The sequence below is a fragment of the Malus domestica genome, chromosome 15 (assembly GCF_042453785.1).
Source record: "Malus domestica chromosome 15, GDT2T_hap1".
NCBI classification, from domain to species: Eukaryota; Viridiplantae; Streptophyta; class Magnoliopsida; order Rosales; family Rosaceae; genus Malus; species Malus domestica.
The window spans coordinates 34,879,000-34,951,088 of NC_091675.1; the positions used below are offsets into that span (position 1 = coordinate 34,879,000).

Below are 72,089 nucleotides of genomic sequence, written 5' to 3' on the forward strand. Positions count from 1 at the left end.
CCCTTGCACGGCAAGGAAGAGGAAAAGGTAAGGGGGGTGCGGCACTTGTCCAAAAGGTTTCTAGGGCCTTTGTTTTGTGTCCTAGAATGCATATGAAGTCTTCAAAGTGGCTGAAACATAAGGACTTTTAGAATTAGGAAAGGTCAAACCAAAATAGGAAACCTTGGCTTAACTTTCCTACTTCAAGTACTTCAAGTAGGAATCCTTGTTCTTCTAGGAATCCTCATGTGATTAGGAATCCATCTTCAATTAGGAATCCCTCGTTGATTAGGAATCCTTCTTCAATTAGGAATCCTTCGTCAATTAGGAATCCTTCGTCGATTAGGAATCCTTCGTCGATTAGGAATCCTAATTTCTTCAAGTCTTCAATTCATCCATTCCTTTTGCTCCAAACGACTCCAAATTACATCATTTTGCACACTTCGGCTTTGGAATCTGAAAACACACAAAAGTGACTTTAAACACTAAAATAACTAAGGAAACACAAAGTAAATGCACGAGAACAAGCCAAATAAGTCGCATAAATATGCTCCTATCACTTACCTAGCCCTGCTCTCGAGTACTCATCTTCAACATCTTATGCTTCCTCTTCGTCTACCACATCTGCCTGGGGAACAGATAAGGGAAGTGAAAATGATACCTCGAAGCATGTAGAGACAATGTGCTAATTCATCCTCAGCTAGGGACAAGGAGAAAGAAAGCAAGAGGTGGGCACTTGGAAAGATTGAAGAAAGAAACAGACCATCACCTCTACCTCGTGCCTGCCTGAGGTGCAAAAGAAATAAGCAGAGAAGAATGCAGACTGCACAATCAAATCAACTAAGCAGAGAAGAATGCAGACTGCACAATCAAATCAACCCAGCAGAAGAAGTCTGATTTGAAACCAAGGAACTCTCGCTCAGAATTCTGAACCAGTTCGAGATCAAAGTTGTGGAAAGACAACAAGATCACCTATCTCCAAAACTAGATTTGCGTTCTTAAACTCTACTCTGTCTGGTTTTTACTTTGCTATACTTGTCATGTTTATTCGTTGTTTGTTTGGTTGCTTGTTTTTGTGTGAGTTTATGCTTGAAACATTGAGGACAATGTTTGATCTAAGTGTGAGGGGGGTAACCATTGTTTTGCATGAAATTCGTAGGAGTTTATAACGCATTACTTCTAGTGTTGTTCTTTGCTGTTTTAAGTGTTTTTAAGCTGTTTTGGAGTGTTTTAGTGTGTTTTGACATAAAAATCCAAAAATCTCATAAAAATTTGAAAAATTGTTTTGAAAAACCCAAAAAGAGTTGTTTTTATGTGTTTGTTTGTGTCTTAGGGTACCTTCCAACACAATGATGAGGATTTGGTTTTTAATTACTTGACTGTTAAAGAGAGTTATAAACATGGATGAAAATTTGATTTACTCTTTGGTGTATGCTTGGTTGTGGTTTAAATTTATGAATTCACATGCAATCATAAAAGAAAAATCAGTTTTGTAACATGCTTGAAGGAAGGAACTCAAATTAATGTTACAACCTTGTGAGACTTGAGCCTAAAACGTTTATTTGGAGAGTTAATAATCTGTGCATTCTTGTTTTCTAAAGTTGTTGCATGATCTCATTATTCTTTGCTTGGTTACTACTTAGAAGGCGTTTCATCATTTAGTTCCAAATGCTAGAACTCATGCCCATTTCATTCAAAGCATGCTATTGATTTGCATAACACATATTCAAGATGAAGTTGTGTAGTGACCACCACCAAAGCCAAACTGCTGTGTATCCTACTTCATTATATGTTTAAGTTTAACCCCGTTGAGCCTTGTGTAGCCTATGTTCTTTGTTAACCCACACTGTCCTCACCTAGCCTAGATTAGAACCATCCATACCCTTGTTCTTGAAGCATAGTAAAGCATGACTCAAAATGAATTCCTTTTTATTAATGTATTGCAGAAAACAAGTGTGGGGGAAGTGATTCTTGTTGTGTGTGTGTGCCAAAGTCCTTAATAAGGCACGGGTAGGAAAGAAAAAGAAAAAGAAAAATTCGTGGAAAATAGAATGAAAAGAAGAAAAGTTGTGAAAAAGAGCTTTAAAATGTCGTTTGTTGAAGAAAGGGTCCAAAAACATTGAATTCGGCCCTAAGTGTTGCATGAATCTTCCCTTTATATGTAAAAGTTGATTCTGCATTCTAAAGTGAATTCCAAGTGTCTATTTCATTGCTTTGTTGGCTATCACTTTAAGAACGTTTGTTATTCCTATCATTTCTTTGTTAGCCATTACCCCCAAGCCCTGTTACAACCCTTGACTTCAATCTTGAGTGTTGTGTGATTCAATTTGTGGAGTTCGAAATTGGTATGAGCATATGGTGTCACTGGTTCTCGCATCTAAGTAGTAGCATACTATTCATGAGATCATATCTAAACATGCTTATTAACTCCAGAAATTGCTTTCTTTGTTATAACATATGTGAGTACTAGTCTTCCATGTTTACATCAATCTTCTCACATATAACTAGTGTAGGGTGTGTAGTCAGAAAATGTGTGTGAAAATAGAGAGTATCTAGTAAGGAATTGAGGGAATTCTCTAAAGCATGTCACTACATTCAAAATGTTGTTTTAATTAATTAAATGTGAGCTAGTGAATGGTGACGATGATTAAGTATGCTCAAGGGTAAGGATTGCTTAAATTTATGTAAGTGGTAATCTTTGGCATGTCATGTTTCATTGAAAATCCCTGAGGCAAATGTTGGAAGGTTAGGTTGTGTTTTGTTTGTCTTCTTTGTTTTGTTTCGTTTTGTTTCTTTTGTTTTGCTCGAGGACTAGCAAAAGCTAAGTGTGGGAGAATTTGATAGGAGCATATTTATGCGACTTAGTTAGCTTGTTCTTGTGCATTTGTGTTGTTATTTCTTAGTTAATTATGTATTTTAAGCTATTTTCGTGTGTTTGTAGGTTCAAATAACAAAGTTGGCAACAAAGTGCTATTTGGAGCACTTTGGAGCATTTTTGGGCCAAGATTGGATAGTGCAAGCATGGAGACATGAGGATGGACATTTTTGAAGATTAGAAGGCTAGAAATCAACATGTGTGTGTGCAAGTGTGTTGACCTACAACTACAAACACTCATCCACTACACCCATTACATCCACTCATTACTAAACACTCATCCACTACACCCATTACATCCACTCATTACCACAACCCACTAATTACCAAACATCCATCCACTTCACCCATTACATCCACTCATTACCAAACACTCATCCACTACACCCGTTACATCCACTCATTACCAAACACTCATCCACTACACCCATTACATCCACGCATTACCACAACACTCACCCACTATACCCATTACATCCACTCATTACCACAACATACTGATAGGAGCATATTTATGCGCCTTAGTTAGCTAGTTCTTATGCATTTTCGTTACGTTTTCTTAGTTAAAGTAGTCTTTTAAGCTAGTTTCATGTGTTTTCAGGTTTTAAGGGCATATTATATAAAAAGATGCAATTTGGAGCTTTTTGGAGCAAAAGTGTGCTTGGATTGAATAGCACATGCTTGGAACGAAAGGTTTGGATGAAATTGAAGATTTGAAGATTTGAGGATTCCTAGTCCAAGAAGGAGTCCTAATTGAAGAAGGATTCCTAATCAACGAGGGATTCCTAGTTGAAGATGGATTTCTAGAAGAATGAAATTCCTACTCAAACAAGGTTTCCTAATTGAAGTAGGAAAGTTAAGCCTAGAAGTTTCTATTTTGGGTTGATCTTTCCTAAACCTAAATGGCCTTAAGTTTCAGCCAAATTAGAAGGTTCCTAAGCGTTGGAAGACACAAAGAAAGGTTGGAGAGCATTTTCTTATCCTTGTCATGGGTTAGGCCTTATTTTCTCTTGGTTTTGGGCTCTCTAGAAGCCCTATCCTTATTCCTTAATCCATGCCGCACCTATACCTGATCTAGAACCTTTTGCCTTGCCTTGCAAGGCATCCTAGAAGCCTTATCCTCCTTATCCCTTATCTGCCGCACCTTTTAACCTGTTTCCTTGTGGATTCTGATTTCCTAAGTCTTTTTCCTTGTGGATTTGGGTTATCCAAGTCCATATCTGATTACCCTAGGGTTTTAGGTGCCTATAAATACTCATATCTCAGCCCTAGCCGAACCACCACCTCTCATACACAACAATTCACTCCAAAAATTCATCCCCTACCTTTGCCGCAGCCTTCCACCACCATTCTCCCAAATTTCTGCCAAAAATCACCCCTTGCCGCACCACCCATCCATCCTAAACACCACCATACATCCCCCATCCATTCTACACCATTTAATAACCCAAAAACCTGTCCCAAGTCTCTGTGCCGCAGCAAGGAGGAAGGAGGAATCGTGGATGTACCCGCTGTCCAAGTTGGATCATCTAGGTGTTTTCTTTCTTTGGATCTTAATGTCTAAATTTATGTATCTTTGCTTTGCGAGTATGAGGAACTAAACCCCCCTTGGCTAGGGGGGATTCGAAACCATGTTTATGCTTGCTATATGATTTGATTACTTCTAATTGCGTTTCATAAGTTGTGAATTCAATTTGCTTATCTACATGAATTAAAACTAATTTGTGTGTGTTGGTTGAGAGTGCACGCTTAATTTTCATGCATAAGTTTGATGCTAGGGTATAAGGGAATTTCACCTAATCGTTACGAACTTATATTCAAACGTAGTAAAGGTTGTTGATCACAATCGTGTTAAGTAAATTCTTGGCATAAGTTTCATGCAATTCATAGTAACAAGTGCCTCGCCAATGCTTATGATTTTCATAGAACTTAATGATCTTTGCTTGTATCTTTGTTATGCAATTCATGCAGGGAACTTGTGAGGAATGCTTTGGGTTGTCGTATGCAATTCATCCAATTCGATAACTTTAGGAAAATCTGAGGGTTAATTAGTGCAATTCACGGTTAATCTGGGGCGTTGGGAATTCATGGTTTATTGAGAAGCAATTGGAAATCGTTTTGTATGCAAGTGTGACATGTGTGGAGAAGAACCCCTTAGCTAGCTTTCCATCCATTAACTTTAGCCAAATTCGTTTTAAAATCTGTTCAAGTTACAAAGTTTCTGTTTTGTTTTTAAATTCGTCTAAAATCAATCCCCCTTTATTTTGTTAAGTCATCTTAGTTAGAAATCAATTTAGTTTGTGTTTTTAAATGTCTTGAGTCAAGTTATAACCTATTTTCGTCCAATTTGTGTTTTGTGTTCAAAACTGCCCAGAAAGTGTTTTTAAGGCAGTTTTGAGTGTTTCTGGGCTGTTTTGAGTCTTTTGGTTTGTTTTAGTGTTTTAGAGTTTAGTTTTGCATTCTTTGAGTCTAGTTTAGTGTTTTGAACTTTATTTTTACGTTTTGAGTCAGTTTTCAAGTGATTTAGCAATCCCTCCTAATTAGGCCTGGCAAACGGGTCGTGTCAGTCGTGTTCGTGTCGTTTTCGTGTAACACCTGTTATCTTAACGGGTCGTGTCGTGTCACACCCGTTATCTTAACGGGTCCTTAACAGGTCGTGTCACTTTACCCAACGGGTAAAGTGACCCGACCCGTTATGACCCATTAAGAAAAATATATTTTTTTTCTTAAATTTGCACATACCACACATTGCCACATAAATATTACTTCAAAACATTAAAACACATTTGTCGTTTAAGTACTACATCTACACTCGAAAATAAGAGCCTAATAAAAAAATAATACATACACTACTAATCTATTACAAATTTTAAATGTGCAAGGATATGCAAAATGAAACAGTTTTTGTTTTCAAAGTTGTGAAATCTTTCTCAAAAGTTTAAACCTCAATTTACAAAATCCTCGATTTACATCAATCATCATGAAATTGCATTGGAACTTTGGCTTGATTTATTGCCGTCAAGAGTTATGTTGATGATGTTTTCAGTAAGGTTTTCCACGTCATAACTATCTTCTGCATAAACTAAGCATAGAAAAACCAAACATTAAAAATCATTCAAATTATGAGAAGTTTACCAAAATAATTATGAAAAAAAATAAAACAATAGTACTATACCATACTTTTATTAAGTATAAACATAAGATTTTGTGGTTTCCACTAGTGTAAATATTTTAAATTGAAGATCGAATTCAATCATTGTATTCATATAAGGTCAAGGAGTATAGTTGTAAAAAATCATCAAAATCGGAGTTAAATTAACCGTTAAATCGTGATTTTTCGTTTATAACCGTCGAAAATTTTTGTCCCGTTACGTGCTCTCTGAATGTTTGTTTTTTGCAATTTTTGGCGTATGCGATCTCGAAATATATACAAACATGTTTGACAGTTGGATCATTGAAACTAGTTTCGTAGAATGAGTATCCCATAAAAAAAATAGATTCACTAATACTTAAGAGTTTATTCATACTTTTATTAAGTATAACATAAGATTTTGTGGTTTCCACTAGTGTAAATATTTTAAATTGAAGATCGAATTCAATCATTGTATTCATATAGGATCAAGGAGTGTAGATGTAAAAAATCATCAAAATCGGAGTTAAAATGACCGTTAAATCGTGATTTTTCGTTTATAACCGTCGAAAAGTTTTGTCCCGTTAATTGATCTCTGAATGTTTGTTTTTTGCAATTTTTTGCGTATGCAATCTCGAAGTATATATAAACATGTTTGACGGTTGGATCATTGAAACTAGTTTCGTAGAATGAGTATCCCATCAAAACAATAGATTCACTAATACTTAATAGTTTATTCATACTTTTATTAAGTATAATATAAGATTTTGTGGTATCCACTAGTGTAAATATTTTAAATTGAAGATCGAATTCAATCATTGTATTCATATAGGGCCAAGGAGTGTGGTTGTAAAAAAACATCAAATTCGGAGTTAAAATGACCGTTAAATCGTGATTTTTCGTTTATAACCGTCGAAAAGTTTTGTCCCATTACTTGATCTCTGAATGTTTGTTTTTTGTAATTTTTGACGTATGCGATCTTGAAGTATATACAAACATGTTTGACAGTTGGATCTTTGAAACTAGTTTCGTAGAATGAGTATCCCATCAAAACAATAGATTCACTAATACGTAATAGTTTATTCATACTTTTATTAAGTATAATATAAGATTTTGTGGTTTCCACTAGTGTAAATATTTTAAATTGAAGATCGAATTCAATCATTGTATTCATATAAGGTCAAGGAGTGTAGCTGCAAAAAATCATCAAAATCAGAGTTAAAATGACCGTTAAATCGTGATTTTTCTTTTTATAACCGTCGAAAAGTTTTGTCCCGTTAATTGATCTCTGAATGTTTGTTTTTTGTAATTTTTGACGTATGCGATCTCGAAGTATATACAAACATGTTTGACGGTTGGATCTTTGAAACTAGTTTCGTAGAATGAGTATCCCATCAAAACAATAGATTCACTAATACTTAATAGTTTATTCATACTTTTATTAAGTATAACATAAGATTTTGTGGTATCCACTAGTGTAAATATTTTAAATTGAAGATCGAATTCAATCATTGTATTCATATAAGGTCAAGGAGTGTAGTTGTAAAAAATCATCAAAACGGAGTTAAATTAACCGTTAAATCGTGATTTTTCGTTTATAACCGTCGAAAAGTTTTGTCCCGTTACTTGCTCTCTGAATGTTTTTTTTTTGCAATTTTTGGCGTATGCGATCTCGAAATATATACAAACATGTTTGACGGTGGGATCATTGAAACTAGTTTCGTAGAATGAGTATCCCATTAAAACAATAGATTCACTAATACTTAAGAGTTTATTCATATTTTTATTAAGTATAACATAAGATTTTGTGGTATCCACTAGTGTAAATATTTTAAATTGAAGATCGAATTCAATCATTGTATTCATATAAGGTCAAGGACTGTAGTTGTAAAAAATCATCAAAATCGGACTTAAATTAACCGTTAAATCGTGATTTTTCGTTTATAACCGTCGAAAACTTTTGTCCCGTTACTTGCTCTCTGAATGTTTGTTTTTTGCAATTTTTGGCGTATGCGATCTCGAAATATATAAAAACATGTTTGACGGTTGGATCATTGAAACTAGTTTCGTAGAATGAGTATCCCATCAAAACAATAAATTCACTAATACTTAAGAGTTTATTCATACTTTTATTAAGTATAACATAAGATTTTGTGGTATCCACTAGTGTAAATATTTTAAATTGAAGATCGAATTCAATCATTGTATTCATATAGGGTCAAGGAGTGTAGTTGTAAAAAATCATCAAAATCGGAGTTAAAATGACCGTTAAATCGTGATTTTTCGTTTATAACCGTCGAAAAGTTTTGTCCCGTTAATTGATCTCTGAATGTTTGTTTTTTGTAATTTTTGACGTATGCGATCTCGAAGTATATACAAACATGTTTGACGGTTGGATCTTTGAAACTAGTTTCGTAGAATGAGTATCCCATCAAAACAATAGATTCACTAATACTTAATAGTTTATTCATACTTTTATTAAGTATAACATAAGATTTTGTGGTATCCACTAGTGTAAATATTTTAAATTGAAGATCGAATTCAATCATTGTATTCATATAAGGTCAAGGAGTGTAGTTGTAAAAAATCATCAAAACGGAGTTAAATTAACCGTTAAATCGTGATTTTTCGTTTATAACCGTCGAAAAGTTTTGTCCCGTTACTTGCTCTCTGAATGTTTTTTTTTTGCAATTTTTGGCGTATGCGATCTCGAAATATATACAAACATGTTTGACGGTGGGATCATTGAAACTAGTTTCGTAGAATGAGTATCCCATTAAAACAATAGATTCACTAATACTTAAGAGTTTATTCATATTTTTATTAAGTATAACATAAGATTTTGTGGTATCCACTAGTGTAAATATTTTAAATTGAAGATCGAATTCAATCATTGTATTCATATAAGGTCAAGGACTGTAGTTGTAAAAAATCATCAAAATCGGACTTAAATTAACCGTTAAATCGTGATTTTTCGTTTATAACCGTCGAAAACTTTTGTTCCGTTACTTGCTCTCTGAATGTTTGTTTTTTGCAATTTTTGGCGTATGCGATCTCGAAATATATAAAAACATGTTTGACGGTTGGATCATTGAAACTAGTTTCGTAGAATGAGTATCCCATCAAAACAATAAATTCACTAATACTTAAGAGTTTATTCATACTTTTATTAAGTATAACATAAGATTTTGTGGTATCCACTAGTGTAAATATTTTAAATTGAAGATCGAATTCAATCATTGTATTCATATAGGGTCAAGGAGTGTAGTTGTAAAAAATCATCAAAATCGGAGTTAAAATGACCGTTAAATCGTGATTTTTCGTTTATAACCGTCGAAATGTTTTGTCCCGTTACTTGATCTCTGAATGTTTGTTTTTTGTAATTTTTGGCGTATGCGATCTCGAAGTATATATAAACATGTTTGACGGTTGGATCATTGAAACTAGTTTCGTAGAATGAGTATCCCATCAAAACAATAGATTCACTAATACTTAATAGTTTATTCATACTTTTATTAAGTATAATATAAGATTTTGTGGTATCCACTAGTGTAAATATTTTAAATTGAAGATCGAATTCATTACTTGTATTCATATAGGGTCAAGGAGTGTAGTTGTAAACAATCATCAAAATCGGAGTTAAATAACCGTTAAATCATGATTTTTCGTTTATAACCGTCGAAAAGTTTTGTCCCGTTACTTGCTTTCTGAATGTTTGTTTTTTGTAATTTTTGGCGTATGCGATCTCGAAATATATAAAAACATGTTTGACGGTTGGATCATTGAAACTAGTTTCGTAGAATGAGTATCCCATCAAAACAATAGATTCACTAATACTTAAGAGTTTATTTATACTTTTATTAAGTATAACATAAGATTTTGTGGTATCCACTAGTGTAAATATTTTAAATTGAAGATCGAATTCAATCATTGTATTCATATAGGGTCAAGGAGTGTATTTGTAAAAAATCATCAAAATCGGAGTTAAAATGACCGTTAAATCGTGATTTTTCGTTTATAACCGTTGAAATGTTTTGTTCCGTTACTTGATCTCTGAATATTTATTTTTTGCAATTTCTGGCGTATGCGATCTCGAAGTATATATGAACATGTTTGACGGTTGGATCATTGAAACTAGTTTCGTAGAATGAGTATCCCATCAAAACAATAGATTTACTAATACTTAATAGTTTATTCATACTTTTATTAAGTATAATATAAGATTTTTTGGTATCCACTAGTGTAAATATTTTAAATTGAAGATCGAATTCAATCATTGTATTCATATAAGGTCAAGGAGTGTAGCTGCAAAAAATCATCAAAATCAGAGTTAAAATGACCGTTAATTCGTGATTTTTCTTTTTATAACCGTCGAAAAGTTTTGTCCCGTTAATTGATCTCTGAATGTTTGTTTTTTGTAATTTTTGACGTATGCGATCTCGAAGTATATACAAACATGTTTGACGGTTGGATCTTTGAAACTAGTTTCGTAGAATGAGTATCCCATCAAAACAATAGATTCACTAATACTAGTTTATTCATACTTTTATTAAGTATAACATAAGATTTTGTGGTATCCACTAGTGTAAATATTTTAAATTGAAGATCGAATTCATTACTTGTATTCATATAGGGTCTGGGAGTGTAGTTGTAAAAAATCATCAAAATCGGAGTTAAAATAACCGTTAAATCGTGATTTTTCGTTTATAACCGTCGAAAACTTTTGTCCCATTACTTGATCTCTGAATGTTTGTTTTTTTCAATTTTTGGCGTATGCGATCTCGAAGTATATACAAACATGTTTGACGGTTGGATCATTGAAACTAGTTTTGTAGAATGAGTATCCCATCAAAACAATAGATTCACTAATACTTAAGAGTTTATTCATACTTTTATGAAGTATAACATAAGATTTTGTGGTATCCACTAGTGTAAATATTTTAAATTGAAGATCGTATTCAATCATTGTATTCATATAGGGTCAAGGAGTGTGGTTGTAAAAAATCATCAAAATCGGAGTTAAAATGACCGTTAAATCATGATTTTTCGTTTATAACCGTCGAAAAGTTTTGTCTCGTTACTTGCTCTCTGAATGTTTTTTTTTTGCAATTTTTGGCGTATGCGATCTCGAAGTATATACAAACATGTTTGACGGTTGGATCGTTGAAATTAGTTTCGTATAATTCGTATCCCATGAAGTTCAATGGTGTGTGTGTGTATATATATATATTTATTTATTAAGTAGATTTAAATCTATTTATTTTGTGTGTATAATTATTATAGTTTTTAGGGGTATAAAATTTAATATATATATATATATATAATTATTATAGTTAATATTTTGGGTATAATTATTATAGTATATATAATTATTATAATTATTATAGTTAATTTAATATATATATATAATTATTATAGTTTTTATAATTATTATAGTATTTTTTTAGGGTTATAAATTATTAAATTAATATTCTGCTTATCGTGTATCGTGTTACCCACGTGTATACCCGAACAAACCCGTTATCTTAACAGGTGCTTATCGGGTTACCCGATAACGACCCGTTTCGTTATCGTGTCGACCCGAACACCTGTTAATTTCGTGTCGTGTCGTGTCGGGTTATCGGGTCGTGTCAGGAATTGCCAGGCCTACTCCTAATCCCCGACCTAGAACGATCCCTACTTACATACTTTGCTACAATTGATAAAAAGAGGGTTTAATTTGTGTGCTTGTATATTTCGCATCACATACACCACTACCACCTTAATTAGATGGTGGTCCTCTCCCTAGCCTATAAATACATCCACCCTTCACCATAACAAGGGGGGAGAAAAAGATCCATAAAAAAACACTACATTCACATCTCACAACTCCATACACTTACACTTTCATTCCTTGGCCGAGAGAACACAATCCACCCATCCACCCTTCACCATAACTCACCTATATCCATCCACCACAATAATTTACCACTCATCCATAAAACCACACCTTGTGCCGCAACAAAGCAAAAGACTCAAAACAGCAAACAAACACTCAAAACTGCCTTAAAAACACTTTCTGGGTAGTTTTGAACACTAAGGAAGAAATTGGACGAAAATTGGTTTTAACTTGACTCAAGACACTTAAAAACACAAACTAAATTGATTTCTAACTAATATGACTTAACAAAGTAAAGGGTGATTGATTTTGACGAAAATTGAAAACAAAACAAAATTTTGTAAATTGAACAGATTCTAAAACGAATTTGGTTAAAGTGAATGGATGGAAAGCTAGCTAAGGGGTTCTTCTCCACACATGTCACACTTGCATACAAAATGATTTCCAATTGCTTCTCAATAAATCATGAATTCTCAACGCCCCAAGTTAATTAGGTCCGCTTAAATTAACCCTCAGATTTTCCTTAAGTTATTGAATTGGATGAATTGCATACGACAACCCAAAGCATTCCCCACAAGTTCCCTACATGAAAGCGCATAATAGAGATTCAAGCAAGGATCATTAAGTTCTATGAAAATCATAAGCATTGACGAGGCACTCGTAACTATGAAAGCGCATGATACTTATGCCAAGAATTTACTTAACGCGATTGTGATCAACAACCTTTACTACTTGTGAATATAAGTTCATAACAATTAATTGAAATTCCCTTATATCCTAGCATCAAATTCATGCATGCAAACTAAGCGGGCCCTCTTAACCAACATACACAAACCAGTTTTAATTCATATAGATAAGTAAATTGAATTCACAACTTATGAAACGCAATTAGAAGTAATCAAATCATATAGCAAGCATAAACATGGTTTTGAATCCCCCCTAGCCAAGGGGGGGTTTAGTTCCTCATACTCGCAAAGCAACGATACATAAATTTAGAAATTAAAATCCAAAGAAAGAAAACACCTAGAACGCTCCAACTTGGCAGCAAGCGCATCAACGATTTCTCCTTCCTCCTTGTTGCGGCAGAGAAGTTTAGAACAGGTTTTGGGTGGTATTTATGGTGTAGAATGGATGGGGAATGGTATGGAAAGGTTTAGGGTTGATGGGTGGTGCGGCAAGGGTTGATTTTTGGCAGAAATTTGGGAGAATGGTGATGGAAGGCTGCGGTAAAGGGCAAGGCAGATTTCTGGCGTGAATTGTGAATTATGAGAGGTGGTATCTCAGCCAAGGGGTGAATGAGAGTATATATAGGCACTAAAAACCCTAGGGTAATCAGATTAGGGCTTCTAGAAAGCCAAATCCATCAGGAAATAGGTTTAAACAATCAGAATTTGCAAGGGACAAGGCCTCAAGGTGCGACATATTAGGTGGGAAAAGGATTGGCCTTCTAGAATGCCTTGCAAGGCAAGGAAAAGGGTTTCTAGAAAGGCTTAGGTGCGGCACCTATGGAGAGTGTTTCAGAACCTTCTTTTGTGTCAAAAAATGCTTAGGAAACCTTCAAAATATCTGGAACTTAAGGCCATTTAGGTTTAGGAAAGATCAACCCAAAATAGGAAACTTTAGGCTTAACTTTCCTACTTCAAGTAGGAAACCTTGTTTGAGTAGGAATCTTCATTCTTCTAGGAATCCATCTTCAACTAGGAATCCCTCGTTGATTAGGAATCCTTCGTCAATTAGGAATCCCTCGTTGATTAGGAATCCTTCTTTAATTAGGAATCCCTCGTTGATTAGGAATCCTTCTTCAATTAGGACTCCTCCTCGGACTAGGAATCCTTCTTGGACTAGGAATCCTCAAATCTTCAAATCTTCAATTTTGTCCAAACCTTATGTTCCAAGCATGTACTTTCCAATCCATGCTCACTTTTGCTCCAAAAGTTCCAAATTGCATCATTTTAGGTAATATGCCCTTTAAACCTGAAAACACATGAAAGTAGCTTAAACGTCTATTTTACTAAGAAAACATAACGAAAATGCATAAGAACTAGCTAACTAAGGCGCATAAATATGCTCCTATCAACTTTCATTCCTTTGCCAAGAGAACGCAATCCACCCATCCACCCTTCACCATAACTCACCTATATCCATCCACCACCATAATTTACCACTCATCCATAAAACCACACCTTGTGCCGCAACAAAGAGAAGAAGGAGGACCCTTGGACGTACTTGCCATTCAAGTTGGATTGTTGGAGCATTTTTAGGTGTTTTCATTCTTTGTTTTCAATATCTAAATTTGTTTATCTTTGCTTTGTGAGTATGAGGAGCTAAACCCCCCTTAGCTAGGGGGAATTCAGAGCCATGAACATACTTGCAATATGAATTGATTACCTTCAGTTGTGATTTCATAAGTTGTGAATTCAATTTGTTTAACTGCTTGATTGATAACTTATTTGTGTATGTTTATTAAGAGTGCACACTTAGTTTGCATGCATGAATATGATGCTAGAGTATAAGGGAGTTTCACCTAATAGTTACAAACTTATATTCACAAGTAGTGAAGGTCGCTTATAAACGATCGCGTTAAATGAATTCTTGGCAGGAGTTTCATGCTCATCATAGTAACGAATGCCTCGTCAATACTTATAGTTTTCATAATGCTTAATGATCTTTGATTGTATCTTTATTGTGCTGTTCCTGTAAAGGACTTTTGAAGAATGCTTGAATTGTTGTATGCGTTTTCCCATCCAATTCAATAACTTAAGGAGAACTTGAAGGTTAATTTAAGTGGACTTCATTAACCTGGGGTGTTGAGTTTCATGATTTATCGAAAGAACAACTGAAAATTGGTTTATGTGCAAGTGTGTCATGTGTGGAGAAGAACCCTCCAGCTAGCCCATCATCCATAGTTTACCCAAATTCGTCCAAAATCTGTTTTAGTTTACAATCTGTTTGTTTTGTTTTCAAATTCGTCAAAATCAATTCCCCCTTTACTTTAAAGTGTTTTATTAGTAAAAATCTGTTTTGATTTGTGTTTTTTGTCTTGAGTCAAGTTAGAACCTAATTTTGTCCAAAACCATCCCTAGAGTCAGTTTAGAGTCTAATTCATTGTTTTAAGCAGTTTTGAGTCTTTTAAACTAGTTTTGAGTCGTTTTAGTTTGTATTGCATCTTTTGAGTCTAGTTTGGTGTTTTAAACTTAATTTTACGTTTTTAAGTCAGTTTCAAGTGTTTTAGCAATCCCTCCTAATCCCCGGCCTAGAACAATCCCTACTTACATTCTTTACTACAATTGACAACAAGAGGGTTTAATTTGTGTGTTAAGATAATTTTCGCATCACTTCACCTACAAAAGCTTCACACTATCTTGATAAAGATAGTGTGAAGCAAAATCAATTCATGGTGCCCAACAAAGCTTGACCCACAAAAGCTTGACCCACAAAAGCTTGACCCATAAAAGCTTTACCCACAAAAGCTTCACCCACAAAAGCTTCACCTACAAAACTTCAACACAAAAGTTTCACCTACAAAAGCTTCACACTATCTTGATCAAGATAGTGTGAAGCAAAATCAATTCATGGTGCCCAACAAAGCTTCAACCTCAAAGCTTCATCTACAAAGCTTCAACACTAAAGCTTCACCTACAAAGCTTCAACACCAAAGCTTTACCTACAAAGCTTTAAAATATATATATATATATATTTTCGGAAAATCGAAAATTCAAAAATTCGAAAATTCAAAAATTTGAAAATTCAAAAAAAAAAAAAAAAACATTGCCTAGGCCTCCTCTTCTTTGGGCCTAACAACTTTCATAACAAATATATATGAAGAAGGAGTTTTGGACTACCACTTAGAAAGGAAATGCCTCATTCGTCAACTCCCTCGACCGGAGACTTGGGGGACTCCTACCATATGCTACTGCACCTTGATACTCGGAAGTCTCACGACCACTCAGTGACTTGGATTTTTCAAGTCTCCAAACGAGAAGTTTTCCTCACTCGGGAAAGTAAGGAAGCACTACCTCAACCTACATGCTTCACTCACAAAGCTTCAACATACAAGCTTCAACAAAAGGAAAAATTCAAAGAACTTAGTGAAGAAGGCCTTATTGTATTTAACACAATACGTTGAAATGAAGTAAAGCTTGTTTATTGATATCTCCTATAAGTTACAAATATGTACATATACATGAATCAAAATAAACAAACAAGAGGAAGCCTTCACAAAGGTTGCTCAGGAGAAGTCTTAGCAGTCGGCAGAGCCCCAGATCGAGGAGGCACCAGAGGGTGATTATTTAGAGCCTCAGTACTAGGCAAAACCCCAGAAGAAGGAGGCACCGAAGGTTGATCATTTGGAGCTTCATTACGCGGTACAGCCCTAGAAGACGAAGGCAATAAATGCCTTTGGAACAAACTCACAAACCTCTGATGATCAAGTAAAATCTGACCATCAGATTCCTGCAGCTGGTCGAGCTTCCTCTTCATGTTTGTAGCATAGTTATGTGCGAGCCTGTGCAACTGTTCATGCTTGAGCCCTCTGATCTCCTGTTTGAGACTTATCACTTCAGCCGCCAATGATTCAACTTGGCGGGTTATAGCAAATAGGCGTTGGGCCATATTAGACACGGAACCTGCACATTGAACACTAAGAGCCAGAGAATCCTTAACAGCCAACTCATCAGACCATTTGGAAAGTAGTCTGTTATCTTTGGGAGTGAGAAGGTTCCTGGCCACCACCGTAGGGGTCATATCATTCTTCATCACAAAGTCCCCAACGGTAAAAGGACCAGTAGGGGATAAGAAGGATGGGCGCCATATGTTGTCTTGAGAAGGTATGGCTGCCTCTTCATCAAAGTTCAAGTCAAAACGACGATCGGATGGGCCAGACATTCTCAGAAATGATGAAGGAGAAATGAGGTGCAATAAATCTCTAAAGTAAGGGAAAAATTCCTACAAGCAATAACTCTCTAAATGTACTCCTTGCACAGAATTGGTGCCCTTATAAAAGAAAGGGCAACAGGGCTGTTGATTCAAAAATCGAAGTGGCACCACTCTCCGGATTCCGAAGAGACACCACTCTCCGGATTTCGAAGAGGCACCACTTTCCACATGCAACATCAGCTCCTCGGGTACCACAGATAACTTTGCCAAAGATCTCTGACAAAGTTTAGACACATAAATTTTGAAGGTCCAGCTACACTACTATTACCCACAAGGGTAAAGGAACAGCACCACTGCTTAATAACTAAAAAGTCCCAATGTGTGTTAACCTCCGTGCTCCGTGGCAAGGCAGACTGGCAAAAATACCCAACATTTACTCACATTCGAGAAAACACTCCCAACATGATTGCTTTCTCAAAAATCGAAGAGGCACCGTTCTCTGAATCTCGAGAGTCAGATCCCCGATAGGATTGCTTGTTCAAAAACCGAAGAGGCACCGCTCTCTGAACTTCGAGAGCCAGATTTCCTTGGATAAAGCTTGTCTGCAATCTTCACATGCAACATCAGCTTTCCAAATACCACAGACCATTTTTTCAAAGCGCTCTGACAAAGTTAAAACATTTGAAGCTTGCAGCTCCTACTACATTACTATGACCAAGAAGGGTAAAGAAATAACATTATTACTTGCTCAAAAATCGAAGAGGCACCACCCTCCGAATCTCGAGAGCCAGACTCCCAACAGGATTACTTTCTCAAAAATCGAAGAGGCACCGCTCTCCGAATCTCAAGAACCAGACTCCCAACAGGATTTCTTTCTCAAAAATCGAAGAGGCACTGTTTTCCGAATCTCAAGCAGATCCCCGACAGGATTGCTTGTTCGAAAACCGAAGAGGCATCACTCTCCGAACTTCGAGAGCTAGATTTCCTTGGATAAAGCTTGTCTGCAATCTTCACACGCAACATCAGCTTTCCAGATACCACATACCACTTTTTCAAAGGGCTCTGACAAAGTTAAAACACGTGAAGCTTGCAGCTCCCACTACATTGCTACGACGAAGAAGGGTAAAAGAATAACATTACTACTTGTTGTTAGGGAGACTTCTATATATGTCGACCTCCATCCTCCACAGACAGGCAGACTTGCAAAAATGCTCAACCCTTCCTCATATCTGAAAGGGCACTCCCAACGAAGCCTCTCGAAATACTCAGCTTTCTTCCCCCCCAATAATACCTATGCAAACCAGCCATACCAGAGCAAGAGTATCTCATATCATCAGGGTTAAAAGTACGAGTATCCCATGTCATGCTTTTTCTCTGTCTTTTCCTTTGGCCTTGTTCTTACCTGCAAGATAAGGAGAAAGAGAGCAATCAGTCAGCACTTGGAATCAAGCTTCCAGTCAGGAACTGACTGCCTGGAACCCCTTGCCCGATTACTTACATGGCATTGCTCTCGAGTACTCATCTTCAACATCTTATGCTTCTAGAGACGATACCACATATGCCTGAGGAACAGATAGGGCAAGTGAGAAGGATACAGGGAAGCATGTGGAGACAAGCGTAACAGAACACGTGCCGATACATCCACTACTTTGTCTAAAGAAAAAGTATCCCATATCATCAGGGTCGAACATACTTTAGATTTGATGGACTTGTTTTGACCCTCAAATTCTTGAGTCGACCTTATACTCTGGAGGAAACCAGAAAACCCTCTAGCCCAGTTCAAGAATAAGCCTGTGGAAAGTTACTTCTTAAAAAACAGAAGTATCTTATATCATCTCTTCTCCATTTGCTTCTCCTTATCCTTGTTGCTGTTTACGACACGAGGAGAAGGAGAACAATCAACCGAAAGCCGAAGTCGAACCTCCGATCCAGGTTGCTTGCTTGGAAGTCTGATTGCTTACCTTGTCTGTAACCTCTTTCGGCAAATCTCCTAGCTCGGCCACTTAGGGGACTCCTACTATAAGGTTTTGTATCGCACTTGACCAAGCCCGAAACTACAAGTAAGCTTCAAGTGAAATTGATACATTACCTTGTGCATCTTCATCGGTTAAAGATACCACCCCTGGATGGAGAAAAAGTACTTCCAGAGAAGATGTCACATCTACGTATGAAACAGATAAGGAAAGTGAAAATGATACCACACTTCGGTACTTAGAAGTTTCGTGATTACTCAATGGCTTGGATCTTGCAAGTCCCCAACCGAGGAGCTTCCCTCAGTCGAGAACTTAGGGGAGCACTGTTTGTACCATACTTGACCAATCCCGAAACTACTGAACACCGGTCAACGTTATACCGTCAAGGACCCAGAAGAGTTTCCCTCCAACCAGGAGGCCAATCACAGCGCGACACGTGTCGACATCAGAAGCCAATCATAGTGCGACACGTGTCAACATTAGAAGCCAATCACAACACGACACGTGTCAATGTCATAATGAAACTAGAAACTCTCTTCTATAAATAGAGATCATTCTCTCACAATATTTCTTAATGTCATTTGTACTAAATCATTCACTTGTACTCACTAAAAGAGAGCTTGAACCTATGTACTTGTGTAAACCCTTCACAATTAATGAGAACTCCTCTACTCCGTGGACGTAGCCAATTTGGATGAACCATGCACATCTTGTGTTTGCTTCCCTGTCCCTATCCATTTACATACTTATTCACACTAGTGGCCGGAGCAATCTGGCGAAGGTCACAAACTTAACATTTTCTGTTGTACCAAAGTCCTCACTGATTTTGTGCATCAACACATATCAATAAGATCATTTAGTCATTTAATTGTATAAAAACAAATAAACGGATTCTGTAAATGCATTACAAACCGTATATCTATTTGTTACGAAAACAACCTTAGCTTTAATTGATTTCTTGGAGAATTTGATATTTATAGAGCTATTAATAATATGAACAATTCCGATGATAAACAAAAGTTTTGTAAATCAACCACAGAGTATTTTGAGGATGAGGTCCTCGTCAACCATGAGTAGCTAAGCATTATTCTATTTAGAAACCCAATTCTCAAAGCTCACCCTCATTGTCGAAGAGACAATTAGAGGCCTGATTTGCTAAGCTTATTGACGATCGATGGTAGTTATAAGGTATTACTGACTAATGGCGGATCTAAAAAATTTTCATCATGGGGCTAATAAAAGACAGGTGTCTACTCGGGCCTCTTTGAGGAGAAAACCTCTTACTTAACTGAAATATGAATCGCTGCTATGACATTACAAAAATAAGTTACATAAAACGAAAATTGCTCCTCTTCGACTTCTGGAAATTAAACATATGAACTCAAAAAAATAGATTACGCCGTTCAACCTTCCACCCCAGTGAGGCCATGGTGGATAATCTTGCATGCAACCAAGGTTCACAGGCGATTCAAATGCTTGTCAACCACTCCCTATCACTTTGACTAAAACTTAAGAAATGAGGTAAATTACATAAAACTACATCAACTATAGGTTGAACCATAATTTCATACATCATGTTTTAAACATTACAATGTCATACCTTAACTTACGAATTCTGATGCGAAATATATAAGCACACAAATTTAACCCTCTTTTTGACAATTGTAGTATAGATGTAAGTAGGGATCGTTCTAAACCGGGGATTAGGAGGGATTGCTAAATCACTTGAAAACTAATTTAAAAACATAAAAACAAAGTTAAAAATGTAAACAAAAGATTTTAAAACAAGAAAGTAAAAGGGGGATTTGAGTTTGGTGAAGTTGAAAGTAAAAACGAATAAACTAAAAACTTAAATAGATTTTAAACAAATTTGGGTTGAATGGATAATGGAAGGCTAGCTAAGGGGTTCTTCTCCACACATGTCTTGCTTGCATACAAAATGATTTCCAATTGCATTTCAATAACTTATTAATTCTCAACGCCCCAAATTAACCGTGAATTGCACTAATTAACCCTCAGTTTTTCCACAAGTTATTGGGTTGGATGATTGCATACGACAACCCAAAACATTCCCTACAAGTTCCCTACATGAATTGCATAATAGAGATACAAGCAAGAATCATTAAGTTCTATGAAAAACATAAGCATTGACGAGGCACTCGTTACTATGATTTGCATGAAACTTATGCCAAGGATTTACTTAACACAATCGTGACTAGCGACTTTTACTACTCATGAATATAAGTTCATAACGATTAGGTGAAATTCCCTTATACTCTAGCATCATATTTATGCATGCAAACTAAGTATGCATCCCTAATCAACATACATAAACATGTTATCAATCAAATAGATAAGTAAATCGAATTCATAACTTATGAAACGCAATTAAAAGTAATCAAATCATATTGCAAGCATTAACATGGTTTCGAATCCCCCCCTAGCCAAGGGGGGTTTAGTTCCTCATTATTACAAAACAAAGATAAACAAATTTAAACATTGAAAAACAAAGGAAAGAAAGCACCTAAACGTTCCAACGATCCATGTTGGATAGCAAGTGCGTCTAAGGACTTTTCTCCTTCTCTTTGCCGCAACAACAAGGTTAGAATGATGTTGAAGGGTTGGTTATTTGGAGGAATGGATGGGAAGGGGTTTAGATATGTAGGAGAGGCAAGGAAAGGCTTGGAGAATGGTTAATTTCTGGATGATTTGAATGAGGTTGATGCCATGGTATTTATAGGAAGAGGATGGACTTGTTTAACACAAAATGTTGGTGGAATTGAGTAGGTGAGCATGGCAAAGAGTGGGAATTGTTGGTGGGTTAGGTATTGAGTCATCCACTCACATGTCATGGTTAGCTAAGCATTGCATCATCCACTCACATGTCATGGTGAGCTAAGCATTGCATCATCCACTCACATGTCATGGTGAGTTAAGCATTGCATCATTACTCAAATTTCTGGTGGAGGTGGAAGTAAAAGCCACGGCATTGATGTGTTTTGAGTGAAGTTTTGGCCAATCCTTCTAGAAATTTATCCCTTCTTGCAACTTGTATTTGTTTCACCAGATTTTTAGCATGTTCTTAGCCTCTTTTGTCTTCAAATTCGTCCATCCATCTTGCTCATATCATATGTAATCCATTCCAAGCTCAAAACTGCTCCAAAATGCACCAAAATGCACTTTCTTGCTACCTTAGCCCTTTGGACCTACAAACACACGAAAATGGCTTAAAGTACTAAAATAACTAAGAACTAATAACGTAAATGCAAGAAAACTAGTTAACTAAGTCGCATAAATATGCGTCTATCAAATTCGTTGAAATGTCATATTTTCTATCAATTTGGTTGTTAAATTGTGACATGGCAAGAGCGGGACCCACTCAATTGCCAATTGGAATAAAGAAATTAATTAAATATTAATAAATTATTAATTTTTTATTTAACCTAAGCAAAAACTCTCTCATTCGATCTCTCCAGATCACCGGTCGTTCCCCTTGGTCCTCCTTCACTCCCTCCTCCGTCCCCCCTTCTTCCTCGTCCTCCTTAAACACAGCCAAATTTCCTTCACCAAAAACATGAAACAACACCATGTAACTTTCAAGACTTCAAAAATTGCAAAATTCATCAAAATTTTAGAGCACATTACATACAAACCCAGATCTGCCTTCAAAACCAATACATTCCATAACAAATCCACACCAAAAAAAAAAACCAATAAATTCAATTACAAATCCACACCAAAAGCAAAAGCCAGAAGCCAAAAAATTATAAAATTTCACAGAAATCCGTTCGGCGATGTGAGGAGAGAGAATTGCAGGCAATGTGTGCGAGGAGGAAGACTATGAGAGCTGTATCAATGTGATGAGGATCCGCCATTTTCAAGAGCATGATCTCGACTTTTACTCTGTCTCGGCACTCACCACCTGCCCTCCACGCCGTGCACTCATCGGCCTCTACTAGTCTCTCTCTACCATGGTCATCAACCACAGACCTTCCAAGCGCCCAGGGAGGAGGTCGATCTCCCCAATATTTTCGCCTTCCCTCCAAAACGGCACCGTGGAGCCCCAGCCATTCCTCAAGGTTTGTCAAACTGCTGAGCTCCGGCTCCCTGCTTGAGGGAATGTTCGATCGAATAAATACTCGATCGGCGATATAGAGCTTGACGGCCTGGAAGGCGACTTTGAGTTGGTCACAGGGGATGGCCGCGCATTTCGGGTAAGCCGGCGGCAACTTTGGATTTTTTAAGAGGGAGGCGGTGGGAACACGAGGAGATATATATTGGAAGATGAGATAACGAGAGACGTTGGGTTTCGTCGGAGAAGAGAGACGTAATGATACTGCAATGTTTAAAATATGAGGTATGAAATTGTGGTGCAATGATAGTTTAGTGTAATTTAAACTAAGAAATAGCAGCAATACTATACCATGTCCTTTGTTACCCTTTCTACACGCCCACATTCGAACATATAAGTTTCAAGCTTCAACGGTATACATATGATCTGTGGTTTTTCTTGCTTTTCTTAAGTCTTTCAACGTTAGGCCTGTGCACTACAACAATGTCTTGCATTTAGTTAGTGACCGCAGATCTGCACATTACAAATAAACTCTGGAAAAGCCCGAACAACTAAAAATAGGTCGTCCCCTGCGAAAACAAGAATATATGAGCGAAATAATGGTCCAACTGCAGAGATGAGACTGAATCGTACAAGTTGGCCAATAAATAAGTGAGTGCATGAATACAACAAAGGTTAGCATCATATGAATATTGGACCACGGAATCAATTCGTGCGTAATTGAAGGTTGACATTCAACGTAAAACACAGTTAAACTGTACATCTAGTAATGATGACTTGAAAAGGAGAAAAATTGGACTGCTAAGATTAAGCAACAAAAGAGCAGATTCATAGAGAAAAACAGAAGGGAATATAAATATAAAAAAGTAATTTTCTCAAATTCATCACCGTCGTAGATTGACCCAAAAAGACCTGTTTTGACATCTAATATTGCTTCTTGTGCCAACCAAACACAGATCAGAGTATCAGAGACAATTTTATTTCAACTGAATTACTATCCTGATCTCCCAACAAGGGACAGGTCCAAGATTCAAAAATAATGTGGGCTTAATTTTTTAAGCCAATTTTCCACGGCGGAACCAGTTTTCCCTCTATGGGCTATATCCACTACCAAAATTAAAACTATACCCCAATAAAAGCCTAAGAGTAGATATTGACTGAAAAATCTCTAAATTAGAATTTAGAAACAAAATTATAAACCATATTACAAGAATACTAGTAGAAGACAAATTGGAGTATTATGAAGAATAAAACAAGCAATGCTGAAGAAGAAACAAGTTAATCATAGATATGAATTGGATTGGCTGGAACTCAACTAGCTTTGTTTCTAATTCTTAATACTAGGATGGGCTATAACCCACCTCAGACTTCCTGGATCTGTCCCAGACTCAAAAAAAACCCATTTAGTTGATTGTTCCCTTTGTCTTGCTGAAATGCCTTCTGCAACCGATTTTTCCCCTCCTGCACACCCTCCATTTGTCTAGCCATTCGATTTAATAAATCAGAGGACTGAGGGCCAAAACTAGAAGCGACGTGCATAAATCACTTCCCATACACTTAATGATGACAAATTCTGAAGGACATGTGTGACCTTTTACTGCCTTGGCTAAACAGTGTTGAGCCATGTTCAAATTATCATGACAAGACTAAAGTAATATATAAATTTAAAGCAACTTCGTGAAAGAGTAGACACGAAGACTATATGCCTCTTTTTTTTGGAACGAGCACGACTGAAATCGGCACAGTACAGTAGAGGAAGGAAACAGGTTGGGGACATGAGCATTGTGCGGCTCTAGGGGGAATTTTTTCATGAGAACGAAAGAACCCTACTAGGCACAACTCATTTAATATTATTAAAAGATAAAGAAAATCTAATAATCAAATTCAATTGGCCACAGCTCAAGTCAAGGACTATTACAACCAGAGCAAAAAGTAGTGTGAATTTTCAATTAATTTTAAGATTAATTTGCCTATAAAAGTTCAAATTTTGAATTGAAACCAGTGTTCATACCTTAACCCTTTCAAGTAAAGCTTAACCCTGGCTCTTTTGATAAAAGAGCTTTCAAAATATATAGCCTGAACAGTCTCCAAACCTCTGCCTACTTGGGATTGTTTGAATGAACCCACTACCCCACTTCCTCGAACGCCCCAAATAATTGAAATGAATTTGAAGGTATTAACACCGTTATAGCTTATAATGTAAGGATACACACAGCAAGCTAGGTTTCAGGATTGCAACAACTTATATGAGCAGAAAAATTAATACCTTAGTATAAGCATAAACACCAGGTTCTGTAGGTCCAACTGGGCTTCCTCTCCTCATAAACTCTCCCTCCTTAAAAATATAGAGCAGTGGTACTCCGGTTGATAACTCTTAAGCTAATAACCTGTTTGACATGAAATACTGACAATTACTTTTACTAATATAAAATAAGGAAACCTAATGAAAAAGGCTTGAAAACTTTGAGTTTTAATGATAAGGACAAAATAAAGGGTAAAGTGAATAGTACCAGGATTGACTTTTTAGTGTAAAAAGTGAACAGTACCTGGAGCTTTTCGTTCAAGTTCCCTATAAAATATTCATAGGTGGTATGAAATTTTGGAAGTATGGTTTGTTACCTCTTGAGAAGTTAATATCTCGAGATACATAATAATAGACCTCAATGAATTTCCGTGGGCAGCAACCAGAACGTTCTTTCCAGATTGTAGTTGTGGTTCAATCTGCAATGTAATTTTTTGTCCAGGTACTTACTATTAGGTAAAATATGATTTCATTTCATAAGAAATAATATTACACTTTGGGTGTTTATATACAAGTATATTGTAACCACTAGACAAGCAAAAAGTAACAATCTAACAGAAAACTTAACCACTAAGTAATATCTCTAGATAGTGTAGTTACAATATTATCCTTTATATCCCCCCTCAAACGAAACTGAGGAATCCGAAGCGTTTGTCACGGAGATACAGAAAACTGGACTTGGAAAGAGATTTAGTGCAGATGTATGCCACCTGATCTTGAGTGCAGATGAAATGCACAGAAATCTGCTTGGCCAAAACTTTTTCTCGAAGTAGTGATAGTTGATTTCCACATGCTTTGTCCGAGCATGAAAAACTGGATTCTTAGCAAGAGATATAGCAAGAGATATGAAAAACTGGATTCTTAGTAAGGAATATCCTATGTCAACCAACAATTGACAAATCCAGGTAATTTCAAAAGCAGTACTTGCAAGTGATCTGTATTCAGCCTCAGTGGAGGAGCGAGCTACCGTTGGTTGCTTCTTAGCACTCCAACTAATTAAAGAGTTGCCCAGAAAAACACAATAACCTCCAGTTGATCTTTGATCAAGGGCACAACCGGCCCAATCAGCATCAGAAAATGCAGTGAGAGTTGGAGGAGTAGAACACTTGGAGAACCATAAGCCAAGATTGATGGAACCCTTAAGATACCTGAGAATACGCTTAACAGCCTGAAAATGAGAAATGCGAGGGCTGTGCATGAATTAGCAGACAAAATTGACTGCAAAATTAAGATATGGTCGTGTCCAGGTAAGGTACTGGAGAACACCAACTAAAGAACGATACTCAGTTACATTATCAAGTAGAGGAGACTCATGATCAAGTTTAGAAGTGCTAAGGGGTGTACTGCATGGTTTAGCGCCATATTTGCTTTGGATAGCAAATCCAATATATACTTGGTCTGAGAGATAAAGATACCTGAAGAAGATCGTTTGACTTCAATGCCAAGAAAGTAATGTAGAGCTCCAAGATCTTTGATAGGAAATAAAGAACTGAGCTGTTGGATCACTTGTTTACATGCTCCAGCATTAGGACCAGTGACCAAAATGTCATCCACATAGATGAGAATGAAAACCAAATCGGGAGCCTTTTTAACGAACAGAGAATGATCACTATGAGATCCTACAAATCCAAGAGAGTGAAAAGCCCCATGTAGCTTCTCATACCAAGCTCTCGGAGCTTGTTGTAAACCGTACAATGATTTGTGCAAGTGACACACATGAGAAGGCTTAGTAGAATCTTCAAAACCAGGAGATTGGTGCATGAACACTGATTCAGATAGGCTACCATGTAAAAAGGCATTACTAACATCAAGTTGGTTTAAGAACCAATCATACTGAGCTGCAAGAGTAAGGAGAAGCCGAATAGTCACTGGTTTGGCAACATGACTAAATGTTTCTGTATAGTCAAGACCTTCCTGTTGGTTGAAACCCTTTGCAACTAACCAAGCTTTATACCGGTCGAAAGTACCATCAGGTTTTCTCTTAATACAAAACACCAATTTGCATCTGACAGCATTCTGTGAAGAAGATTGAGGAACAAGGGACCAAGTTCCAGTAGAGAGAAGTGCAGTGACTTCTTCCTGCATTGCTTTGCGCCAATGAGGATGCTTTGAAGCTTGAAGATTGGTTGTAGGTAGATAATCTACTGAAAGATGAGAAGGTAAGGGGTGTTTAGTGGCGGTGAGGGCTTTAGGCTTGAAAATTCCCGATTTGGACCTTGTTTGCTTTGAATGAGTGTTAATGGGTTGGTGAGGTTGGTGGTTATAGGTTCGGAGACTGCTACAGCTGGACTTGGAAGAGGCGTGATGGAAGGAGCAGAGTGTAAGGAAGAAGGTGAAGGTGAAGTGGAAAGATGTATTGAGGAAGTGATAGGTGAAGTGATAGGTGAAGTGGTAGGGGAAGGATGAAAAGTAAAGGTTAAAGTTGAAGGAATGGAGGATCGGAGCTAGAAGGTGAATTTGTGGCAGGTGTGAGAGGCAATATATGATGAAAAGGAAAGCTGGATTCATTAAACAAAACATGTCTGGAAATGTACAGTCTTTGGGTGGCAATATCAAGACACTTGCACCCCTTGTGATTCAAGCTATAGCCAAGAATGACACAAGCCTTGCTTTTAGGATCCAACTTGGAGGATGTATAAGGCTTTAACCAAGGGAAACAAGCACAGCCAAATACCTTCAAAAACACATAATTGGGTGGACGATGAAACAATGATTCCCAAGGAGATGATCTAGAAATTGTAGGCAATCAATTGATGAGATAGATTGCAGTGGTAAAGACCTCAACCCAGTAAATGTGAGGAACTTTAGAAGCTACCAAAAGGGTTCGAGCAGTCTCCACTAAATGCCATGTTGAGCCAAGAAAGTTGAGAAAGAGGTACTCAAGAATTCTCCACCAGAGTCGGACCTTAAGGCAATAATCTTTGTGCACAAAGCATTTTCAACCATAGATTTGTATTGAATAAAATTGGACAGTACATCAGACTTGTTTTTCAAGGGATAGAACCAACAATATCTTGTATAGTCATCCACAAAAATGACATAATGCTTGAAACCTTGATAAGATGTGATGGGTGAGGGGCCCCAAACATCAGTATGAATGAGTTCTAAAGGTTTGCTAGTTGTAGAAATAGTTGATACAAAAGGAAGCCGAGAGCATTTGCCTAACGCACAATCTGAGCAGAAAAACTTAGCAGCATTAGGTAAAACTGAAATACAAGATTGAGAGACTAGTTTATTGATAATCTTCACAGAAGGGTGACCCAATCTGTTGTGCCAGAGATCTCTTGAGGCTGTCACAGAGGCAATAAGAGCTTTAGGAGAACCAGTTGTTGACGAGGAGAATGGAAATGGATAGAAACCATGTTGAACAAGTCCTTTAAAACACATCCTTCACAGTGAAGTAGGATGGATAAAGATGCAATGAACAATGATTGTCAATTAGAAACTGATTTGCAGATAAAGATTGTGTTTTAAAGCAAGAACATATAAGACTTTATTCATATGAAACACACTATTGGGAGTATGCAAAATAGTAGAACCAGAGTGAGTGATGGGCAAATCTTTGCCATCACCAATGTACACTTGTTCATGACCTATATAAGCTTCAAGGTTTTGCAGAGTAGCATAAGAATTGGTCATGTGTGAAGTGGCTCCAGAGTCCACAATCCAAGTAGGAGTGGAGGATGATGTGTTTGCCACTATTAGTGAATGAGAAGATTTGCTACCATAGGCCGGATTCATGTGGTGAGGACAATCACAAGCCTCATGATCAAACTGATGACAGATTTGACAAGAATTCTTCTTATTGTAAGAGAAAGTAGTTCGACCTCAACGATTAGAACGCTGATTAGTATTGTTAAAACAATTGAAGTTACTTGACCTTTGATTGTTAAAGAATCAGGAGTTGCCACGATTGAAGCTGCCACAATTGTGATTACGATCCAGTCTATGACCTTGATTAGTGAAGGTAGAAAACTGAGCAACAAAGGCTTGAGAGTTAGGGTTTGATGCAGGAAGTGGAAGTATACCAGCAGAGGTTTGTAGAACCTGAAACTATGATAAATCAGATCCACTTTTCTTGCGATTGGCCAACTGGATCTCTTTGCTGAGGAGCAAACCATGTAGTTCATCAATTGTGGTGGATCCAAGGCGAAATTGAATAGCATCAACAAACGAATCATACTCAGGAGGAAGACCATGAAGAGTGACCGAGATCAAATCGGAGTCTTCAACCGGAGAACCAGCATTAGCAAGTGCATCAGCAATGGCCTCAATTTGCTGAAGATAATGAGTAGCAGTGGATTCACCTTTGGTAAGATTACGAATACGAGATCGAAGCTCATGAATGTGGGATTGAGAAGCCGTGGCAAGTCTGGATTCCAATTTCGCCCAAAGTTCATGAGCTGAATTCACACCGACAGTATAAGGAATGAGAGATTCAAAGAGCGTAGAGTTGATCCAGATGAGAATATTCTGATTATTCTCATACCAAGAAACATAGGCAGGATTAAGGATGCGATTTCCTGAAGAATCAAGAGTGAACTGAGCCGGCGCCGCCATGGATCCATCAATGAGACCAGTGAGATTATACTGGCGAAAAATTGGAGCAAAGAGAGCACTCCAGGTTAAGCAATTGGTGGTGGTGAGCTTGATCGACACCATGGATCCAATGTTTTGGATCGTAATGGAGGAAGAAACGGAAGAATTAGGGTTTGAAGGTACAGTCGGAGAAACCGATTCCGACGAAGGAGATGCAGAGGTCGCCATGGACAGATAGTGATGACGGATGATCGAAGAACACAAACAACGATCAAGAAATTAGAGACGAAGATCACGCTACGAGCAAGAAATCAAAGAAGATCGCAAAAGGAAGCGCGACGGTTGGGATCGAAGAAAGAGGAGTCGTGAGATAGAAGGGCGGGTGATACCATATTATGTAAAATATGATTTCATTTCGTAAGAAATAATATTACACTTTGGGTATTTATATACAAGTATATTGTAACCACTAGACAAGCAAAAAGTAACAATCTAACAGAAAACTTAACCACTAAGTAATATCTCTAGATAGTGTAGTTACAATATTATCCTTTATACTTACACATCAACATGAGTTGAACCCCTAGAACATATACCCAGCTTTATATGGGAATTGTATGTTAAAATCAGATATTGGAACTTATCTGCCTACCTGTTCTTTAAAATAGGCTACAGCTCTTTGAGAACACATTTCCAAACTCTCACCACTGGGGGGAGGAATATCAAAACTCCGACGCCACTCATGCACTTGCTCTTTTCCATATCTTTCAGCTGTCTCCAGCTTATTAAGACCCTGTAATTCACCATACCTGTAGAATACAACAGCTGGTAATGCTATCTTCTCAAATTTTGTCAAATCTAAGAGGAATCAATGATAAGTTAAAAGAATAAGAAAGCACATTCTTTCGTTTAATTGCCAAGCAGTTATAACTGGAATTGATTGCTTTTTAGTATCCCCACTGTAAATTTGACTCCATGTTTTTGCCTGTATACTCTCGTTGTGCACAACAATTGGCACCTGAAAAGCATAGCATACATGTTTTTGTGAATTTGATATTCAAGTAATAGTTTATATGTCTTTCTCTAAGAAAAAGCAGTCAAAGTCATAAGGTAAGCATAACGTTAGAATATCTAGAATTCTAGATATTAAATGGTATGGCCAAAAGTCGGCTTGCTTGCCCTCTCTCCTTTGAATCTGTCTTGTAACACTGTTTAACATTATTGCGTGGCAATTAACATTAAATCACCTGTACAGTCAACCTGCCAGATCATAATCATGGTAACAAGCTTGTGAGTGCGGCAAGACGTTTAAACTGACCTCCATGGTTTAAGTAGCTAATACATGTTTTGTTGTTAAAACCTCAAGGTTAGCATTGTAAAGAGTATAGATTAATGAGCTAAGGAACCAGATCAACAAAAATCATCATTTTCCAGAATATGCATTATACTGGTTTTCTATGATCCACATCATACAGGCAACAGAGGTCTCTAAAAGTCCCTGCGTGGTAGATAAAAGCATGAAACAAGAACATTTGGGTGGATAGTTCCAAGCAACATCAGTCAAAAGTCTAGATCCAAAACGTCAAAAGTCTGGATACCAAATAAAAATGGATATAACTTCATATGAATGTCAACATTTGAAGATCTTGTTGAAAAGGTTCATATGAACTTCTACAACATTTTCTAATCTCAAAATGAACACTTGACTGTGTTCTATACATAAACGTTATAAATCAGTGGATGGCGACAACAAAATACATGTTATCTCTAAAATTAAAATATATGTTATCTCTAAAACTATGTTCAAATCCTGCCATAAATATGATATTCATATACACCAACATATTGGTGCTTAACACCCTCCATGTGTTGATCAATGAACCAATTATGTACTTAACACATTACTCCTTTTCATAGTAAGGATTCAGCATCTCAAAGGCAAAATTTGTGCAAATAAAAATCTCAAAAATTGAGCAAAGATACCTTCTTGCGGTGGTGTTGAGTCATGGCAAGCATAGCTGTCATCTGTGCACGAATAAGCGAAGATGTGTAAATCATATCTACAGGGATGTTGCTGATTCTCTTACCAGCTTCTATTGCTTCATCAACACCTTTCTTGGTTAAAGGCACATCAACAAAACCGGTGAACAAATTCTTCTCATTCCACAAAGATTCACCATGACGAATTAAGATCAAAGAACTTTCACCTGCAAACAAGAGTGTAGCCACAAGAATTAGCAGAGAACTCGCTGAGTCACCCAAAAGAATAAACACATGGTCTTTATAGATTTGGAAAAAGCGTATGATAGGGTCCCAAGAGACATTCTTTGGAGGATCTTAGAGAAGAAAGGAGTACGAGTAGCATATATCCAAGCTATAAAGGATATGTATGAAGGAGCAAAGACTGCCGTAAGAACTCATGAAGGACAAACCGAAAGTTTTCCCATAACTGTAGGATTACATCAAGGCTCATCCTTAAGTCCTTACCTTTTTGCGTTGGTAATGGATGAGTTAACAGGACATATTCAAGATGATATTCCTTGGTGTATGCTTTTCGCAGACGATATAGTGTTGATAGATGAAACTCAGGAAGGGGTAAATGCAAAGCTTAACCTTTGGAGAGAAGTGTTGGAATCTAAAGGTCTTCGCCTAAGCCGATCAAAGACAGAATATATGGAGTGCAAGTTCAGTGCAGATGGAGGCCAAAACGAGTTAGGGGTGAGGATCGGAGATCAAGAAATACCAAAGAGCGACCGTTTTCGTTACCTAGGATCTATCTTGCAAAAGAACGGAGAATTAGATGGAGATCTCAACCATAGAATACAAGCTGGATGGATGAAGTGGAAGAGTGCATCTGGCGTGTTGTGTGACCGCCGTATGCCACTGAAGCTCAAGGGAAAATTTTATAGGACGGCAATAAGGCCGGCGATGCTGTATGGCACAGAATGTTGGGCGGTGAAGCATCAACACGTACACAAAATGGGTGTAGCGGAGATGAGGATGCTTCGTTGGATGTGTGGGCACACGAGAAAGGATAAGATTAGGAATGAGGATATCCGGGGTAAAGTAGGAGTAGCCGAAATTGAAGGAAAGATGAGAGAAAATCGGTTACGGTGGTTTGGACATGTGCAAAGAAGGCCTACTGACGCTCCGATTAGAAGATGCGACTATGGGACAGAGGTTCAGGGCCGAAGGGGTAGAGGAAGACCTAGGAAAACTTTGGAAGAGACTCTAAGAAAAGACTTAGAGTACTTGGATCTAACGAAGGACATGACACAGGACCGAGCACAATGGCGTTCTAAGATTCATATAGCCGATCCCACTCAGTGACTTGGATTTTCCAAGTCTCCAACCGAGAAGTTTTCCTCACTCGAAAAATTAAGGGAACACTACCCCAACCTACATGCTCCACTCAGAAAGCTTCAACATACAAGCTTCAACAAAAGAAAATTCAAAGAACTTAGCGAAGAAGGCTTTGGTGTATTTAACACAATACGTTGAAATAAAGGAAAACTTATTTATTGATATCCCCGATAAGCTACAAATATGTACATATACATGAGTCAAAATAAACAAACAAGATGGAGCATTCACAAAGGTTGCTTAGGAGAAGTCTCAGCAGTCGGTAGAGCCCCAGAAAGAGAAGGCACCGGAGGGGGATCATTCGGAGCCTCAGTACTGGACAGAACCCTAGAAGGAGGAGGCATCAGAGGTTGATCATTTGGAGCTTCATTACGCGGTACAGCCCCAGAAGACGAAGGCAATAAATGCCTTTGGAACAAACCCACAAATCTCTGATGATCAAGTAAAACCTGACCATCAGTTTCCTTCATCTGGTCAAGCTTCCTCTTCATGTTTGTAGCATAGTCATGTGCGAGCCGGTGCAACTGTTTATTCTCATGCTTGAGCCCTCTAATCTCCTGTTTGAGACTCATCACTTCGGCCGCCAATGATTCAACTTGGCGGGTTCGAGCAAATAGGCGTTGGGCCATATTAGACACAGAACCTGCACACTGAACACTGAGAGCCAGTGAATCCTTAACAGCTAACTCATCAGACCGTTTGGAAAGTAGTCTGTTATCTTTGGGAGTGAGAAGGTTCCTGGCCACCACCGCAGCGGTCATATCATTCTTCATCACGGAATCCCCAACGGTAAGAGGACCAGTAGGGGAGACGAAGGATGGGCGCCATATGTTGTCTGGAGAAGGCGGGGCTGCCTCTTCAACAAGGTTCAAGTCAAAACGACGGTCGGAGGGGCCAGACATTTTCAAAGGTATTGAAGAGAGAAGAGGTCGGACAAATCAAGATCTTAGAAGTGCAAGAATGGAGCTTCTACTGGTGGAGATTCAAGTGTGCTTTGGAACTTAATGCCAGCCCCTATAAAAAGCTGCACTCGACGGAGCTTCAGACATCGAAGAGGCGTCTGCTCAGAAATCAAAGAGGCGTTTGCTTTCTCAAAAGCTGGGCTGCTTAGAGACCACGAGGGTTGATCTCATAAATCGAAGAGGTGTTTGCTTTCTCAAAAGTTGGGCTGCTCAAAGACCACGAAAGCCGATCTCAGAAATCGAAGAGGCGCTCGCTTCCTCAAAAGCTGGGCTCCTCAGAGACCACGAGGGCCGATCTCAGAAATCGAAGAGGCACCTACTTTTCCAGCCTTGTCAGCACCTGTCACACGCACACTCAGCTTTGCGGAAATTATGGGTATTCTGTCGAAGACTTCTGGAGAAGTAGAAAACACATGAATCTTACTGTCCAATCACCCACTTCCCACACGCAGCAATAGCTCATGGGTACCACAGATAACTTTGCCAAAGTTCTCTGCCAAAGTTGAGCACGTGAAGCTTGCAGCTCCCACTACATCGCTCTGACCAAGAAGGGTAAAAGAATAGCAAAGAAACAGCACTAACAAAGTTTAGACCCATAAATTTTGAAGGTCTAGCTACCATATTATTACCCACAAGGGTAAAGGAACAGTACCACTGTTGGATAATTGGAAAGTCCCTGTGTGTCAACCTCTGTGCCTCGTGGCAAGGTAGACTAGCAAACATGCCCAACCTTTACTCACATTCGAGAAAACACTCCCAATAAGATTGCTTGCTCCAAAATCGAAGAGGCACCGTCCTCCGAATCTCGAGAGCCAGACTCCCAACATGACTACTTTCTCAAAAATCGAAGAGAGGGTAAAGGAACAGTACCATTGCTGGATAATTGGAAAGTCCCTGTGTGTCAACCTCTGTGCTTCGTGGCAAGGTAGACTAGCAAACATGCCCAACCTTTACTCACATTCGAGAAAACACTCTCAACAAGATTGCTTGCTCCAAAATCGAAGAGGCACCGCCCTCCGAATCTCGAGAGCCAGACTCCCAACATGATTACTTTCTCAAAAATCGAAGAGACACTGCTCCCTGAATCTCGAGAGCCAGACCCCCAGCATGATTGCTTTCTCAAAAATCGAAGAGGCATCGTTCTCCGAATCAATCGAAGAGGCGCTCGCTTTCTCAAAAGCTGGGCTGCTCAGAGACCACGAGGGCCGATCTCAGAAATCAAAGAGGCACCTTCTTTTCTAGCCTTGTCAGCACCTGTCACACGCACACTCAGCTTTGCGGAAATTATGGGCATTCTGTCGAAGACTTCTGGTGAAGTAGAAAGCACATGAATCTTACTGTTCAATCACCCACTTCCCACACGCAACAATAGCTCATGGGTACCACAGATAACTTTGTCAAAGTCTCTGCCAAAGTTGAGCACGTGAAGCTTGCAGCTCCCACTACATCGCTCTGACCAAGAAAGGTAAAAGAATAGCAAAGAAACAGCACTAACAAAGTTTAGACACATAAATTTTGAAGGTCTAGCTACCATATTATTACCCACAAGGGTAAAGGAACAGTACCACTGCTGGATAATTGGAAAGTCCCTGTGTGTCAACCTCCGTGCTTCGTGGCAAGGTAGACTAGCAAACATGCCCAACCTTTACTCACATCCGAGAAATCACTCCCAACAAGATTGCTTACTCCAAAATCGAAGAGGCACCGCCTTCCGAATCTCGAGAGCCAGACTCCCAACATGATTACTTTCTCAAAAATCGAAGAGACACTGCTCCCCGAATCTCGAGAGCCAGACCCCCACCATGATTGCTTTCTCAAAAATCGAAGAAGCATCGTTCTCCGAATCTCGAGAGCCAGATACCACATACCACTTTTTCAAAGTGCTCTGACAGAGTTAAAACATGTGAAGCTGGCAGCTCCCACTACCGTGCTATGACCAAGCAGGGTAAAGGAATAGCATTACTACTTGTTGTTAGGGAGACTCCTATATATGTCGACCTCCATCCCCAACGGACAGGCAGACCTGCAAAAATGCTCAACCCTTCCTCATATCTGAGAGGGCACTCCCAACGAAGCCTTTCGAAATATTCAGCTTTCTTTCCCCCCGATAATACCTCTGCAAACAAGCTATACTAGAGCAAGAATATCTCATATCATCAGGGTTAAAAGCAAGAGTATCCCATATCATGCTTTTTCCCTGTCTTTTCCTTTGGCCTTGTTTTTACCTGCAAGACAAGGAGAAAGAGAGCAATCAGTCAGCACTTGAAATCAAGCTCCCAGCCAGGAACTGACAGCCTGGAACCCCTTACCTGATTACTTACCGGGCATTGCTTTCGAGTACTCATCTTCAACATCTTATGTTGCCAGGGAAGATACCGCATCTGCTTGAGGAACAGATAGGGCAAGTGCGAAGGATACAAGGAAGCATGTGGAGACAAGCGTAACAGCACACGTGCCGATCCATCCATTACTCTGTCAAAAGCAAAAGTATCCCATATCAGCAGGGTCGAACGTACTCTAGATTTGATGGACTTGTTTTGACCCTCAAATTCTTCAGTCGGCCTTATACTCTGGAGGAAACCAGAAAACCCTCCAGCTCAGTTCAAGAATAAGCCTGTGGAAAGTTACTTCTTGAAAAGCAAAAGTATCCCATATCATCTCTTCTCATTTTTCTTCTCTTTATCCTTCATGCTGCTGCAAGATGGGGAGAAGGTGAACAATCAGCCGGAGCTCTGATTGCTTACCTTGTCTGTCACCTCTTTCAGCAAATCCCCTAGCTCGGCGACTTGGGGGACTCCTACTACATGGTTTGTATCGCGCTTGACCAAGCCTGAAACTACAAGTAAGCTTCAAGTGAAATTGATACATTACCTTGTGCATCTCCACCAGTTAAAGATACCACCCCTGGATGGAGGAAGAGTACTTCCAGAGAAGCTGCCACATCTACCTATGAGACAGATAAGGCAAGTCAAGATGATACCACACTCCGATACTTAGAAGTTTCGTGATTACGAGATCATTCTCCCACAATATTTCCTAATGTCATTTGTACTCTAATGTCATTTGTACTAAATCATTCACTTGTACTCACTAAAGGAGAGCTTGAACCTATGTACTTGTGTAAACCCTTCACAATTAATGAGAACTCTTCTATTCCGTGGACGTAGCCAATCTGGGTGAACCACGTACATCTTGTGTTTGCTTTCCTATCTCTATCCATTTATATACTTATCCACACTAATGACCGGAGCAATTTAGCGAAGATCACAAAAAGCGACCGTTTTCGCTACCTAGGATCTATCTTACAAAAGAACGGAGAATTAGATGGAGATCTCAACCATAGAATACGAGCTGGATGGATGAAGTGTAAGAGTGCATCCAACATGTTGTGTGACCGTCGTAGGCCACTGAAGCTCAAGGGAAAATTTTATAAGACGGCAATAAGGCCAGCGATGTTGTATGGCACAGAATGTTGGGCGGTGAAACATCAACACGTACACAAAATGGGTGTAGCAGAGATGAGGATGCTTCGTGGGATGTGTGGGCACACGAGAAAGGATAAGATTGAGAATGAGGATATCCGAGGTAAAGTAGGAGTAGCCGAAATTGAAGGAAAGATGAGAGAAAATCGGTTCCGGTGATTTGGACATGTGCAAAGAAGGCCGACTGACGCTCCGGTTCGAAGATGTGACTACGGGACAGAGGTTCAGGGCCGAAGGGGTAGAGGAAGACCTAGGAAAACTTTGGAAGAGACTCTAAGAAAAGGCTTAGAGTACTTGGATCTAACGGAGGACATGACACAAAACCGAGCGCAATGGCGTTCTAGGATTCATATAGCCGACCCCACTTAGTGGGAAAAGGCTTTGTTGTTGTTGTTGTTGTTGTTGATGTCTTTTGAGCATTGTTGGTAATACCGTGGGAGGTGGATAAAATTGGATCAGTTGTTGAAGCTTGAGAAGATGATGAACGAATTACATGCAGTCTACATTGTCTAGAGCTACAATGTTCTTTTCTAAGCAAACCAACATCGACCGCAAACTTCTTAAAAATAAATCTGAAAGATGACTGCCTGCAATTTCTAGCAGAGTCAGTCTCACCAACAGAACCATGGAGCTGAATGACTCCAACAGGATGGCGGAAAGCCGTGGCAACTATTCTGATAATATCCAGAAAAACCCCATCATCAAGAGCCAAACCATTTCATCCTCTTTGACAATGCAGAGTTTACAAAAAGTAAGAGAATGGAATCTAATTCCATCATCAAGAAAATAATCATACATCGTCATTCAACAAGAAAATAATCATACATCGTCATTCAATTGGGTTTTTTTTTTATATAAATTTACATAAAGTTGAATTCACTGAAAACACATAAAAGAAGTTCGGATTCATGGGAAACACAGAATCGGAAAGAGGTGGCGGATCTCTTGTTCAGTTTTCCCCACGGCAAAAACTCCACTTTTTACCAACCCCTAGCGTAATGACGTCGTAGCTCCTTTTAATCTAATTCACAAAGAGAAGTGCTTTTTACACGCAATAACCTGACTTTTCTCTGCAAATCATTGTGTACTATAACCGCTAATTTGACTAAATAAGAGATAACTATAGCAAGTTATAAGTGAAACGCAGTAATTTTTTGCACTTATAAATGAGTGGCTATAGGTTTGAAACTAATAAATAACGAGTTAATCGCAAACAATTTATTACCACTACAAACCACATTGCCAGTCAAAAAGGTTTTGTCGGGTCAAAGTGGTTTACTTCGCTATGAAATTTAGTCGATGAAAGTTCACTGGGAAAGATTAGTTGAGCAAAACCCGTTGCTTGAAGCCTTTTTCAACGAAAACACAAATTTTTCAGACGAAACAAGGTTTGCCCGACGAATAGAGCTATCGGTGTGGGACCATGATTTCCAAGAACCCGAGTAAGGCTGATCTGAATAAAGTTACTTCAGAAATCAGGTCATGTATTCAACAACTCTAAGCGAAGCTAGATTAGACAGAGCAGTGGTGATACCATCATCCTGTTCCGAGGTAAATGGCGAAGACGAAGCGACTTCGCTCGATGTCCATGCTTGTTCCGCAAGACACGTGCTCTGATCTGGATATAGACTCAATCAAATCGTCTTGGAGTTCCTACAATTTAGGAATTGAGGTGCGCCGTAAGTAATCATAAATCCTAAGAGGGTGCAATATCTATTTCCAGATATCATCTAAGATTCTCCCAGCTTAGAACAAGATTCTATCCTAAAAGGCTCTTGTTGGAACCAAATTCGCACACCATTGTGAGTGGTGATTGTGCACAAACTCGAGCAACCCGCAAAACAGTAAACAACCATGAGCAAGCCCAAGACTGCGGGAAGGGGGTGTCGACTAAAGGCTTTCCAAGAATCAAGTTAGTGAATAATTTTAGACTCAAACAGTGGGCAAGAAAATTGAAGTGTTTAGATTGCATTACCAGAGATGAAGCCTAGATGGATGTATTGATACCTTTAGGAGAGAGACCTTTTTAGGATAAATTCCTAGTTCTAAGCAGGGAGAATCCTAAAGATATCTAAAAGTAGATATTGCACCCTCTTAGGAGTCTGATTACTTGTGGCGTACGTTAATTCCTAGATTGTAAGAACTCCATCTGATTGGGTCTGTATCAAGATCAGATCGGGGGTCTTGTTGAACAAGCGTGGTTATCCAGCGAAGTCACTAGGACTCCGTCTATTGTCCCATAATATGGTGATGGTGGCACCACTACTCTGTCTGATCCAGCTCTGTCTGAAGCTAGTGAGTCCATGACCAGGCTTCTGAGGTAACTGTATTCGAATCAGCCTTAATCCGATCCTGGTAAATCATGGTGCTATAATTGCCCTTATCAATGCATCTAAGAGGCAACTCGTTGCCTTTGAGAATGGATTGTTATCCAAGGATCATGCATTTCTAAGTAAGCTGAAATACGTACCATTTTAGTCTTCAATCTTTATTTGTGTCTAATCCGATTTTTGGGCCTTGAAATGGTGACGTTTTGGATTTAGACATGCGATCTTCAATATTGTGCCATAAAGTGTGTAATGATGAGACTTTACCATGGTGGCGTTACACGAAAAAGAAGAAATTTTCTTCGATATTCTTCATAAATTCCAACCGAAAGATTGTTTAATCCCAAAGCGAGTTGGTCTGGATTCGACTATTAAATGATTCTCCCCAATGAAACCTATATATCCTCGAATCTTTTCCTTCCACTTTATCAAAACCTTCAAATCACCTACTGTCACAAAAAAGGCTCCAACTCTCTTTTCGTACCGATTTCAAAATTCTCCTTGTTTTCTTAAAGTCTTATGTATGGCGTCTTCAAGCAAGAGCACCAAATCACCTAGGATTACGCCTTACAATCTTCCTCCAATGAAGGTTCGCAATTAGGAGGAAAGCCAAACCTTTGTTGAAAACCATCGGGATCTCTTAGGCCAATGTAGAGTCTGGTGGGAGTCAGGCCACGATATTCATGCTACGCTCCCAGCACCGTTTGATCCCCAGCGTCCCTGCACCAAAATTTATCCTTGGTTCTTAGACTTGGGCCTTCGTTTCCCTCTCTCTGATTTCTTGAAAAGTATCTTGCCTTTTGTTATGACATTGTCATCTCCAATATTTCTCCAGCAACCTTCAAACCCATCACCTGCTTTGAATTGCTAAACCAATTTTGGTATGGGGCTGGCCTTGGCACTCAAGAATTTAGAATGCTGCTTATTATCATGATGGGTTTCGACAACCACTACTATTTCTTAGCCAGACCTAGTCCCGTTTGGGATTCATACATTCAGGATGTTCCTTGCTAGGATAGGGATTGGTTTAAGGACATACTGGTTGTCGATAAAGATTGGGAGGGCACGATAAACGAAGTTAGGGTTAGAGCTCTCCATTCTCTCAATCTAGAGTTTAATAATGAGTTGGCAGCATCAGGTTGTACCATCCAGAGCTGATCTACCAGCCAATGCGGATTCCGGTCGCACACCATAATTGGAAATGGATGTTTTCACCCGAACGCATCATATCGCCAACCGAACCATTCATCTTTCTAGGATCTACTAAAAGATCATGTTTTTTAAAATAAAAAAAAATTAAAAATACGAAATCCGGTGAGGAGAATGGAGAGTAATTATAAACAGCAATCGACCATTAAATATACATCTAGGGTTTATGGATTATGTTGTTACCAGATAGCGACCCGATTAGTTAACATGTTGACCTGAAACTCGTTACTTCATGCAGGATTAACAGGTCGTGCAAGAAATTGTCAAATCTAGCTATATTAATCACATCCCTGCTTGACGAAAGCCCTATCATTTTTATGTTTCATTTTTGTAATTCATTGTTGTTGAGGGTAATTGAGTCTATTTTCTTGGTTATATTTGAAGGTCTATATAATAAGTGACATTTGTGAATAACTTTGGCTTTTTTTTATTTTATGAAAACTGGGTTTAAAGATGAAGCTGGATCCATATTGAAAGCCACAAATTAAGTGACCAAAGTAAGGGCTGGTTTGGTATTGCTGTGCTTTGAAAAAAAGCTGCTGTGAGAAAGTTGAAAAGATTGAAACATTAAGATTGAAACATTAGTGTCCACAAACTAAACAAAGTTGAAAAGAAACCAACACCATCATTGAGATCAATGATAGGCATACACGTATAGCAAAGAACATCATCACTTAACTCTAAAGTGAGGCCATACGGACTAACAAGAAGCTAGCTCTTCTTCTATTCCTGCTGATCGTAGTTCTTGTATTGCTCTAGGATTTTTTCACAACCAGCCAATGGCTCGTTCTTGAAGAAGCCCATGTTATTTGCATAACGCTTGTCCTTAACCACACCGTTGTAACGGGTGACTACAACGTTCGCACGGCTGCGTCCGGGGTCTGCCGATTTACAGTCACTTATGGGACTGCTAACAAGGACAGACTCACAAATTTGGTCTTCATGGTCCTCTTCAACCAAAATGTTGTATGTTCCAGTCGAATCAGTCTCTCCCTCGACGCTGTATGCAAGCTGCAAGGTGTTCCTGTCTTTGCACTCAATTCTCACCCTTGCACCTAACAAGCACATCGCAACAAACAATATGTAAATAAATATTTTAGTAAAATAGCGGTTATAATACTGTACACTAAGAAACTATATATATTTTCTGATCCGATTTGATTGACATACAACGTAGTGAGCTAATTATGTGGTCATAAAATATGTATGCCAGGCTACTTATCATTACAGGTAAGTTTTAACATATAAACAAAAATCAAATCCGTTTAGAAGGGCTACCAGGAATGTAATTCGTGGCAGTCGTCTCAAAACCGCATCGGCAAGTGTCACAGTAGACGCGACCTTGAACGTGGAAGGGATTGCCCAACGTGCGTGCGCTAACAAGCCCCAGAAACATGCACAGAGCCAACAACACCACCACCCTAGACATGGCCATGGCCAAGAATATTATTTTTAGCAAGCAATTAGTACTGGCTGAGACAAGTGCCAAGAGAGGAGGGGAAGGCTAAGTGAAATCGAAATGTCGAACGTGAAGAACCAGAGTGGAAACTATGGAATGAGACGTAATGCATTCATACATATATATATATATATATAGCTAGTGAGGCTATTGGACTTCGGAGGAAGGGAGGGAGCACATATACGCTACCAGTCACATGCACCGTCATTGAAACAAAGAGGGTCTTGCGGGCCATTTCTTATGCCCTCTCCTCCGCCGTTGGCATTAATTTCAATGTGTAAGATGAGATCCATTTCCTCCTTCCAGTATTATTGTATAATTTGTAGGACATGAGGGATTATAAAACTCGAACCTATGTTAAATATATATTGCATGCGAAAGAACGGAGAAAGTCTTACCCCGGTTCGTTCACACGTCCAATTAAGTAGCTGTCCCATTGCCAGTACAGAGAAACATTACTGTAACACTGTTATGTACTGATACTAATTGGTATAAGCGTATATTATTCATACATATATATATATAGAGCTTGAAATATAAATATGTATTGCTCACTCTTGTTATAATAGATAGATTAGTAAAACAACATGACATTTACGGTTACATAAAAAATTTCACTATGAATTTAAATTTTATTATGTAAAAATAAAAATAAAATGAATGCATAATAACTTTGTAAGACGGTGGAAACAAAGACTTATAGAAGCATTGGTTAGAAGATGTGATTACGGGATAAAGATTCAGGATCAAAGGAATAGAGGAAGACTTGGAAAGAGGCTCTAAGAAAAGATTTAAACTACTTGGATCTAATGGAGCATGAAACAAAACCGAGCATAATGACGCTTTAAGATTCATATAACGGACCCCACTTAATAGGATAAAGCTTTATTATTATTGTTGGGTAACTACGGTGGAGGGGAATGGTGCAGAATACCAAAGTTTTGGAAGAAAAAAGGAACCTTAGTGGGGAATCTAAGATCCTACACCTTTTAAGTTACACATGGTTAAGTTGAAAACAATAAAGCTGTTAGATTATTTGACCTGTCTCTTTAAAATTTTAACAATTGTTTTTCTTTTAATTTCTTTATCCTTCAAAATATCCAATAACTACTGTCCATGGAACTTTCATGTTTCCAAATTCCAAAGAACAGCGAGTGGGATATTTTTCTTCTTCCTCTTTTGAATACTACTTCATATATTGGAATTATTGGGTCTAATTGCTATATTAAATTACATGGAAAATCAAGAAATAATTTATGCAATTATATATCAAAGTAATGCATGCACATGAGTGACCAATGCAAAATGAACATGATATAATGGATTAGAAAAACCTAGAAAATACGGTCGAGGCAAGTGTTGGACACTTTGTCCTTAAGACAAGTTTACGTCCCACTACGGTGCTTATGGTTGATCGGCGCATGTCTCCAAAGATACAACGAACACGTCCTTGTAATAGTAGCACTCCAAATCACAAGGCTCCATGAACCACGATTGTGTTGAAAACTCTCTCATATGGACTCTAATAGACTTTCTAAAATTTAATGCACTATATGTATGTATAATGAAAAGTTCTACAATGATTATAGAGGGTATCCCTATTTATAGATTGTGAGATACCTTTTTGGAAAGCATGTGACTATTCATGAAGAGTCAAAAGTTGCAACACTTCATTTAAGTAAGGGTGGGCACTTGGAACCGAAAACCGAAACCGAAACACAAATTGAAGCAAACCGCACCAAACAGTTTGGTTTTGTGGTTTTGAAACGGTTGCGGTTTCAAAACCAAACCGCGGCACACAAAACGGTTTGGTTTCGGTTTCGGGTTTTCAAAACCGCACCGAAACCGAAACCGCACCATATAATAAATAAATGTTATATTTTAAACTTTTAAATTTTTAATTAGTTCAACTAGGTTATAGATTTGGTTTTGTGATTTTGGGTTTGCACTTCGACTCCTGAGTCTGACTACTTACGCGCCTTGCATCTTTGCCTCTGCTTTTGCGACCTGGTCACCTGGCTGCTTCTGCTTGCATCTCTGCATCTGCCTCTGCGAGCGACTGCCTGCTTGCATCTCTACCTCTACAACTGTGACCTCACTGAGTGAGTCACTGCTTGCCTTGCGACCTCACTGAGTCACTGCTTGCTTTAATCTCTACCTTGCCTTGCGACCTCACCGAGTCACTGCTTACCAGCTAATATGGTAAGATAATTTCTTAGTTATTTGTCTCAAAAAGAAGTTTGGGTCTTGAAAGATAATTTCTGAATTTATTGCTTCCATTTTCGAAATAAAATCTTCAATTCAGAGTGTTGGTTAGACGTTATAATTTGGATCAGATTTAGGCGTTTTTTTTTTCGTTCTTTAATACAGTGATACCTCGAGTTTCTGTTTCAATTTCCATTAAGATTATAATGATATGGTTTGCTGGGGAATGGTAATTCTTTCTTAACTCAAAGAAATTTAATGAGAAACCATGAAGTCCTTTTATGTGGTTTGTCATGGATGTGTTCTTTGTCTTCTGTGAACATCTTACTGTTTTTTGTTATGTTTTTATTTGCTCAAGCTTGCTTGATTTGGCTGCTTATCGAACATCTGAGGGAGTACTTAGTTTTTTATCGAGCAGAGGAGTGGTTTTCTTCACAGTCTCATTAACCAGGTTTACCTATGTCGTTGACTCTGTGTTTGCTGAGTTATAGTTAAATGTGGTGTTTGACTAAGAACGAAAAACAAATTTTGGAATTGAAATGGTGTTGTACCTTTTGCTTGAAGACAGCCTGATGCCTTAGCAGAAGAGTATGGTGTTAATTAAAAGTTTTAAACTTGGATTGAAGTTGGTCAGATTTGATTAATGAAACATGCAGTTCTTTATGCAGTTTGGCTGTATTTTTTTGGCAGTTTTGCCGCTGTTTTTTGCTGCATTGTTGTTGCTGTTTTTGGTGCAATTTTGCTGCATATTCATTAATTAATATACAAGGAAAATAAGACCGTCTTATGCATAAACATGTGTATATTTTAAATTGTACATTTTTTCTCAAAAACCAAACCGAAACCGTTTGAAACCGCACCGAACCGAACCAAACGGTTTGGTTTCATTTCAGTTTTGGCTTTAAAACCGCACCGCACCGCAAAAAGTTTTGATTTCGGTTGCGGTTTCCTCGAAACTGCACCGAACCGCACCGTGCCCACCCCTACATTTAAGTAGACATATCTTTCTACCAAAAGGCTCCACTTCTAATTTCCATTCAATTAATAAATTTAATATAATAATAATATTATTAAATTTTCCAACAATCCCCCACATGAGTGGAAATTGACTCAATACCATGCAAATGACAATGTAGGCACTAGAGAGAGAATTCAGTAGGAAAAGTACCATATCGGGATAGGTGGCTTTTGGCTTTGAACCTTCCGTAGTGAATTATTATCGGATTTACTTGGCTAATCAGTGAACGCGATGTCTTGAACTACTCAACTGTTAGTGTAAACCAAGACAATAGTAATCACACAATATCCTTCCAAACACTTCGTGGTTGCTCAGTTGTGTTCATTTTGACCTTGAACAATTCTTGGTTTCTCATGAGTGCTCTTAGAGAACTAAGCCCTTCAAAAGATTCTCACAGGAACGGCCTCATTCTTCACTCAAGATAGGTGACTTCCTAGTAAGTGTATCCTGCATTAATACCCCACTTGTTATTTCCAAGTATAGGAATCATTTAACTACTTCCATTTATGAAATTCTATTTCATTCAAGAGTAGTTGTTTTCCAACGCTAAGTCCTTCAAAACATATGTTAGGACTTAAAAAGTAATTTGCTAACACTCGGGTACATTCCCCCACATTTAAGGTATTTGCTAGAAGATCTCTAACCTTTCAATACCTTAAAGTTACCATTATAAGAAATGACATTTAGATTGTCTCATTCAATTAGCAAATTATATTTCCATTGTTCTTAAGTAAATATATATATATAAAAGAAAGGGATCTCCATTTTCTTATAAAAATAGGAATTAGTTGTGGGGTCCATTAAATCGAACTTTAACGATTCGAACTATCTTACTTTTAATAGCGCTTCACATATCATTTTTACAAAATATTATCCGAATCAGAAATATTTGAGGCATCTAATTAAGTTCAAAGAAATTGATGAATACTTTGTTCAAAGAAAACGTTGAAATTTCATCGTCATAATTAAACAGGTAAATGATTTCGGATTGAATTAAATTTTTGTTACGGTGATCTTTGAATCGAGGCTTACAAAATAGTTTAGATCATTAAAATTCAATATGAAATAGGCCTGACAACTCATCTCCATTTAATACACACACACACATACATACATCTTTTTATAAAAAAATAGGAATTAGTTGTGGGACCTATACCACATCGAACTTCAACAATCCGAACTATCTATTTTCCAAGTTGCACTTCATAGATCATTGCTTGCAAAATATTAGCCAAATCGGAAATATTTGCAACTTCTAATTTAGTTCAAAGAATTTTGTTCTATAAGAAACAATGAAATTCCGTTGTAATACTTAAATATGCAAATGGTTTCAAATTGAATTGAATTTTTGAAAGGATGATCTATGAATCGAGACTTACAAAATAGAAGGTTCGGATTGTTGAAGTTCGATGTAGAGTGAGTCCCAAACTAATCCCTGTTTCTTTCAAAAACATAAGAATCCATTCCCTTAAAGGGCCTATGTGTGTGTCGTATCATGTATGTGCATATGATCGAGCTAAAGGAATAGATGAAGAAGCATTAATATTAATAGGTTTTTTAGCCAAAATGGTCTTTGAAATTTACACAACTCCTCACTTTGATCATTGAGATTTGAAATCAATACAAGTGGTCCATGAGATTGTTCATTATCAATCATTTTAGTTCTTCTGTGAATAGTTATGTTTGGTCATTCCGTGAATAGTTATGTTAAATAAAAATGAAAATGACAAAATTACCCTCAATTTAATAAACTATAGGCCAAAATGATTTGACAAAAATGAAGGGTATTTTTGTCATTTTATGGTTTAGGATCATTTGTGATAAAAAAAAAACATATTAATATATAGAAAAACACTTTTTTTTTATTAAAGAAGAATACTATTATTATATATGATTTTCCAGTGCAGACCCATGGAGAAAGAAGTTGCAAAAATATTAAGAGGAATTCAAGTGCATTTTGTGTATCCAAGAGACAAAATCGTCGTATCCGACATCTTATATTAATTCTTGAATTAATAACCGTTCGTTTTGCTTACATTGTGGGGGATCGTTCACACGTCCAGCGAGAAAATCATGTGCAAGTAATTTATATGCAGTTCTCGTTGTGTCTGGACTCAGCAACCAATGTATAACTATTCACATCACATGGGATCTAGTAATCTATATATTGGGTACTGTTTCTTTATAGGACTTTTAAGATTCAACTCCATCTTTCAACAATCAAGAGAGTTTATATTTTTTGTTTTTTTTTCCTTTATTTTTATTTTTTTATAAAGTGCATTTTTAATTTTTTTAAATTTTCTTAAAATTAAGGAGTACTTGATGAAATTGATATGAGGCGAAATCTTCTATAATAATATGTAGTAATAGACTCTCTAGCTCCTATTCCTGAAATTTATACGATGTGGAATCTGCTGCAATAATATATAGTGATAGATTATATATTTCCTTTTCTTATGTAGGACCATCCCAGACTAACACTAATGTATAACAACAATTAAACATCCAATTGTCTCGCATACATACACTTGACTAATTACAAATTTTAGTCAGGCAAGTAATTAATAGGCAAATAGCTAAACATCACTGTTGACCCTAAAAGCTACCAAGCCTACGTGGCGCGCAGGTCGAGTAATCTATGAGCTAACTACGTCCTTCCGTCGTGTGCGGGGTGTGCCAACTTGTCGGCCGAGGAGTAAAATATGTTGATGTCGCGTTGGGTGCGCTGTTGACTTCTTGATCTTGCGACTGCGGCCGAGAAAGGAACTTGTCTTGACCTTCGGGTTCTAGAGCCTGAAGACAAGGCTACTAACTTAGCGCAGTTCAATATCAAATTCGGCTTCCAATGTGCCGAATGTAGTAACTCGTAACACCTTACTTCGCCGAAAAGGCTGATGAGATGATCTCGACCAACAAGGATTTGGAAATCCTTCTCGACCGAGACTTGGATAGGTAACCAGTCGGCCTCGACGCAGTGCTGTTTATGCCAACTGAAGATGCTGCGAGATCAGTTGATTCTACGGCGACAGTGCTGTTTATGCCAACTGAAGATATCACCGGTTGCCTCCACAGTGCTGTTTATGCCAACTTAAGATGTGTCGGCGAAAAAGAAAATAAAAAAATCTCAAAGTTGTTGAGAGAGTTTGCGCATGATAGTTTTGTGTGTTGAATTGGAGGTCCTTGAATAGTTACACGGTGTCTCGTATTTATAGGAGAAAATGTTATGTGGCGCTGCTTCACGCTAGTATTTGATTTCAACTCAAACTCACTAGTTAGAACTTTAGTCAACAACTTCTCTCAAAGTAAATGAAAGCCTATCATTTAGATACCATCATCCTCTGACTCTGCTTCAGAGACTCCTAGTCCAACAAGAACTCAATTTCCATCACATTGATCCATGTGTAGCCATGCACGGATAACAATAATCCCAAAAAGCACACCACGTGACCAAAACCACAACATCAAAAAGGCATATCCCATCTATACTTGAGATAATAATTATCCCATCTGCATCCATATTTATCTGCTCCATTCACCATGACTTTTCAAACCTCATTTAAACCACCACCTCGGGATGCTAATTCCTGGCACCTACACCAAAATGTTTATACATATTTAAATATATAATAATCAATTTGCAGCATACTAATCATCCACACTGATCCCATTCACATATTCATACACCAAACATCCAGATCGACTTGAATTATGCCACCGTATTCCCAGCTTGGAGATCTCTCATAATACATTATTATTAAAAGATTATGATAAAAATCATAACATTATCTTTTATTAATAACAAAACGATTTTTATCTTTCTATCCGACGGTTGGGAGTCATGCTCACTCAACGGCCTTGATTGCACGGGCCGATGGTGTAAAATCGGGTCCAAACAATCACACAAGATTTTTGCCCAGAAAACGCATAACTGTGTGAAAAATCAAGTGAGCTCTAAAGAGCTCCAATCACTATCAGAATATCAAGTTCATACAATTATCATTCACACACAAGCTTAAGCACGAGATCAAATGACGGTCTTTAGAATGATGACAACTCAAGCACAAGCTCTTCACCTGTGGCACCAATGAAAGATGAAGATCCAACAACAGCATAAATCTCCTCAATCGAACATTAACGGACTAAGAAGATTTAGAATGAATATGTACCAAGAGTTCTAAAGATGAGAGCTATGAGCTGAGTTACTAAAATGAATGCAAGAACTGAGATATTCTTAGAACGTTTCAATCAAAATGCAGAGATGGGTTCATCAAGGTTCATCAAGGACTAAGCTATAAGTTGAGGTGTGGCATGACATGTCCAGCATAAAAGTCAGGTCACGTGACAAGTTAATTACGCATGTGCACAAACTTGACTAGGCATGAAACACAAATGCAGATTGTTATGCAATGCATGAACCAAACCTGAATTCCTAGAAGAGTAAGCCTTAGTCTTCATCATCTTGTATCTTCTAAGAACTCTATTACTATGCGAGCCCTACATTGAGGTTGGTGTGATAATAAAAGTTTAACGTTTACATTTTGGATCAAGGAAAGCTAGACTTAGCTAAGACCTAAACTTAACATTTGATCTCTCTAAATTATTATTACTTTGGGTCATGATTTATCAACATTGTCTCTAATGTAAAATGTAGGTATTGTTTAGTTTGGTTTGGTTCAGACCTTAAACCACACAACAAAGAAGTGAAAATCACTGGGTTGAAATGCCATCCCAATACCCAATTAATGTGGCCTAAGGTGAAAATTACTAACGAGGCATCATTTTAATATTTATATGTTAATCATTAATTAACTTAGGGTGAACTATCTACACCTTATGTCTACGTCTTTACCTTTTATCTCTCTACATATCATCTTCACTTGATGACCCAAAGAACCCTTACGAATTCAATATACGACATTTTAGATTATTCCAAAGTTAACTTAGTTGTGTGTGGTGCCGTTGTTGGGGATTGTTTTAAATAATTTGTGTCTATCAACTCTTAGTTAATTATTTTTGTATATATCTTTTTATTTAATTGCTGATTTTGCTTTTGGTAGGTTACAATTTGTTTCTGTTTGAGCAGTGCAACAATGGAATTTGCAGTTCCCCCTGAATTCAATCTAACACCCGGTGGACCACCTATTTGGGTTTCATTAGCAGAAACAGGTTATTATGGATTTAAGCCTACAGTTTGTGGTCTTTGCAATTCAAAGACCCATGATATTCTGTAATGTCCAGAGAGGAAATATTTTCTAGATTATGTCCAGGAGTATACAAATATGAGAAACGATTCAAAATGGAACTAGAACAATCCCCATTCAGAGTTTTACACTCAAAGTTTGAAAGAGCATCTTGAGCAGTATTTTGAGCAGTTTAATATGCCACAAGAGCTTTCGGTGGAGGACAAGCTCTCTAAATTGTTGGAATTAACTGACTTATACATTGAAATAACCAATGAAAGATTTCTGATTCAATCATTAAACTATGGGAAGAGCTTTAATGATCAAGAGGAGATTGGTGTAGGAACTGAAGAGCAATCTGCCACCCATTCACATCCAGGGGAGAAAGCAGCACATGTTGATCCTATAATCCCACCAGAACTGAGTGCTACCCATGTTTATGTGCCACCAAAACCTTTCCCACAAAGCTTGCAGAAAGACATGAATGTTAATATGTTAGGGGAGGTTTACATAAATTTAACATCTAATATGTTGCATGATCAGCTCTCTAACACACTGTTGGATACAGGGCAGATGACTACTGATACAATTTATGTTGCTGAATTGGACGGTCCAGCAGTACAAGCATTCAAATTTAGAGAAAATCTAGGCAAATCCTACGAGCAAGCTAAGATCTTCAAGGGAAGGAAGAAAACTCTTAGTGGTAGCCCAATGAAAAAGTTGTGGGTCTTAAATACTAGATTAAAGTCAGTTCAAGAGAGACACAAGCCTCGCTGGAATGGACTTTATTCGGTTTCAAAGACTAATTCACACAAAATGGTGGACAAGAAAGATTCAACCAATGAATTCAAATGCACAGTTCAAGTCAATCCTTACCTATTATTGATCTATGATGTTGTAAAGACATGGTTGACTCTACAGGAACAAGTGACGAAATCATTAACCTCATTCCCATTCGTCTAGCTATAGACGTTAACTACAACACTTATTGGGAGGCAATCTAATTTTCTAAACTCTTTTCTTTTTATTTTCGTTCATTTTATTTTCTTCCTTCTAGTCTTTATCACAAAACAAAAATAAAAAAATAAAAAATAAAAAAATAAAAAATCAGAAAATTGAAAAACACAAAAAACAACAATTGTTTTTAGTTAATCAGTATTTTTTTTGGGGTTTTATTCTAATTATATTTTTAATGTGTGTTTTTGCAGGTTGCATTCGGATTTGATTGGCCCTAAATATCCACACAGCGCGCACATTCATATGAATCATGCATTCAGGGTTTATACTTTCAACTCAGCACATCAACATTCATCATCATTCATCCTCAATGAAAAGTGTAGAAAATTAATCGAATGCAGAAATATGCACAGGCAGTGTCCCAGACATACTCACAATGGGGTTGGTGATGAAGTCCCTTGCATTGCTTGGCACCCCTTCTCACTTAATCACTCCCTCGCATTTTATATAAAATTTATATAAAATATTATTACATACAAGTTTAGGGGGTGGGATCCTATTAGGGAGGATGACAAGTCCTCCATTTCTGTTACTGTAAAATAGTTTGGTAAAACTAAATGTGGTTAGTTTAGTTAATAACTGTGGTTTGTTAGAATGATTAAAGGGTTAGTTAAGGTAGTTAAGGGTACAAATGTAAAAAGCCAAAGGCTATATATATATATATATATATATATATATATATATATATATATATTAACATTTGTGTAATTGTTTATTGCGAAATAAAATACAATCTTGAAGAAGAAGTTTATTGTTTCTTTATGGTATCTCGCCATTTCGCTTAACAGCATCGCTTCCACATTCCGATAGATCGATCAATCGTTTCTTGATCGATTCTTGCTTTCTTTACTCTGATTCTTCAATTCTTCTTCTTCTTTGATTCTTCGATTCTGTTTCTTAATTGTGTCATGGCTCCTCAATCTGAATCGCCACCAACTGGATCGTCTTCTCCGATTCAAAACCTAATTTTTCTTCTAATTCTCCTCCTCTGAATTCGTATACTTCTCTTACGATTCACAACATTGGCAGTGTGGTGCCAATTAAACTGAAAAGCTCTAACTATATCCCATGGCTTGCGTTGTTTGATCCCATTTTCAGGCGCTACAAGCTTCTTAGCGTCATTGATGGAACTGAAATTTGTCCATCGCCTTTCTTGCCTGATCGTTCAATGAATCCTGCTTTTGAGGAATGGTATGAAAAAGATCAAAATCTTTTGATTTTGTTAAATTCAACACTTTCTGAAGAAATCATCCCATTCACAGTTGGGGTTTCGTCATCTCGAGAGCTTTGGGTGAAGCTTGAATAGCGTTTTGATGGTGTTTCAGAAGCTAACATTCATCAATTGAGATCGTGACTTCAATCGATTCAGAAAGGATCCAATTTCATCTCTGTATATCTTCAACAAATCAAGGAAATTGCAGATTCCTTACACGCCACCGGCGCTTCAGTATCCGATCGTGATCTCATTGCTGCCACCCTACATGGTTTGCCTGATGAATTTGAGCCCTTCATTGATTCTATCATGCTTCGCCTATCCTCTACGTCTCTTGATAGACTCCACAGCCTCTTACTCATTAACGAACTTTATATGGCTCGACGAAAGAATGTCACTTCAGCCTCTGTCACCGAACTGTTTTAGGCTTTCTCGGTGCAGTCTCAGCCTCATATACTTCCTACTCCATCTTCTTTTGCTGCTCAATCTCAACCTCTTCACTCTGCATCTCGATACAACTCTAATCGTGGCAAGCCTCCTTGGGGTAACTTCTTCTCTAATAAGGGCAATCGCAATTTTCAAAATCATCGTGGCAGCTTCACTAACAATCATGGAAATAGGAACTATCAAGGCTCTCGTAATAATTTAGGTTCTTCCACCTTCAAAGCACCATGTCAAATCTGTGGTTCTACTAGTCATGAGGCGATTGATTGTTTCGATTGTATGAATCCGGACATTTGTGGTCTCGTTCCTCCGGCCAAACTTACTGCAATGTGTGTGAATCACTCTGCCAAACCATCTCAGTCTTGGTTAATTGATTCTGGCGCCACCTCCCACATCACCAATGATGTTGCTAATATCTCTTCTCCCACTTCCTACACTGGAGAGGACAAAGTGTATATTGAAGATGGTAAAGGTTTGTCAATTCATAATGTTGGTTCATCATCTCTGCACATTCCTCATACTTCCTTTAAGCTACAAAATGTTCTACATATTCCTCACATGAAACATAATCTCTTGTTTGCTTATCAATTTCTTAAGGATAATGATTGTTCATTGACACTTGACCCTTATGGATCCATTGTTAAGGATCGTATTTTGGGGATGATGGTTTTGCGGGGACCGGTTAAAGATGGGTTCTATCCACTCCAAAGTTCCAGTCGCTCTCCTACCACTTTACATTCTGCTTTCCTCAGTATTAAAGTACATGTCAAAGTGTGGCATAGGCGCTTGGGTCATCCTTCTTCATCTATATTTTGCAGGGTAATATCTACTAATAATCTTGTAGTGCAAGGCAAGTCTACTATTGACTTTTTCTGTTCAGATTGTGCATAAGCTTCCCTTTGGAATGACTTCTTCAACAACAACTCAAAGTCTTCAACTTTTTCACTATGATTTGTGAGGACCTGCATCTGTTACATCTTCTAGTGGTTTCAAGTATCACTTGCTACTTGTTGATGATTTTAGCAAATATAGTTGGTTCTTTCCTTTAAAGTCAAAATCTGATGTATTTTCTATATTTGTTGTCTTTAAAAGCTATGTTGAAAATTTACTTGGTAATAAAATCAAGGTGTTGTGTTTGGATTCAGGGGCTGAGTTTACTGGTCATTCGTTTGCATCATTTCTTAGTGCACATGGTATACTACATAAATTTAGTTGTCCACATACCCCTGAACAAAATGGTTCTGCAGAGAGAAAGCATAGACATCTTGTTGAGATAACTGGGACTTTGTTTGTTGCTTCTCATGTCCCTCATGTCTTTTGGGTTGAAGCCTTTTCCACTGCTATATATCTTATTAATCGTCTTCCAATCTCTAGCATTACCAAGTCCCCTTGGGAAATTCTTTTCAATCAGCATCCAGATTATTCCAAACTCAAAGTATTTGGTTGCCAATGCTTCCCATGGCTTAAACCTTATGTTCATAGCAAATTGGATGCTAAGAGCAAAAGTTGTGTATTTTTGGGATATAATCTCCAACACAAAGGTTATAGGTGTTTTGACCCCATTGCCAACTGAGTCTATATATCAAGACGTATGGTTTTTTATGAAGGCACTTACCCTTTTCAGTCACTGCAGCTTCACTAATTTAGTTCAGACAATGTTTCTCCAGTACATTCCTCTTCTATGGATCTTTATTTTAGCAAGTATACTCAACCTTATCCCACTAGTGATGCATCTACAACTTTACAGTGCACCTCTCCACTTATCACTACTAGTCAGAGTTCGTTTACAACTCCAATTACTTCTAATCCTGTCTCTATTTCAGAAAGTTCTGTTTTGCCAACAACTAAGACAAGTTATCTTCCTATTACTGGAAATACTCATCCTATGATTACAAGATCTAAGGCAGAGATTTACAAGCCTAAGGCTTATGCAGCAACCAAGCATCCACTCCTAGTTGACCTTGAATTTGTTCCAAGCACCTATTTGCAAGCATCAAAGTATGCTCACTGGAAAGTTGCCATGCAGGATGAATACAGTGCATTATTGTCCACAGGAACTTGGTCTTTAGTTCCTTCCTATTCTTCTCAAAATGTAGTAGGCTGTAAGTGGGTGTTTCGTGTTAAGAAAAAGCTTGATGGCATTGTTGATCGGTACAAAGCCCGGCTAGTGGCAAAGGGCTTCTATCAGCAATAAGGAATTGATTTTCAAGAAACTTTCAGTCCAGTTGCTAAATCGATTACAATTCGGATCCTTCTTACTCTTGTTGTTCACTACAATTGGTTTTTAAATCAATTAAACATTAGCAATGCCTTTCTTCATGGTGATTTAAAAAAGGATGTTTATATGCAACAACCCCCAGGTTTTGTTGATCCTCTTTCTCTCAGTCATGTGTGCAAGTTAAGAAAATCTTTGTATGGTCTCAAACAAGGTCCTCGAGCTTGGTTTGATAAACTGTTTCAAGCTTTGCATACACTTGGGTTCAAACAATCTTCATCAGATGCCTCTTTGTTTGTGCTTAATGGTCATCAGTTGGTTATTGTGCTTGTTTATGTGGATGACATTCTAGTCACTGGACCTAATTCACATCTCTGTCAATAGTTCATTCAATAGCTTAGTGATCGATTTCCAGTGAATGATCTTGGTCCTTTACACTACTTCTTGGGATTGGAATTGCAAAGATCTACCAAAGGGATCCTTCTTCATCAGACCAAATACTTACTTGACCTTCTCAAGAAAACAAATATGGAAGGAGCAAAACTTTGTTGCACACCCCTTGGTTCCAAGAAACTAGATCATAATTGACGACTTCTATCCAATCTTACTGAATATCGATCTATTGTTGAAGGACTTCAATATCTCACTTGGGCTCGATCGGATCTTGCTTTTGCTGTCAATTAGATATATCAATTCATGCATGCTCCGAGGGAACAACAACTTCAAGCAGCCAAAAGAGTTCTCTGGTTCCTAAAAGGATCTGTTTCATATGGTCTATGGTTTACAAAGGGTTCCTAAAAGGCGATCAACTAGTGGCTATTGTGTGTTTCTTGGTCCTAACCTCATCAGCTGGAGTGTTAAGAAACAAAGTATTGTTGCTCGTTCCTCTACAGAAGCTGAATATTGGTCTTTGGCTCACACCACTGCAGAACTCACTTGGGTTTGTAAAATTCTTTGTGATCTTCACTTTCCTCTTCCTAAATTGCCAACACTATGGTGTGATAACATCTCAGCAATCTCGTTAGCATCTAATCCTATTTTTCATGCTCGAACTAAGCATGATGAGATAGACTACCACTACATTCTAGAATTGGTTCTGGCCAAACTTATTCAAGTGCAGTTTGTTTGCAGTGAAAACCAATTGACTGATCTTCACACCAAGTCCTTATCTAAAAACAGATTCAACTATTTGTGTTCCAAGCTACCAATTGGAATCAGCTCTGATTCCCCTTCTCGCTTGAGGGGATATATTAGGGAGGATGACAAGTTATCCATTTCTGTTACTGTAAAATAGTTTGGTAAAACTAAATGTGGTTAGTTTAGTTAATAACTGTGGTTTGTTAGAATGATTAAAGGGTTAGTTAAGGTAGTTAAGGGTACAAATGTAAAGAGCCAAAGGCTATATATATTAACATTTGTGTAATTGTTTATTGTAAATACAATCTTAAAGAAGAAGTTTATTGTTTATTTAGATCCAAGCAACACAGAAGGGAGCACAACTGTGCAAGCAAATCAAGGATCCAGTAGGACATAGACCACATTGGATGCAGGGAAACTGATTCAACTCCTAGCACTAATCTGGGATGCATGCACCAAAAACCGAGTCACGGAGGTGCAGCCCACAGACTTTCACAAATCCAGGGACTACATTCAATAGATCTGTATCGAAAAATAGTTTTCTGGGCTGAGGGTGTTTGTTTGTGTTGTGGATGAGAGAAGCAAGATAAATGCAAGGAGGGTAGAGAGATGAGTCTTAAGTGGAGTGGCGCTGGGCTCGAGGCTAGAGAGAAGATGAGATGAGAGAGATGCTCTCCAACGGCAACTTGTTGGAAATGAGACAAGGGGGCTGATAACTCGGTTTAAATAGTGAATTGCTAGGTTTCTTGTCACGTGAAGGCTTGCACGAGTGAGGCTCAGCGCCTTTGTTGCTTCTTGGTCACGAGTTCGATCCCAGCGCCTGGCAAATTTGTGCCTTATTTTTCTGTTTTGTTTCCAGGGCTCCAGGTGTCCAGTTCGAATCCAGGTGAATCCTTTTCTTTTTATTCTTTTCTTTCTGTTTTATTATTTGTTTATTTTAATTTATCTATTTTGTTTATGCTTTCCCTTTCTTCTCGTTTATTTATTTTAGGCTTTCGTTTTATCTTTTACTGTTTTTCTTTTTTGTTATTCAGTTTGTTTCTATTTTCCACACCTTGAGGACAAAGTGTGAAATAAGTTTGGGGGTGAGAAAGTAGAATTTTAGGTTTTTAATTTTTGTATCAAGTTAAAATTTTTCATTATTTTTACGTTAATATCCATAAAATATTTTAAACGTTAGAATAAATGGACATGGTGAAGGTTAATCCCACATTAGAGTATTTTTTATTTATTGTTGCTTAGACACTAATTCATAAATTATACTTTGAAAATTTGCACATTTACATCAACATAGTTTGTGGGGAGTGAGATTGAAGCACTTACTTTTAGTCTAAGTTTATTTTTTATTCTTGTTTAAAGTAAAGTTAGTTATTGATATAAAGTAATAATTGTTCCACCCAAGACTTTACTTAGTAACCAGGCTAGTCTTGCCTGATCAATAGTGATTCTCGCGTCAAAGGGTAAAGTTTTGGCATGGGGCAGGGTGATTAGTTGGTTTCGTAGCCTTTTCAGCTCGGGTTAATAAGTCCTTAGATGTGTTCTACAGCTAGTGCCCTAAAGCTTAAGGGTTGGATTGAAAGCTTAAGGGAACCGACATTGCACGACCACTACTATAACTGACATAAAATATGAAAAGAAAAAAAAATTGAGAGAAAAATCGAAAAGAAAAAAAAAACCTATATTTAAATTTAGTACGTGTGAAATAAAGAATGACAAGAGGTAAGGGTTTTAGTCATAATATATGTTGTTGTGTGCTTCAAGTGTTTGGTTGATTGTTTCAATAATTAGACCCCTCAAAAGGATGAAAAAATTATAAAATAATAATATTACTTAACATAGTAGAGTGAAAAATTGTACAAAATGTCATACTACCACATATTCCATCAAATGTCATTTTGATGTTTTAAATTTGATATCTCCTTTGGAGATGCTTTGAATTGAGCGATTTGGCACTAAGTATATGTTCAAATGCTCATATAAGGTAAAAAACAAATACACAAAACTATTTGGGGTTGAACATTTCCATCCCTATTTACGTTCCAAATACCTCAACTATTTAACATCTAATAAAATTAGGGTTCAAGGGCAACATAAGCATAACTTTTATTTTTTTTAGTACATCGAATTTTTTTTATTTTTTATTTTTAATACTAGGGAAGGGGGAGTTTAGCTAAGTTAAACAACGAGTAGCCTAATTTGGTATCAAATTTGCCATCTACGAGATTTGAACTTAAGATCTCTCACTTCTATGGTAAGAGGAATACCACCAGACCAAAAGCTTTAACTACGTGGACATGAATCAAATACCAAGGTGTGAGAACAAAGATGTTGTAGCTAGACATAGTATGTATGACAAAAACTCGATGTATCATGTATGCAGGGTCTAGATATCAAGACCCTAGAGTTATGTGACGGAAAAACTCCGATGCTTTTATACTCGCTAACAAGTTATATGACAAGACACTAGAATTATGTAGAGAGAATATACATCAAAGATACTTTCTTGGGTGCTTCGTAGTAATCGGTATTTTGGATGTTTGAATCGTTAAATCTTTATTTTAAATACAAAAATCAAGATCTAACGATTAAAACACCCGGAATCGGATACTCCTACGTACCCAAGAATTTTTTTATACATCAAGATGTATGTTAGGTAGATTAAATATGTAAACTAAATGATGTTTCACTAGAAAGAAATAAGCACATTAATCAACACGTAAGTAATAATTCAATCATCAACTTCCATGTCATTTGGTTTACAAAATTTGGTCTACAAATTTAGTTTCCCTAGCACTACCTGTATGTAGAACCGTAAACCTAATGAAAAATATTAATATTGTAAGTTTGTTTATTGTTTCAAAAAAATAAGTTTGTCAAAATATAGCTTTTCATTTGTGCCTGGCTTAATAATCTTCTTAATTTGCTTTTCGATCAATACAAGATAATAAGAGTAATGTTAAATAGATAAATTTGTAAACTAAATTTAATACGTTGTTTACGTTTTATTTGTTTATGGGATACTTTGTATCTGGTCCTTAGTGGTATAATTCTTTGATTGAAACCTTATTGAATTTCAGTTTCTGATCAAGGTCTCTGGGTTTTGTACACATCATCATTTTACTATTCACATATTTCCATGTCAGCCCTTTATTTTACTTATTAAAATTTTTAATTTATAAATTATTCTTCATGTCACTCATTATCACACCAAAATAATTGGAGAGCATTGTAACTGAAATTCCCAAATTTCAGCCCTCCAATTCAAGCTATTTTGTTTCCTTTATAGTTTGTACCTAAGATAGACTTTGTGAACCATAAAGTCTGAATAAAAACAAGGGACACTTTGGATGTGGTTCCTAGCACCGTCCTTGGACTAAAAACTTATTAGGTTTCAGTTTTTTATCAAGGTCCCTGACTTTTCTACACCTCAGCGCATACTAGTATTAAATGTATTTCTATATCACCAATTTTATTTATTTTTAATTTAAAAATCATAATTTGCAATTACCTATAAAAAAATTATAGATATAAAAACCACAACTTAGAAGTCACTACAAGATCATGGTATGTCATAAAGAAATTATGTACATATAAGAAAAATAATTGATACATATATACCTATGGGTACATTCATCAAATCACCGAAAAAAATAATGTACCACAAAACGATTCTTCAAACCCAAAGACATGGATAGATTCTTAAAAAAAATGAACTAATAACAAACTCCACAGGGATACATTCTCAAATCAACGAATAAGAATGTACCACAAAACATTGGTAGATTCTTCAAACCCAAAAACATGGATACATTCTTAAAAAAAAAAGAAAAAAAGAAAAGAAAAAAGAATGAACCTAATAACAAACTCCACATGGATACATTCTCAAATTAACAAAAAAGAATGTACCCATATACATTCCAACAAATATAGTGCCCATGAAAGTGTGCGTTTACCTATAATCCTCATAAAAAATGGATAAAAATGTACCAAAAGTGATCTATTGACAAATGGATGCATTTTACAACGAAAACAATATACATATAATGATATGTCGGGATTTGGGTACATAAAATGCAACAACCAAATGACATGTACCTATATTATGTGGAACATATACTAAAACAACCCAAAAACATTGTACCCATAGAATATGTATAATGAAATTTAAGCAATGAAAGAAAATTGCACCCTAAGAAATATATGTATAGAGAAACTGAATTGTACTCGTAATATATAAGTGTAGACAACCACATATTAAACTATAAATATTAATATCAGTTTAAGAAGAAAAAGAACTAAAAAGAAGAAAAAAATTGATGATTGAATTGAGTGGAGGTGCTGCACATCACAGGGAGTCGGAACTATGAGGAAGACAAAGAAAGAAGAATAGATAGAGATGACTCAGAAAGAACGTGAGAAATAGAATGTAACATTTAAGAATATAATAAATTTAGATTGATAATAAACTGCCTTAAATTTAGGAGATAAACACTCAATTTTAGGTTGTTTTATTTAAAAAAAAAAGTTAATATAAAATATTGAGTTGGCAATTTAAATGGTGACTTGGACAAAGTCAAAAGACTTTGATAAAAAATTGAAAGGCAAAAGGTTTTTTTTTTCTTTACAACTGGTGGCAAGCCACAGTTATCCATCCCTTCCAGGGGCCGAGAAGACTCACTAAGGCATTTCAGCCTTTCCCTGGCTACAAGTCTGGCTTCTACACAAGATGCGGGTTTCGAACTCCAGACCTCCAGTTTTTAGCTTTAAGAAAGCCTCGCAATCCGTCCTATACCACTGAGTCACCAACTCGTAAGGTTTCAATCAAACAACATTGTGAAGAAAGGATGGGATCTTAAATATTTTTTTTTTAAATATAAAAATTCAAAATAAGATGTGATGTGACTTAATTGTAACCATTTAAACAAAAGAAAAGAGAAGAAGAGAGAAATTAGAAGACGAGAGAATCCTACTATTGAGGAGTAGGGAGATTTCAATGAAATCTTTGGGCAAAGAGCGGGAAGTTGACATGTATATTTCTACCCTCTAATCCACTAAAATCTGTTGGAAAATTAGTTTTAGTATTATTGTTATTTTATTGTTTTTTAGTGTGTAGAGGATTATAATTCTTTGTAAGTATATTTGTTTTACTCGTTAAATTAGGGTTTACTTTTGTTTTCTCTTATACATAAGATGATTTATAACGTAATTAGAAATAAAAGAAAATTAATGAAAAAAAGACTTTCAAACTTTGAATTTTAACCAAAAGTTATGAGAAATTTGGAAAACTAACCAAAATTTGGATCTCATATAGAATTATAACCATTCTTTTAATTTTATAATAATTATAACCAAATATTGATGTGAAAGTACTAACTTACCCTTAATGACTAAAAACTTTCTCGTTTACTCTTAATCATGAAAAAACTAGCAATAGGCACGTCTACCTCAGCCAGTGCAATTCTTTGCAGTCGCATTTCATCTGCATAATTTGGTTTCTGGGTTTCAGAAATTTGGATGGCCAGGGGTAGATTGGATAACGTTTCATTTTTTTGGGTATTAGCTTTTGTAAATTTCTCAGGTTAAAAAAGGGAAATGTTATTGGCACTCCAAAAATCTTATTTTACATTCTTTACAAGTGTATTTTTCTTTTCTAATTAGAAAGTTTGAAGTGTAGAATGAAATTTTTGAAATGCTAATCACAATTCCCTTTAAAAATTGAATATTTCAGCATTCCTAGTTGGGCTTCAATCTAATGTGCTTTTGCTTTCTTGAGTACAATCTGAATAAGCTCATTAGCTTGACTGATGCCCAAACGCGCCTATGCTCTACTCTGTTTGAATAATCTACCAAGTTGTCAAAACCCAGATTATTGCATGCTAAACAACCGTCATTTCTGACATTGCAGGCAAACTGCCTCATCATTCCTCAACAAAATATTTGCAGGCAATCTCTAGTTATCCAAATGAAAAAACATCATTATGTTTCACATTAGAATTTTTTGGATATTACAATTGATGGTTTTATTTAGCTAGTGTTGGGGAGAGAGAGGAGAGTGAAAACAAAGCAGAGAGCAGTGAGAAGAATCAAATGGGGGGAGGAAGGAATGGAAGCAAACAAGAACAAGTTCATAGAGGAGTGGGGGTCCGCCAGATAAACTATCGAATAACTTCCACTGGACTTGCCACAACTTGGTAAAGAGTACTGTGGTGGTAGGGTTTCAACAATTGAGACGAACACTTGAGGTAGGAGGAGAAGAGAAAGTTTTAACCTAAGGTTAATTTTAAGTTTTTTTCTCTTCAATTTTGGTTAATTTTATAAGCATTGAAAAAGATAGGCTATATTTCAATTTTTGGTTCTTAAAACGGTTATATTTCCAAATTTCTCAAAAGTGTTGTAAACATTCATAGAATAAGTATGATTGTGTAAATCCTAGATTAGATTTGATTCTAGTTATCATTTCCTATTATAACTTGTATTACTTGGAGGAGAAGGAATATCTTCTCTCCCTTTACTACTATAAATAAAGGCACAATGTAGGAGGGATAACAACACACACATTCCCCTACAATTCTACAAACACACATCTCTCTTCTCTCTCCCACTGCCGCCGGCCCTCTCTATTTTGTCAGATAAAATAGACCACAACACATTATCAGCACGCTCCTACCGCTGAGCTTAGGAATCTGACGTTGGAGATTTTTTTTCTGCATCAAACTAGTTCATCCATATCATCACGCAATCAGGTTCTTTCCAAACAATGGTTTTTAACTCGATATTTTGCAAGCCTTGATAGCATGAACATTCACCATGATGCATGACCCAACTTTACGTTTAACGTATTTTAGATTCTACATAAATTGTGTATGCTTCATAACCAAAATTGCTACAATTATGTGAATTTGATATTTGTCATGAATTGAATCTTACATATGTACATGCATTGAAACTATTATTTGCATATGCATCAAAGTAAATATGTGATTCATTGAATTATACATGCATATAATATAATTGAATCGGAAAAGATTGGAATTGAGGAATTAGGGTTCTATTCGAACCCGTGCACTTGCACCATGCAAGCCACAAGCCACCAGGCCCGCAGCCTGCGATGGCCCAACCCATCCCCCATGCTTTCCCGAGCCGAGAACTAATCCCGGAGCCACGGCTCCAAGCCCAACACCCAGACCCGACGCCCAGAAGGCGTCGCCACCCATGAAATCGTCAACCAACATGGCCTGCAGCCATGCCCAGTTACCCTCGACGACCTGCAGTCGTCCCCGACGAATTTTTGTCTGAAAATTCGATTTTTTTTTTAAATTACAATCGAATTTCTAGGGTTTTACAATGAATATTGAGATTTTTTTCAAATCTCCGTTCACCCCCATGGTCACCATGACTCAAATCGAGTCTTAAACAAAACCCCGACCGACGCCAGAAGTGCCAGGTCCGGTGTTCTTCTCCGGCGACACACACCCAGCACTCGCTGGGGTGTTTGATCCCAAAAACCCGAGCCCTAGTGGGCTCCTGTCCCTCGGCCTGCATCAGCGCCCTTTGGGCTTGCTGCTGCTTTGAGATGTCACGGCCCAGCCCGTGCGGGAAAAGAAAAAAAAACAAAAAAATTTTTTGGGCTCGCCTGAAGCGACCCGTGAGAAAAAAAAAGAAATTTTTTTTTGGGGCTGCACACAGCAGCCCATTCCCCTTGCCCATGTCTCTCCGTGAGCCACCTGTGGGCTTTGCCCATATTTTTAGGCCCCGAGATTTTATTATTTAATATTTTTAAATAATATGGTTTTTTATATTTTCACCCACACTTTAATTTGACCCCGAAAACCAAATAAATTAATTCAATTATAATTATACAATATTTTTTGCATATACATGTTGCATATTTGCTTGCATATATATTTGTGTTTGCCTGCAGGAATATATGAACCTGAAGTTCATAATTACTTTGAAACCCGAAGTTTCTTATAAACATGCCTTGTTTGAAAACCTGAAGTTTTCTCTTAAACATATCACCCATGAAAACCCGAAGTTTTTCATGCAAAATTAAACCAATACATGTCTATTAGAACCTGTATGTTCTACTCCTATGTGAATGGATTGATTTTTCTCCATTACACTAACCACATCTTGTCCATCTATTTGTGATAGGAACATGTCGAATTTGAACAAACTTGACTTCACCGCTTTGGAGGTCTCTGGAAGGAACTACCTCAAGTGGGTTCAAGATGTGAAGCTCCACCTCACTGCCAAGAACTTGCGTCCTGCTATTGAAGAAGCAACAATTGAACCTGTTGGCGAAGCTGAAAAAGCCACTGATATGATCTTCATTCGAAGACATATTCATGACGCTCTGCAAATTGAGTACCTTACTGAGGAGGATCCACGTGCATTATGGGTCGTTTTGGCTGATTGTTTCGATCGCCAAAAGGACATATTCTTGCCTGAAGCAAGACACGACTGGCAACACTTGCGCTTCCAAGACTTTAAGTCTATGAATGAATATAATTCTGAAGTTTGTCGAATCCGATCACTTCTCAAGTTTTACAATGAAACTTTGACTGAAGAGGATCTCTTGGAGAAGACCTACTCGACCTTCTCTGCTTCTAATATTGTCCTGCAGCAACAATATAGAGCTCAGAAGTTCACTAAGTTCTCGGATTTGATCTCTGTTTTACTTCTTGCTGAAAAGCAGAACCAGCTGTTGATGAAGAATCATCAAGCTCGACCTACTGGGGCTACTGTTATGCCTGAAGCACATTATAGCACTAATCAGCACCCAAAACGCCAAAAGAGGCGTGGTAAGGGCGGCTAGAAGCCATCCCACCAAGGTCAATAGAGTCAAGGCTCATCCAAGGGAGGAAACAAAGCCCAGAAGCGCCCAAACCTCGCTCCCAAGGCCCCGAACTTCAAGAATAAGGGCAAAACACTTGCCACAATGAATGACGATATGTGCTATCGTTGTGGTTCAAAGGACCATTGGTCCCGTATTTGCCGTGCTCCCAAGAAGGTTGTAGATGAATATCATTCTCGTCGTAAGAAGTTTGAATCAAACTTCATGCAAGTGGACGAACCGGAGACTACAAAGATGGAGGGTTTTGCCTTTCAGGAGGATACCACTCCTATGGAAGATTAGAATCTTAGACATAGACTTCTTTTTTTTAGTTGAAATAAGACAATTGGGGCCGAATTCCACCTAGTGGCCGCACCCCACCTTGTTTTTGGTTGATTTTGAACAATTTTCCTTTATGTTTTGGATTATTAGTTGGCTATTTATTTTGGATATTCAGTTTTAATCCTTGAATAAATGAAATTATTTTGAATTGATACTTGTTTTTATAAACTTTTATGCATGTGACCAATTCAAATTAATTTTTCATTCTAGGTATGACTAGTGGGAAAGTTAGTTGTCTGGCAGATACTGCAACCACGCATACTGTTTTGCGTGAACGCATCTATTTCACTAACTTCGTACCTAAGAATGCACCTCTGACAACCCTCTCAGGCCCATCCAACCTGATAGAAGGATACGGTAAGGCACGTATAATGTTGTCCAATGGTACAATCTTGACCATTGCTGAGACACTCTATTCTCCACGTTCCGGAAGAACATTACTAAGTTTCAAGGACATTAGAGATAACAATTACCATGCTGAAACCCACGTAGAAAACGGAGTTGAATTTCTGTGCGTAACTTCCTACGAATATGGCCAGAAGCGTATTCTAGAGAAGATGGAGCGTAACCCGAGTGGTCTGTATACTACGACCATACGCCCTATCGAATGCCACTATGTGGCCGGCCCTACCACAGGGACCGCGCACGAAATTACACTTTGGCATGATCGTTTGGGACATCCTGGACGAATAGCGATGCGCCGTATCCTCAAAACTTCACACGGGCATCGACTAACCCGAAGCTTAGGTTCGATCCATGAAATCGCATGTCAAACATGTTCTATGGGAAAGCTTATTACTAAGCCTTCTTATGACAAGATTCGTTCGAATCCTCCCATTTTTCTACAACGGATTCAGGGGGACATTTGTGGACCGATTCAACCTCCCTGCGGACCATTTAGATATTTTATGGTTTTGGTTGACGCTTCTACACGTTGGTCACACGTGTGCGTGTTGTCCACAAGGAACGCTGCATTCTCCACACTGTTGGCTCAGTTTATCAAGCTCAGGGCTCACCACCCTGATTATCCGATCAAATCTATTCGATTGGATAATGCTGGAGAATTCACATCTAAAACTTTTGATGATTATTGCATGTCGGTTGGGGTTGAAGTTAAACATCCTGTACCCCATGTTCACACCCAGAACGGCCTGGCAGAGGCTTTCATTAAGCGTTTACAAATGATTGCTCGATTGTTGGTCATACGTACTAAGCTCCCGATCGCTGCTTGGGGCCATGCAATATTGCACGCAGCAAAGTTGGTCCGCCTGAGGCCTGTTGCGACACAACCATTTAATGCCCTTCAGTTGGTCACCGGATGCGAACCCGACATATCGCATATGCGCGTTTTTGGTTGTGCGGTCTATGTGTCGATTTCGCCGCCCTTACGTACAAAAATTGGGGCCTCAGCGAAGGATGTGAATCTATGTCGGATATGATTATCCTTCAATTATTCGTTACTTAGAACCTTTGACAGGCGATCTGTTTACCGCTCGTTTCACGGATTGTCACTTCTATGAGACAGTCTTCCCGCCGTTAGGGGGAGATAAGAACGTCAATGTTCCTAATGAACGACGCGAATTATCGTGGACGGCTCCCATTTTGTCTCATTTAGATCCCCGCACCGCTCAGTCTGAAGCTGAAGTGCAGCGCATATTAGATCTCCAGAGCATAGCTCAGAGCATGCCAGATGCTTTCACCGATCTAGCGCGCGTGACAAGATCACATATTCCAATTGCGAATATGCCTGCAAAGATAGATGTACCAAATGTACGACGGACTACCCTCCTGGAAGCCCGGGACGCTAATTCTGGTGATCCACGTACATTACCGGCTAGCCAATCATCTGCCCCTACACAAAAGCGTGGCAGACCCATTGGTTCAAAGGATTCACACCCCCGGAAGAGGAAAACCACGGCACAAGGTCCTGAAGAGCCTACCGTGAATCCGACTATCGCTTACTCATTTTACCCAACTCATGAGGAAATTCTAGATTATGGAAGCGTCCTTGAAGAGACGAATCCTCCTCTCGAGAATCGTGAGATTTTGGTCTATTATGCTAGCTTAGATGATGTGTGGCGTAGAAATGAGATGATTGTCGACGATGCATTAGCATTTGCAGTAGCTACTGAGATCATGTTGAGCGATGATATTGAACCACGTTCCGTTGATGAATGTCGACATAGAGCTGATTGGTCAAACTGGAAACAAGCAATCCAAGTCGAACTTGATTCACTTGCGAAACGTAAGGTGTTTGGACCTGTAGTTCCTACTCCTCCACATGTGAAGCCCGTTGGCTACAAGTGGGTTTTCGTTCGGAAGCGTAATGAGAAGAACGAAATTGTGTGTTACAAAGCTCGTCTTGTAGCACAAGGTTTCTCACAACGCCCCGGGATTGACTATGACGAAACTTACTCACTCGTTATGGATGTGATTACTTTTCGATACCTTATCAGTTTGGTAGTTTCTGAAAAACTGGATATGCAGCTGATGGACGTAGTAACCGCGTATCTCTATGGGGATCTTGATACAGAAATTTATATGAAAGTTCCTGAAGGACTTACATTGACTGGTTCAAATATTTCCAAACCCCGGAACACGCTCTCAATTCGGCTGAGGCGTTCACTATACGGTTTGAAACAATCCGGAAGAATGTGGTATAACCGTCTAAGTGAGTATTTGACTAGTCAGGGATATGTGAACAACGAACTATGCCCTTGTGTGTTCATTAAGAAGTCACATTCCGGATTTGCGATTGTTGCAGTATATGTAGATGACATGAATCTCATCGGAACTCCTGAAGAGCTCACGAGAACTGCTTCGCACCTGAAGTCGAAATTTAAGATGAAAGATCTAGGAAAGACTCGATACTGTCTCGGTCTCGAGATAGAGCATTGTTCGGATGGAATCTTAGTACATCAATCGAACTACACCCAGAAGGTATTGCGCCGTTTTAATGAGGATAAAGCGAAGTCTTCGAGTACTCTTATGGTCGTTCGTACGCTAGATGCAAAGCGAGATCCCTTCCGTCCAAAGGAGGATGATGAAGAGATTTTGGAGCCTGAAGTTCCTTATCTAAGTGCGATAGGCGCTTTATTGTACTTAGCTCAATGCACTAGACCCGACATCTCCTTCGCTGTTAATCTTTTGGCAAGATACAGCAATGCACCAACACGCAGACATTGGACTGGCGTGAAAGACATCTTCCGTTACCTTAAGGGTACTACGGATTTGGGCTTATTCTATCCCTACGAATCCTCGAGTGATGTCGCACCCTATGCTCATCGAGTTGATTCTCGCCTTGTTGGTTATGCCGACGCTGGATACTTATCTGATCCGCACAAGGCGCGTTCTCAAACGGGTTATGTCTTTACCGTTGGAGGCACCGCAATATCTTGGAGGTCAACTAAACAGACCTTAGTTGCCACTTCGTCTAACCATGCTGAAATTCTCACCTTACATGAAGCAACTCGGGAATGCTTTTGGTTGAGAGTAGTAATAGGCCATATTTGAAGCTCCTGTGATCTTCATCCCGCCGTTAATGCCCAGACGATGATTTTTGAAGACAACGCAGCTTGCATCGAACAGCTCAAGAAGGGTTACATCAAAGGAGACAACACCAAGCATATTGCGCCAAAGTTCTTCTTTACACATCAACAACAAGAGCATCAGAAGATTAAAGTCACGCAAATCCGATCACAAGACAATCTGGCCGACCTTTTCACCAAATCACTATCGAAGGCGACGTTTCAGAAGCTTGTTCATGGAATTGGTATGCGTAAATTTTCTGAGTTGTAACTTTGCTATTTCTCTTTGGAATTATGTCAAACTCTGGGGGAGTATCTTCTGGATACTTGCTTGATCTTAATGTACTCTTTTTCCCTACGATTAGGAGCATTTTTCCCACTGGGTTTTTGCTACCTAACTAGGTTTTAACGAGGCACCCACCTTGGGCTGGTCATATCCCTGATGACGTCCTGTAGACGTTTCTTTTGACTTTGCATTTCTCACGCATTTTTCCTTAGACTATGGATTTTGTCCCTACTTGGGTTTTTGCCATAGCCTTAGGGTTTTTAGTGAGACTTACTACTTATGCAAGTTCCTACCTTATTGAGAATAAGCGTTGTTCCTTGGAATCAGTGCCGACGAGTCGACTTCCTCAACTTCTGCATGATGCTGAATCTACCTTAAGTATTTGCACACTCAATGGGGAGTGTTGTAAACATTCCTAGAATAAATATGATTGTGTAAATCCTAGATTAGATTTGATTCTAGTTATCCTTTCCTATTACAACTTGTATTACTTGGAGGAGAAGGAATATCTTCTCTCCCTTTACTACTATAAATAAAGGCACAATGTAGGAGGGATAACAACACACACATTCCCCTACAATTCTACAAACACACATCTCTTTTCTCTCTCCCACTGCCGCCGGCCCTCTCTATTTTGTCAGATAAAAATAGACCACAACAAAAAGTTATTTAATAAGTTTATTTAATGATAAAGATAAGAGAAAGAAGAGAAAAAGAGAAAAAAAATTATTGGAGCGTGTGAAAGTCAAACAAATTCCTCTCCTTGAAATTGGTAGCTGCAGCAATATGGACGGAGGCAGCTGCAACCATGCTTTCATCAAGAAATAACGGCAAGCTGATGGAGAGAATTGAATCATTGGACCGCAGCTATAATCATGTCACCGGGAAGTTTGGCTCGCCTGCTACGTTTTTCGAGTTTTAAGCGTTGATGCGAGGTTGCGATCTGGACTCATAATCGTGGGTGGATGAAGGTTTAGACATGGCAGCTGCGATTTGATTTTGGCAAAAAAGTGAGAGAAGAATGGTCTTTAGACTTTCTGGAGAGATACCATATTCAGTTTAAGAAATAGTCAGCGCCAACATGTGTTCAATTTCAAAAATTATGCCGTGTTAGTTTAAAAAATAATGTAGTACCTGTGTTTATTTTCAGAAATAGTGCAGTAACGTTCAGTTTCAGAAATAGGGTGTCTGATGGACACACGCTCGTCAACTTTTCATTATTTTTTTCTATTTTATTTTTTGTTATATTAAACTTTTGACCTTTTCATTAAAATTTAAGTCATTTTCATTAAATAAAGTTATAAGACGATTTTTAATTAAAATAAACTTTGCTCAAACCCTTTTAATTAAAGATTCCTAGAAATAAATGAGTCATAATGTAGTCCTTTGATTTATAACCGTCATAACGATCTTTCTTTTTAGTTTAATAAAATTATATTTTTTTGTAGTCGGTTAGTTCATCAGTTTGTTTATCACACTTACTCTAATTTTCAACTAAATCCACAAAAATCCACAAGTTAATAAAATCCTACAAAATTCATAATTTTTAAATACTTAAAATCTTAATTGACAACGTATGAATTTATATTAATTCTTAAATTATCTTTACAAATTGTAATTGACTTTATTAGAATTTTAACATTTTTTTAAGTTCATGTAAATCCTAATTTGACTGCACATTTGAAAAGTCATACTTATTCATTCACACTTTCTAAAATTAGTGAATCCACAGAGCTCATGCATTTTTGTTATAAAAGTGGATGACCCACATGAAAAAAATGCACCGTCTCCAGCTTCTTGCCAGCCAAATGTTAAAGTTCTTGTCAGGCAACAAATGTTGAAGGTATGATGCATCCTTTCACATCTCTTGACCTTAATAGAGAAAATATAGTTTTTCTATATAAAGGCCTATCAACTCACAAATATGCAGAGAGAATAGAGAGGTAAACATACAATCTCTTGTTTCCATTACTTTGTAATTTCAATTTGATAATGAGAGAGACTATTGCTACTGTCCCAACGATGTAGACACACTTGTCGAACCTCACAAATATTATGCCTCACTTTATTCCACTGCACACATATCCTCAATTTCAAAACACATTATCAGCATGAGAAGATCTCATGTCAATGGAAAGCACAACGCCATAAATCCGGTGAAGCATTACATACCGTTCATCTCTATCAGCTGGAATCTCCAAATAAGAAAATCATTTTACTTTATCTTCATACTTTTGTACTACT

The 72,089-nt window shown here is 37.7% G+C and overlaps 1 protein-coding gene and 1 pseudogene across 1 annotated transcript; both read right to left on the reverse strand.

The window, feature by feature from the left end:
- Positions 1 to 23,087: 23,087 nt before the first annotated feature.
- Positions 23,088 to 38,148, reverse strand: LOC103443959 (2,3-bisphosphoglycerate-dependent phosphoglycerate mutase 1-like; annotated as a pseudogene).
- A 3,382-nt stretch (positions 38,149 to 41,530) lies between these two features.
- On the reverse strand, positions 41,531 to 42,537 carry LOC103411683 (protein DOWNSTREAM OF FLC-like). Its single transcript, XM_008350318.4, has 2 exons — positions 42,245 to 42,537; positions 41,531 to 42,021 (listed from the first exon to the last, which is right to left on the reverse strand). The coding sequence occupies exons 1-2, from the start codon at positions 42,399 to 42,401 to the stop codon at positions 41,690 to 41,692; spliced, it is 489 nt and encodes a 162-aa protein (XP_008348540.1). The 5' UTR covers positions 42,402 to 42,537; the 3' UTR covers positions 41,531 to 41,689.
- Between the last annotated feature and the right edge of the window lie 29,552 nt (positions 42,538 to 72,089).

Coding starts and splice junctions, on each gene's coding strand:
- LOC103411683 (XM_008350318.4), bottom strand. CDS start 42,401: ATGGCCATGTCTAGGGTGGTGGTGTTGTTGGCTCTGTGCATGTTTCTG. Junction 42,022..42,244: donor TGCCACGAATTACATTCCTG/GTAGCCCTTCTA, acceptor TGTGCTTGTTAG/GTGCAAGGGTGAGAATTGAG.